The 72089-nt window shown below is 43.5% G+C and overlaps 2 protein-coding genes across 2 annotated transcripts in view; both read right to left on the minus strand.

The window, feature by feature from the left end:
* Nucleotides 1–581: 581 nt before the first annotated feature.
* Nucleotides 582–47198, minus strand: Opn5 (opsin 5). The gene is made up of 7 exons (XM_042672026.1): nt 47033–47198; nt 42534–42653; nt 38475–38645; nt 32774–33108; nt 23298–23539; nt 19573–19627; nt 582–680 (listed from the first exon to the last, which is right to left on the minus strand). Exons 1-7 carry the CDS (start codon nt 47160–47162, stop codon nt 630–632), a joined length of 1104 nt encoding a protein of 367 aa, XP_042527960.1. The 5' UTR covers nt 47163–47198; the 3' UTR covers nt 582–629.
* A 17403-nt stretch (nt 47199–64601) lies between these two features.
* Nucleotides 64602–72089, minus strand: part of Adgrf4 (adhesion G protein-coupled receptor F4) — a 15840-nt gene continuing 8352 nt past the window's right edge. Inside the window, 3 exon segments of the mRNA XM_042671798.1 lie at nt 64602–64649; nt 68225–68284; nt 68760–68801. Coding sequence (XP_042527732.1) covers nt 64602–64649; nt 68225–68284; nt 68760–68801 — 150 coding nt within the window.

Raw genomic sequence — 72089 nt, forward strand, 5'->3', positions numbered from 1 at the left:
AGAAATTATTTTAAATGTGTGGATAAAGAGAAACTGACAAGGATTAAGCCATTTGTTCCCAACACAGTAGTTAAAAGTGTCCTTCAGTTCACAAGCAACTGGGCTAGAACTAATGAGCCAAACATCTTTTGCACATTGTCATAGAGAGTTCTTCAAATGCTGTGTACACATTGACCAGACAGAGTATGCTTCTACAAGCGTCCGAGATAATGTTCAAAATTCTAACTGTCTACATAGGAAGAATTAATGGGTGGCGGTTTCCAGGACATTTTTTTTACAACGTGAAAAGCATCAGGTTCTATAGCTAACACAATGAATGAAAAGCTGAAGCTACTCTGCGCCTTGCTATTGCTTACGATCCCATTTGCATCTTGGGGTCACTGTCTCGTTAGTCATCTATGCAGGTTGTACGCTTGGGGTTGCACTTCAGGATCAACACTTTGGCATCTGAACATGTACGTTCTCTCAAGCTTCAAAGAATAAACACAAGTAAGCCACTACGTTCTTTGTCAGCGTGTTTCAACACATGCACTGGAGCTTGCCACTTATTTCTGAAGCCCGGGTGAACAGGTGTGGGGGTTTCTCGGCCTCCCAAAACAGGTGCATGTTTCTCGCCACAGCCACCACCATTATCGTGACTCTCCATCCATAACATGGGTGCTAGCAAATCGGGAACTGCTCTGTTTAAGAAAACAACAACATTTTTGAGGTGCATCTTGTCCATGGATTTCCACTCCTGTTCAACACTTTTCTAGGTTAACGATTCACAGACTCAGAACCATGTGTCTGACTACAGCCCCTGAACCGCACGCGCTAAGCCTTAGACGTGTGTATCTACTTATTTAAACACGTCTCGGCAATGGGAACTAGATCGTTCATGTTGCAGGGAGCTGTTTTGTCTTTTATAGCGCAGAATGTTTGTTGTGGGCAACTACAGAGAGATCCTAACGTTGAAAGCCTAATGGGAAAGGGCTTCAAGATAGTGTTTAGCCAGAATGACTAGAAGCTATACCGTGAACCACTACAAATTTGTGTGCTGATTTTTTTAATGAAACCAGTTACCATAAAAAGATGGCCTATTTCCCCATTTCTGAGAACTCCAGATAGAAAGTAAGTGTTACTCACCACACAAAACTTCCGATGAGAGTTAGAGCTGTTTGATTCAGGCATACACAAGTGTATATAAAGATGTATATGCATACACAACATGATAGTTAAATAATGAATGGGTGTATAGCTACATAAGATAGAGTCAGAGAGACAGAGAGACAGAGAGGATTTTCTGAGGAAGTGGACAGACATACTATCCAGCGGTAATGATGTTTGTCAAGAGGCTGTAAAGGAACCCTGGAATGATGCAATCATTCCCCGTTGAGTTTTAATTGAAATCTCATCTCTGCATGGAGAAAAAAAATGTCCTTTCACCCTGCTACGGTCTCCAAGTGAAGCTGTGGGCATCCGGAAGTCAGGCAGCTGCTGCTTTTAGTCCCTGCTTATCCACAAGTACAAGCGCAACAGGAAAAACTTCCCACAGAATGCAAACTGCACAGTCCTTCCCTCCTGCCAAGATTTATTAGTTTATTAGTCTGCTCCTGGGGGCTATTTTATTTAACTCAAGGCTTCATGCTTGCAGGGGCTCTACCGCTTCAGCCAAGCCTCAGACATTTTGTTTTAGCTACCTTTCAGGTAGCTAAACTAGCCTCAGACTGCCATCCTCCTATCTATCTCCCCCCCCCCCCCCCCACCTAGCTGGAATTACAGAAGTGCGATACATGCCCGAGTTTTCTTTGAGATAAGGTCTCAGTGACATTGTTTTTGTTTTTTGGTTTTTTTTTGTCTAAGTGGGCCCTGGACCATACTCCTACCTCTACCTACCAACCTGCTTGGAAGTAAGAACCATGACTCTTTAGCTTGATTTTCCTAACCCTGGGACCACACAAGCATGCATATTAAATTACTAGGATGACCAGCCGTGCCCTAAGGGTGAAGGATCTCCATTGACTGGTATGCTACCATGCTGTCTCTCTGTTGAGCGTGAGTTAGGAAATGTGAACAAAGGCTGAAAGAGGTTGGGCTGCATAACATCTAGAATCTCCCATGGCACTGATGTTCTAGAAATACATCCCGACAGACAGAATGCATTTTTTTCTGTTCTTCAACCTACTCCCAACCCCACAGTCTAACCCCATACCTTTAATCTAGATTCTTCCATACTAAGATTACACACACACACACACACACACACACACACACACACACACACACACACACACACACACACACACACCACACACACGTCAAGCATCGTGAGATTTTCTGTTATCTGGTTTTACCAGATAGGTTTTGCCAATAGGTTTGTCTCTTCAAAAAACAAAAAGACAAAACTTTAAAATTCTTTTAAAATTCCCCTGTGTGGGAATAGGGAGTCAAGTAGAAGAATGCATATAATAATATCACTGAAATAATATTGGAAGGGAGGTGATATGTTTGCTTTTCCACATCTGTGCAAGATCATTCTAATTGCTCCAGTAAGACTGAGTTACTGCTGTAATTTGAAAGCGTCAAGAAAAGAACATTTAAAAAAGAACTTTTAAAAAATGTCTCCTAGTATTTCTGTAGTATCATTAGTGGTTTTAAAGTACACTGAAATGTATGTGTATATTCTCTATATACATATACGTGTATAAATACATTTCCTGTACTATACACACATACTATATAAAGATTAAAGTATATACACATTTATATAAAGAGACAAGTGTATATACATTTTTCTATATATAAAACTATACATTTCCTATGTATTTACATTATAGCAAAGTTCATTGGAGGGGCTATACCTTCTCCAGCAACAATTCATTTTGCCACTTTAAATATTTGTAATCGGTATCGCCCTGACTCTAAAAGAAGAACTGGAAATGTTATTTTAGAGCAAATAGGAAATCTCAAATGGCAAATCCTCCAGAGCAGCATGACAGTAACATAAAACAGTGCCTGGAAATAGGACCTCACTTGCCTGGAAGCCAGAAAGACCCCCTTGGCATTCCTTCCACTGCGTGTGAATCCTCACGGTGCCAGCGGACGCCCGGATGCAGGAGGCTCCCTGCCAAAGCACAAGCCACGTCCCTCCACGGGGGCTCACGTGTGGGCCCAGGACTTCCAAGCAGGCATTCTCTCTTATTTGGAAAGGTCATGGACTTTATCTTCTTATTTAGGAAGTAATTACTGCAGAGGGTTTTTTTTGTTTTGTTTTTACCAGATTACCAGAAAGCTCTCTGAAAGTTACCCCCAGCATGTTCCAGAATGGTCTATCTACCAACCAATGCTGCAATCTAAGGCCTCCTTCATAATCTCACTGCAGAGTACTCAGTACTGAGGAGTACTGAGCCTCAGTACCTCCCACATGAGGCAGGGACCAGGTGACTGATACACAAGTCCTTTACACGTTCATTGGCTGCAAAGTCTGATGTGAGCAGGAGTTCCCAGGGAACATAAAATCAGTGCTTTTAATCCTATATTAGCACAACCTAGTTAAACCTGAAACAAGACTGGAGGTGGCCTGGGGAGAGGAGGGAGACCTCTCCCCTTACTTTCCTCTCGGGGGCATAGACCCCGAAAGCCAGTGCTGACTGACTATACGTAGTTTGGTGTGTGGTTCGCTCTCCCGGAAGAGCCTCCTCTCTGTTCTGCCTCCAGGATTGGCTTGCCTGGCTCTCGCTGCTGGCACTGGAGGCTGTGAGGGGGTCCAATAGCAGAGGCCGAGGCCTTATCCCTGCACCCCCAAGCATTTTGGAGACTGCTGCCATTTGTGGCAGCCTTTCTATTCTGGCTCTATTTGTTCCCATTTTTGAACCATTATAATTAATAATTATATTTTTAGGGCAAAAGAAACCCACACATTATGTTATTATATCCACCACAACAAAAAACAACGCATTTAAGAATTCTTACGCCGGGCACTGGTGGCTCACGCCTGTCATCCTAGCTACTCAGGAGGCTGAGATCTGAGGATCTCGGTTCAAAGCCAGCCCAGGCAGGAGAGACTGTGAGACTCCTATCTCCAATAAAACCACCAGAAAACCAGAAGTGGCGCAGTGGCTCAAGTGGTAGAGCGCTCGCCTTGAGCTGAAGAGTTGAGGGACAGCGCCCAGGCCCAGAGTTCAAGCCCCATGACCGACAAAAAAAAAAAAAGAATTCTTACGATCTGATCCCCATTCTTAAATAAGCCAACCAAAGACATAAAGAGATTCTTTTCCTGTGGCCACGTTATCAAACTGTAAGGAGAGCTACACATGGGTTGCTGTAGTCCCTATTTTTCACGCTAAGATTTCATTTTACATTTTCCTTAATTATGAGAGTAAGTTTAATAGATAATAAGAACACAGTGCTTCACTGTGTGTCTTTCCTGCTTTAATCTGTCCAGAGACGTTTTTAATCACCTGAAATGAATGATGGTGTATTATATAATTCTGTGGTCTAGATACACACAGGTCTGAAGTCTACTGAATTGCCCTGGGTAATTATAGCATGTGGGGGAAAAAAACGTGTCACATTTGCTTACCTTGACCTACTTTAATGAAGAGATAATGTCCTTTATTAGCAGCCACGCATCCAAACATTCCCCAGCTCCACACAAGTGCATCTCAGCCAGAATAAATGCCCGGTTAATCACAGCTGTTTGGTTTTTGCCTTGCAAAAGCTCTGAGAATGCTGGTGCTTAATTCTCTGCAGCTATTAGAGGACTGTCCGGCTTCCCATGATACATGGGAAAATAATTGCATAATTATTGGTAATTGTTTGCATAATGGGGTACTCAGAGGATAAACACCTAACGTGTCATCCAGGAATCAACACTCTGACCTTGAGCAGAAAAGCGGGACAGCAGCTCACAGCCCCTCTTCACGGCACCTCCAGTTAAAAAAACAAAAGCAAAAGCAAAAGCGACCCAGGGGGGTGGCAGGGACAGAGCCCTGCCCGCTACACCCCGCACAGAAAATGCGCGGGAGCTGTCAGATCAAGGTAGGTGTGCACGGGCCACATGTAATGTGGCAGGGTTTGCTGTGGCCTGAAGGACGGCCCTAAAGCACACAAACCATGAAAGAGAAGGTAAGGGAAGCACCAGGCCATCCCTGAAAGAGCAATACCATAGGCCCGAGTCATGCTGGGCTAAGTCAGGTCCCTCCATCGCCCATTCCTCCAGAAAAACCCAAGAGTTGGGGTCCTCACCAGATTTTATCAATCCCACCCCATGCCCAGTCAAACCTAATTTCTCTGGGCAGAAATAATTCAATTCGAATTCTAGCTCTGCAATGAGCTTGTGACTTTGGACAGGACACGTCCACTCGCTGGGTTGAGTTACTGGAAAATTTTTCCCTCTGCTTTCTCCAAGGCATTGGAAAATTTAAGACAACGGGAGAAAATCATCTCACCATTCCAACGCACAATAAAAACGAGAGAACCAAGACGCCGTGTACTCACAAATTGGCGTGCTGAATTGAAACCCCTTTATATGACTACTTAAGGATGATTTTTGAAAAACATGTGCAAGGATAAAAACAGAGACTCTGATTACTCAAGGAACTCCTTAGCCTAGTGCCTCCCTAAATGTGTGCTGTGGTCCTGCTGTGCCTCTTGTCTCTGTAAGCAAGGCGGAGAGTGTGGGGAGCACCGGAGGAGGCCCGTGGCAGTGCGGACCACAAGGCCCCTTCCGCTGCCCGTGTGCCAGGCAGGATTCAGCGCGGGGGCCGCCAGCCTGGAAAAGCCTCCACCTGCTCACCTGCCAGCTGACTTTGTGGAGTTAGTTTAAGTTTGTGAGTCTTCTCTTCTGAAAACAGAGGGATGGGTAGATCCGTATGTCAATCCCACCGTCAAAGGCTTTTGTTTTTTAATAAGCACTGAAAGAAGGAATCCATCGGCAAACAGGAAACCTGGCACAGGGTGAGCCCTGGGGGATGATCGAAATGCTGTCTCTAAAAATCCCCATGCAGCACCAATGGTGAGGAGGCAGGGACCTAGAGGATCGTGGTTCAAACACAGTGCAGGCAGAAAAGTCTGTAAGATTCCATCTCCAGGTTACTAGCAAAATGCTAGACTGGAGGCATAGCTCAAATGGTACAGTGCCCATGATGGGCTAGACAGCTGAGAAAGGCCCTGAGTTCAAACCCTGGTACCAACACACACACACACACACACATATACAAACAAACACATACACACATATACAACAAACACACATATACACACACATACAAACACATACACAAACACATATAGACACACATATACAAACACACAAATACACATATACATACACACACATATATACACGTACACGCAAACACACATATACATACACGCATACACATATACACACATACACACATACAAATAAACACATACACACATATACAACAAACACACATATACACACACATACAAACACATACACAAACACATATAGACACACAAATACACACGTACACACATATACACATATATACACACATACATGCAAACACACATATACATACACACATACACATATACACATACACACACACACAGTCTCTCAGATGAGGTAAATAAAATCTCCTGGATACAAGGAGATAAATTAACTTTGGAAAGTTCTGGTTACAATAAGCTTCTATATGCAAACATTTAAGAATCAATGTGTTCACATAAAAAGACTGAGTCTTGGGGGATGGGCGGAGAGGATTGGGTGGGGGGGGCAAGGGGAGGATGGGAAGGGATGGGAAGGGGAAACAAAGGAGGAGGCTACAATGCTTGATAAGAAATGTACTCATTATCTTGCCCATGTAATTGTAACCCCTCTGTACAGTATTTTCACAATAAAAAAATAAAAATAAATAAATAAATAAAAAGACTGAGTCTTTAAAGGAAAGAGATGGTGTCTCACATCTGCCCAGGGTCTTTGAAGGTCAGAACCCTTTAGTTTAATGTTTCTCTCTAGGCTTTCTAGGCATCCTGCTTTGGGGAATCTTGTTCCCACAAATCAGACATATAAAATATCTGATGAAATCCCAAGATGTTGTTTTCTTCAAGATATCAGAGGTAGATGGGCGGGGCAGGAAGAAGGTGGATGAGTGACCGCAGCTATGCAGATAGGCTATGCGCTGGTCAGTGTCCGCTGAGATTGGGATTTAGATAGGAGTTCATTATATAATTCATCCATTTTGTACACATTTGAATTTTTCCTTGAAAGGTTTTGCAAACATAATTACACAAACCAGAAAATAATGTCATGTGTGCCTATACACATGACATCACTTAATACACACAACCATCTAAGAACACTGGCTACCCTCCTGAGATTCACACACCCCTTCAAGCAAAGGCAAATTATCAGTTGTTGGAGGTGAAGTTCTCCCTGCGCTTCAGAGCCAAGAGGTGAGCTGTGGTCATGGCTGTGGAGAGAAATGAGCTGGACGGTTCACAGGCAAGTTCAGCCTCTCCCCCCCCCCCCCCAAGCCACTCTTCATCGAAACCAGAAATGTAATACAAATTGCACTTCTCATTTAACTTCTTCTTCACATGTCTGTGATTTGTGCTCCCATAGCCAAAATAAATGGGTAGTTGGACAGGAGACATTTCAGAATCAGCTCCCAAATGACAAAGTTGAGCGTGCCTCTCAGTGGGCTGCGAGCAACAGGCATCTTTATGTTCAGCCTTCCTTTAATGGAAGCTACCTTTGAGAAGACCAAGGTGCTGAGATGCCAGGGAATCCCAAGGAATCTATATTTGGCCAGAGAGCCTGATTTTGTAATTAAAAGAAGTATCTATGCTAACCAATATGGTGGCCCAAATTTATAATCAAGCTACTTGTGAGGTAAAGACTGGGCAACTGCAGTTCAATTGCTGTATGCAGTGACATTCACCTCAACCAATAGCTGTATGCAGTGAGATTCACCCTATCCAATAACTGTATGCAGTGACATTCACCTCAACCAATAGCTGTATGCAGTGGCATTCACCTCAACCAAAAGCTGTATGCAGTGGCATTCACCTCAACCAATAGCTGTATGCAGTGGCATTCACCTCAACCAATAGCTGTATGCAGTAGTGTTTACCTCAACCAATAGCTGTATGCAGTAGTGTTTACCTCAACCAATAGCTGTATGCAGTGGCATTCACCTCAACCAATAGCTGTATGCAGTGGCATTCACCTCAACCAATAGCTGTATGCAGTAGTGTTTACCTCAACCAATAGCTGTATGCAGTAGTGTTTACCTCAACCAATAGCTGTATGCAGTGGGATTCACCTTATCCAATAGCTGTATGCAGTGGCATTCACCTCAACCAATAGCTGTACGAAGTGGCATTCACCTCATCCAATAGCTATATGCAGTGACATTCACCTCATCCAATAGCTATATGCAGTGGCATTCACCTCTCTTTCCAGCTACATGGGAAAGCACAAGTAGAAGGATCCCCTCCCAAAGCAGGCTTAGGCATAACACGAGACCTACCATGAAAATTAACCAAAGCAAAAAGGGCTAGTTGCATGGCTCAAGTAGTAGAGCTTTGCAAGCACAAGACACAGAATTAACCCTCATTATGAAGTAGAAGTAGGAAGAGGAAGAGGAGGAAGAAGACAGAGAGGAGGAAGAGAAAAAGGAGGAGGAAAAGGAGGAGAAGCAGGAGAAAGAAGAAAAGGAGGAGGAGGAGGAATGAGAGGAGAAGGAGGAGGAGGAGGAAAAAAGGGAAGAAGGGAGAGGGGAGAGGAAAGGAAGAGGGGAGGAGAAAAGAGAAAGGAGGAGAAGGGAGAGGAGGTGGGAGGGAAAGGAGGAGGAGGAGGAGCTATCATGATAACTGTGAAATCACCCTTTCCAGATAAATTCTCCTAAACTGCTCTTTTGTTCTAAATGCCATTATTTTAAGCATTCTACATTATTCTTAATTATGCTCAATTATAGTTACTTTAATATCCAAATTGTAGATTTTAGAGTTTCAGTTCACTTTGGTGCATTAACAGAATCCTATTATTATTCACTTAACCTTTAGAAAGGGCACAGATTGCTCACCTGCCTGTCACTAAGATTTGTGTTTCTGCATTCGTCATCTCCCAGTTGGACAATTCCACAGTCACCTGGCCGGACCTTTCTATTCATCTAATTTGTATTTCTAATCCATTCAAGGCTTACAAGGTGCTCTGGTTTGTTTCCATTCTCCAGCCTTCCTCTGCCCATTCTCTCTAGTCTGGCGTAATGCCTTTCTCCTTTGCTTAAGAGTCATATTTAAAAATTAGACTCAATAGTTATGTTCCTGGAGCAAAGAAGAAAAGAAAGAGTTGTTCTGTTGAGCTTTGGGAATAATGGCTCTCTTTACAATAACAAACAGGGTTCAGTTTGTTTGCTTTGACTTTATATTCTCCAGGATGTATTAGAGGAACATCCCAGGAGGTTGGGTTCTTTAGTATTAATATTTAATAATTTATCCAGGCATGGGTGGCTCACACCTACAATCCTAGCTACTCAGGAGGCTGAGATACCAGGACTGCAGTTCAAAACCAGCCCAAGCAGGAAAGTCTATGAGACTCTTATCTCCAATAAACCATTCAGAAAACGCAGACGTGGCACTATCTATGTCTATTACCCTCCTTTTGATGTGTGTATGCTATGTTTCGGGTCTCCCTTTAGTTTTGGTGTCCTTTCATGAAACCTGACTTTATCTCTCCTGTAACGGGAGTAACAGGCTTGCTAGTGGTGATGAGGACACACAGCAGAGCTCATACTGTGTCCTGAGCATATGTAGAAGATAGAGCGCTAGCTTGGACTCAGAAAGGCTCAGAAACAGCACCAAGGCCCTGAGTTCAAGCCCCAGGACCAGCATTATTATTATTATTATTATCATTATTATTATTTATTTGCAATTCAGTATTTTAAATTTCACTTGTATGATGAATCCCACCTTCCCACCAGAAAGAATGGCCACAGGTTTCTCCTAGTCTAGGAAGGCAGCCCACCTCTTACAGAGAATGGTATTCTAAGTGCTCCCAGAAGTCTCTAATTGCACTTCTAAGAACTGGATGGTCTCTGTCTATATGGAGCAGGCAATGACCGCCACACTAAACATAAAGGACAAGAATGGTTTGCGTATACAATGCCCAGATGATCCGTACTGAACCCGGAGCTGGCCTGGAACAATCTGGAGAGGTGGCCATCACCATGAACCCATCAGCCACCCTCGTGTCCCTTCTACATCAGGTGGAGGGCAGCTGCCCCGAGGGAGAGTCAGCTGACTCCAGATCATCAGATCTAGTCCCGCTCTGACGGGCCCAGTTGGAGCACAGGGCAAGTCCTTCCTCCATAGACTGAAGAGGGCACAGCGCAGACAGGGCTCTCTCTGCTCTGTAACTCTTCTACTCTCCCGGATTGAAATACTGCAGCAATGGCAGTTCATTTCAACTGTGCCGGGAGAACACCGTTGTTTTGCTAGTCCTTGTTAATCCCTTCTCTCTTGACAGGATAATTGCGTGGAGATAGGTGGGCAGTCAACTGACACCTGTAACTTCTGTATAGGCGCAGGGCAGGGTATGAGCTCTGCTGTTTGTCCTCATCACCACCAGCAAGCTTGTTATTCCCGTTACAGGAGAAAGTCAGGTTTCATGAAAGGGTGCCCAAACTAAAGGGAGACCCTAAACATAGCATACACACACATCAAAAGGAGGAACTGGTGTGGACGGTCATGTCAATGGACAGCTTCTCCCAGCTCCTCCCACCTGCTATTGGTCCTGGGATTCTCCTTTGTCATTGCTTCTCATCCTATTCCATCCTTCTTGGAGGCTCTACCTGCTAGAATTCTAGTTCCGGCTCCTATCCCACACACTCACACACACACACTCACAATCTGTTGACACACTTTACTGTCTTCTAACGATTACTGCAACAAAATGCACCCTGCAAAGACTAAACTGTGGGCTCCTCAGGATCTTCTGTTCTATCCCTCTCCACCTCCCTGTACTCTGGAATGCATTCAACACCAGCTTTCTCATGGCTCTGCTGAGATCAACTGGTCTACCTCATCCTCTGTCTAGAAACAGAATTTTTAGAGCATAAAGTGCTCAAGTGCCTACCTGGCCGATACCAGGCCCTGAGAATTCCAAAGGCTCCGATTTATTCTTTAATATTCTGTACAAATCACACCTCATCCTTGAAGCCACATTCCTCTCTCGTTCCTGGCACTGTCTTTCTTCTTAGAGAATATGCTCCCTCAGTCCAAATTATCATCCAGCCACTCTGGGATAAGGCCATTAAGTAGCAGGATCCCAGGTCCAGTGATTCTTCGGAATGTTCCTTCCCATGGGCATGTCCTTTGGGCTTTGCTGGAATGGCCAGGGGAAGCTATGGTATTCTCTTGGGAGTTTAGAACAGCCACAATAAATGGAATCCTCAAATACACATCCCTCAAACAGGGCTGATTAGGCTGTAGTGAGGAAGAAGATATAATTTTGGAACACTATTCTCTACCATGAAAGGCAAACCTAGGGAACACAGGGTGAGAGACAGAGAGAGAGGGATTTGTGTACCATTCCACTTTTGCAGTTTCTGTGATAGATTAACTGTGTGGTGTTGTTACGTCTGAGGATTTCATCTGGGGGATTTCATCAACCAAAAAAATTTAAAATGAAAAACTATCAACCAAATAACATTTTCTCACAGGGGAAAAAAATGCTGTTATGATGTCAGCTTATAAACAGACCCTTCATAATCTCTGGTGGCCAGTCTTCTCATAGAACAGATAATTGCTAGATTTCATGTCACAGTTGGCATGTCAGTTTCAAAATATGCCATCTGTGTGTCAGGCTCTTCACTGCAAAATATATATAAATATGCATTGCATCCAACAATTCTGGACATAGTTTTTCATTTCTGGACAAGTAGATAGGGCATATGTTTCTGGACAAACTGACATGTTTTATTTCAGAATGAACAGTAGGGAAGTTAAAGAGCAAATACATGAGTTGACCTAGGAGAAAAGGCAGGAGGCAGACAACAGTATTCTCTAGCCCATCTCTGTGACCTGAAGCAAAAAAAAAATTTAATAAAGAAGAGTATATTTGGCCAAGTGTCGGTGGCTCACGCCTATAATCCTAGGTACTCAAGAGGCTGAGCTATGAGAATCATCATTCAAAGCCAACCCAGGCAGGAAAGTCCATGAGACTCTTATCTCCAATTAGTCACCAAAAAAGCCAATAATGGAGCTGTGACTCAACTGGTAGAGTGCCAGCCTCGTGCATAAAACCTCAGGGGTAGCACCTAGACCCTGAGTTCTAGCCTGAGGACTAGCACAAAATATATATACATTTCTTTTCCCGTGATACACAGCATTCACATCCAATTAACCACTAAGTCTTACAAAACATTGTTTCCAAACTATTTCTAAATCCCAGTGGCCCCTTCTTCTGCAGCCCATGCCCTGCCCCCCCCCCCCCCGTCCCTCACCAGCCCCATGTTCATCAACCTGGATTCATCTTGCCCGGTTACATCTGTAAACCATCCATCCTTCAGTGCTCTACAAATAGTGGGTGTCTGAGAATGAGAGCCTCTATTTAAGTGCAGAGTCACAGGCGATATGCCTGAGGGACTCTAATGCAGGAACCGACCATTTCCATCTTAAACAAGCAGTCCCAGCAACTCTACTACAGGTCCTTCAAGTGTTACATTTTGGTGGGATGAGGACTCTATCAGCCTCAGATGCTACGGTCCAGAATGGAAATCTGACAGCTGGATTAAACATCTTTACATCGTTTCCATAGACGAGTTCGCAGCCATGATAGAATACCCCTTTGAGTCCTCCTTCCAGATCCCTGTCCTTCTTTGTCTCCTATCAGGCTTCACAGAATCTCTTAGACACTAGGCTGAGCTATGTGCTGTGCCCTTTGGCAGGAAGCTCTCTCCCTGATTTTTAAGATCCTTCTAGAAAGTGTGTCTGCCCCAGTCTGACCAGGGACTCCGCCTTTCATGAATATCCCTGGCTCCCAGCCCCACCCCATGCCCACGCCATTTAAGGCAGCATCTTGTGCTCTTACAAGGCCCTGTACAGGTTCTCTGCCACAGCATTCTCTACCATCCATGTACTCGTCCATTTTCCCAACACACCCTTGCACTCTTCAAACCAAAAGACCATCTTCTATGTTTGCCTGTCTACTCCACCACGATTTGAATTTACCCTCAGCTGGCTAACAGGTTCCTTCTTCACAGTCCAGGCCCTGCTCACTGCCTTAAAAGCAATAGAAGTCATTTCTAATTCTCTATCCCATTTGTAAATCAAGCAAGGAAATAGACTAGGATTTAAAAGCAAGCAAAAAAAAAGAGGAGGTAAATTTAAATACAGAATAAATCTCAATAACCATACATCAAAGCAATAAGAGACTTCAGAGCCAACTAAGAGCTAGGGAGCCTGGCTTTTTTTTTTAAACTAACAGGCTATATATGATGTTAATTGGGCTGTATAAATTCTCTATGCTTCAGTTTCCAAATAAGGGATAAAAAAAATATATAACCTTTTGGATGTTAAGCTGTTTTAAGCAGTCAAAAAGATTCATAGCAAAGTGGGCTTTTTTTCTTTCTATAAAGTACCAGAAATATCCTTCTATAAAGTACCAGATTTTGCAACATGCATTTCCTTCTCAACTGCTCAAAAAGACAACTAGCTATAAATAATGTGGAAATCAATAGGCATGGTTGCATTTCAATTTTTAAAAATCCATTGCTTATGAAAGAAAAGAGGCAATGAGCTATTTGTGACTCTGTGGTTGTAGTTTGCCCAAGACCAATGCACGGTACATGTAAAACTTAACTAATATTGTAGCTGCTATTATTTTTAAGGGAAATTTTCTTTCTGGCAAATGACCTGAGTTTCAACCCCTTGTACCAGCTCTAATTATTTCCCCACACCAATGAGAATGTGCTGTGCTGATTTGTATTCATTGGGATCCACGTGGCCTGGCTCTTATCAACACTCATGAACTCAGAAGACTCCTCTCCATTCTTCATTCCTGTTTGTCATCTGAAATAAAACCAGTCACATATTTTCCAGGAAAGTGCAGCCTTCCCTGTAATCGCAAACACCCAGGCACAGAACCTCATTGAGAAAACCCTGAAAGACATCATAATGGGAAACGTACCAGTATTAGCAGCTTGGCTGGTGTGAACACTTTTGTTCACTTGAAAATCACTTGAATCGAGTGATAAACTGTTCATTAATAATCGTGTTAAATTAAAGCAAAAGCACCAAACTGCTAAGTATGGAATAAATCACACCTTTTTCTTCCCTTTACCATCCCATGTCTGTTTGTAGTACCAGTTGGCAAGTTCATGGGGTTCACCTCACTCCCCAATAAATTCAGGGTGGCCTGAGCTTGGGACCAACATTCAGATCTTCTCATGCAGTCCGGGTGCTACTAAATTGAACAATGACATAACCATGTCTGGAATTTTCTCCAGGAGTCAGAAATAAATATTGTACATGAATTCAAAGGGCATACACCTGCTTCCTTTTTATATCAACTTTTGTAAGTGGATTCTTTTGTAAGTGGATTTTTTTTCAGACTTATCTAGAACATGTTGTTGCTCTCCTCTGCCCCCTAGCCCCCACCTTTATTTTGGGGATCTGCCAGGCCTGTCCTCCCTCTCAGGCCCTGAGCCCGCAGTGGCTGCTTCCTCCAGAGTGACACGGGAATGGTCTGGCTGCTGAGCTCTCCCAGATGCTCAGGTTTGCCTCCACTCTGCCTCCTGTTTCTGCCTTATTTGTTCAACCCCCATACATTTCCATTGCTTTAACTCCTGTGAGCCGGCTGCTTCATCTGACCGCCAATTCCTCAGCCTGTCTCTGCCTTCCACCCCAGCGCATGAAACAGCTTAGAAGTAGGCTTCACCCTCTCTTCCTTGGAGCATCTTTCCTTCTGTGGCTAGGTATCACTTTTGTGATATGCCTGCTTCCTTCCCCTTCTGATTGAAGGGCCCTATTCGCACACCTCACCTTTGAGCTCAATTGAAGAATAAGATTCTCTTTTAGAAGGCTACCCTGCCAAGTCTTCACTGGTGGCAAGTACCTGCAAAACACTCCCTTGGACGTGTTTGTATAGATTTCAGCGGCCCTCTATTGGGAGGAAGGTGCCAATTTCACCTACTCGGGAAGTGTTGATAGTCACTTGCTGTCTTTCTGTCATCTTTCTTCACTCCCGAGCCCTGGAAACCTGTCACCGACCTGTGCTCCCTCCACGGTTTGTTTCTACAAGGATGGAGTCTCAAATCTGTGAAGAATCAGACCCAATTCTGGGCAGCAAATACCACAGGCTCCTTGGCAAAATCGGCTCATTGTGCTCAAACAGCTCTGATGCTTTGCTTTTGCTGGAATATGTTAGATTTGTGTGTAATTTTGGTTCACTTTGAGCGTGCGTGACGTGGGGGGCGGGTAGATGTGGGAAGTGGATAGCAACAGAATATAGCATAGAGTAACCAAAGCTAGAACACTGTAGTTTGGAATTGAAAGGTGAATGTCCTTTCTGTGTCCTGTTCACAGAGGACTCACGTGCAACCGCTACAGCTGCCGCCAGCATGTCCTTGCTGTCTATTGGCCTGCTTCTGCTGCACCTGTTACCACGTCCCATGGGAAAGGATGATCACCTCATAGTCTTCACAGGACCGCTGACTTAACCAACTTGAACTGGCATGCTGTCAGGCCAGTTCAGTCAGTCAAAGTCACCCAGTTCAATTACAGATGGCGATCTGACGGCTCAGAGGGTGAGACCCACATGTGCATTTCTAACCAGCTTTCTGGAGACACTCAGACCCTTGGACTACATTTGGGGTGGCAAGGATTTAAATCGCCCTCCATACATTAGCGCAGGATACCACCCAGTGCAAAAGAGAATCGTCTGTCCTGTAAATGCATTCTCCAACTAGGAATCCAAGACGGAGGTAACAGAATTTCTTCAAGTGTCCTTAGCCACAAATAGCCTTTCTAATTCTGACTCTGGTATCCCACAGTTTTAGAGCAGAGAACTGTCTTCTCACCTCAGCCCCGCTTCTGCTTCCAGAAGGTTCTCAGTGGCATGGAACATACCTCCACTCGACTGCCCAAACCCGGCTCTCCTGGGCTTCTTCTCAAGAGACCCATTTCTAACACTCAGGATTTCCTGCAGGCCAACTACAGATACCTCCTGCCACCAAATCAAGTGTGTGTCATGTTCCCAGACAGCTGGACACCTCCCAGGTATCCAAGGAACTCTACCAATACACACAATTGATTCACACCCATCAAAACTGAAAGAGAAGGAATGGAAAAGGGTTCATATTTTTACCTCTATCTCATAAGGGCCTGGTTGCTTCTCAATAAACTGGAGTATGAATTCAAAACCTACCTTTGTGAACATCTCTCTTCTACAATGGTATGCATCTTCTTCTCTGATGTCCACGGATATTTTGACCTACATTATCCTGTGGAAATTCTTAGCACTGCTAAACTCTTTGCCGCCCTCTCTTAAGTCTTCTCTCCTTTGTTTGCACTGGCTTAGTGGACAAATATTCTATTCCCATTCAGGGAATTGTGGTTCCTGTTGTTAAAGACTATCAAAGGCAGCTGTATGTTTTTCAACTAAATTACATGAGACATGTTGTTTAGTTACCATTTCAGTGATAAATAGGTACAATGTTTGATTCTTGAGTAAAATCTCATTTTAAGAATCAAATAATTGGATTTCACTGTAAAATACATTTCAATCGCCTCGTTCTACTTGTAAAATATCAAAATGCATTTGGATTTTGTTATGATCCTTATTGTGATTCTCTCTGCTTGTATTATTTTGTAGTTTGATAGTCAAGCACTCTCTCAATTTGAACCACATGCCCAGGTAATTTGTTTGTAGTTGGTTTTTTCATCTAGAATCATACACCAACTTTGCCCAAGCCAGCTTTGGTCCTCAATCCTCCTAGTTTCCTGAGTCATAATAGTATGATTCTTCAAATCCATCTTTTTTAGTTCATAGGGCCTTTCTAAACCCTGACCCTCGACAGAACATGGAATGCCATGTCTTTTATTCAAAGCTAATTTCATCTACATCTCAAACTACATGCTAGGTGACAGCACAGTGTTTCCTCAGATCACTGCATACTAAACAAGTGACCCACTGACAGGCTGGTTTAGGCAGCCACCTCTGAATTCCACCCCAAGAACTAACACCCTCATTCTGCATCAATCCTGGTAACATTTCTGGTGCATCCCGGTTCTCTGGGTATCTCGGATACAGGTGGAATCAAAGCAGGGAGGACTTAAGTCATATATTCAAATTAGCAGAGAAATTAGCTCCAGGATCCCTCTCCCAAAGCACCTCATATTTAACCTCTCTTTTCCCTCCTCGCTATGATAATCCTTTCTCATACATGCTTCTCTAAGTTGTGTTAAAGGCCATGCTTTGGTTAAACAGTTAATAAATGAAGAGTGTACATTCTTCCTTTGGGGAATACCTGGGCAAGGCCAACCTTAAACTTCACCTTCCAGACAAATCTATAGTAACCCGAACGTCCTTTTCTCGCTTCTTCTCTCCCCTCACTCCATCACCTCTTCCACAAACACATACACACCACTTGTGAATCAGCCATTTTTCCTTTTCCACACTTCCTAAGCAGGTGCACTTTGAGCCATCATCGACATGTGGTATCATCTTCCCGGCAATCAATTTCCAAGATTCTCTTCTCAAAAGGTTTTAAAACCATATTTTTCTCTCTATTTTCAAAGCCATTTCTTAATCCAGGCCCTCTTCAACTATAATGTCTTCAACCCCTTAATTAGTCTGATAGCCTCTTCATCTTGATCCTCCTTGCTTACACACACACAAGCCGTCCTCCACGGAGCTACCACACTTGTGGACGGGAACATTACAAACTTCATAACTTCCATCCCCATTTCTCAGCATCACCATCTACCTTAATGGCGATCAGAACACACAGGATGCTTCCTCTGCCAGAGACTTGTTCTAAGTGACTACTACATACACGATCTCATCTAACCCTCACACTGAACCTGACATACTGTCGCGCGTGTCCCCATTTTACAAGTCTGCCAATGGCACGGTGCTGGGAGACAAATCCTAGCCATGTAACTCTGTGCTTTAAACCAGCATCGGAAGCTGCCATGTTCTTTTACACTGTATAATTAACACATCTTGCCAGGAATCACTTGCCTCCATAACCTAATGAGGATTTATTGTATCTCTTCTCTTCGGACTATGATACTCAGTGACTAGTCCTAGATAGAGTGGTTAACTCTTTTTGCCTTAGTCATAGAGTAATGGCTGTTCTTTGTCATTTAAAGCGATAGCACTCATCAAAGTCTTCCTCATCCTCTACTTCTCAAGAAAACCAAATGATCAAGGAACTGAAGGTGTCAAATACAGAGGGCTGAGCCTTATGGAGTAAAGAGTCACGTCGCCACCTGAGGAGCCATTTTCTTCCCCGATTCACTTTTCTCATAAGCAGCTATCAAAAGCATAGAACTGGATTTGATGAGTAAGGATAAAGTTCCTAGCAGAAGTGGAGGAAGATGAGATGGAGGAGCATGGGAGACACCAGCGCCTGTCTTTAGGTCAGAAGGGAGAATGAGAGCGAAATGGGAATGGAGTTCTATGCAAATCTAGTGTTTGCTAGTATTTATGCTTTCCTCTTTCATTAGCTTTTACAAGATTAGGATCTTGCCTTTGGAATCAATCCATCCATCAGCTCATCTTCATATCTGCATCCCTTTATCTATGAACCTTAAAGGTATTTGTTGAAAAAAATGAATGAAAGAAAGAAGCAAGATCACAAAGAAAACACAAAGCAACAGTCCTTGGGAACAGCAATTTCCACTGAATTCATTACCGCTAATAGCATCCTGTTAGGGCTGCCGGATCAGTAACTAGAACTTCACGAGTGGGAAAAGCCATGTGGGTAAAATTACCAACCATGGGAATTATTCTATCCTCAATACAAAGATGCAATAGAATTTTCCATGTAGGGATTTCAGAAAAAGCTTGTTCCCCTAGCGGACTCCTGTAAAGAATTATTGCCTAATAGAGTCCAAGCTTCTGCTAGAATGAACAGAGAATTTCTATGAAATCCAGAAGCACCAACTAATACCCCCACACATGGTCCCACAAAATGAACCCCAGAGCCTGCATCCCTACCCTACACTGGGAAATGCTGCCAAAGGTGGAATGAAATGACATCACAATCTAATAAAGGAAACTTCTTTGCATTTTTCCCTAATATCTCAGGCTTAATACAGGTTGGTGAGTCAATGATTTTTTTAAAGTAAAACCTCAAGTTCCGGGATTGATTATCCTGCCAGTATTCCCTAAATGGGGGAGGGGGGGCGGGGAGGTGCTATCATCTCATTTCTGTCTGGCCCCTGGGATTTCCTAGAAAAGCTGGTGGATGGAGAGACAAAGAAAGTGTACACAATATAAAATATATAATATAAGGAGGAAAGCGTGGCCACAATAGAATGTTAACAGCAGTAAAGAGGCAAGTAAGTGAATTCATGTGTCCGTGAGTGATGTGTCCATCTTCATACCTCTTGATGGATTTCCAGCACAGCAGACTTCCGGTCTGTGGTCACAGTGTGCAGCCTGGAAACAAGAAAAATGCAAGGTGAGATAGATAGATAGATAGATAGATAGATAGAGATAAATAGATAGATAGATAGAGCAGACAGACAGACAGACAGATAGATGATAGGTAGATAGATAGATAGATAGATAGATAGATAGATAGATAGATAGATAGATAGATGGATAGATAGATAGAGCAGACAGACAGACAGACAGAAGATAATAGGTAGATAGATAGATAGATAGATAGATAGATAGATAGATAGATAGATAGATAGATAGATAGATAGAGCAGACAGACAGACAGATAGATAATAGGTAGATAGATAGATAGATAGATAGATGGATAGATAGATAGATGGATAGATGGATGGATAGATGGATGGATAGATAGACGGTAGACTGATGCATTGATTCATAGACGATGGATAGGTAATAGCTTTGCAGACAGATATCATATGCCACATTCCCACGTGTGTATATCCTGTCAGCTTGACTGCCGTGAAGATTATATGCATAAGACTTGCATTAGAAGAATTAGAGATTAAGTCGTTCAATTTAGAATACACAAAATCAAGTAGTTCTTTCAGACAGAGCTTTCTAAAACCAAACCACTTGTTTAAGATGTATTTCTCTGCCATGAGCATTCTCTAGAACAAAATCTGTCATAGCCCCACCTGCCCCTCAGACAGTCCCTGTGGCTGACGCATGAAACACGTCCTCTCTGGAAAGGCAGAACCGCAAACTAAAGCAGTCACCGATGATAACGCTCAGTCACAAAACTTCTATCGCTCAAGCTATAGCCCTGTGTTGTTGGGCATTGCTTTTCCATCTAAGATCAGCCTACCATGTGAAGTACCCTATCACTGACCATACACAGCCTCACAGGTCTCCGTGTAAGCTGAGACAAAGATGTGGGGCCATGGGTGGACACCCCCTCCTCTCTCCCCCACCCCCCGTCAATCCCATGTTTTCCTTTCTCAGCCTCTGCCTCACTGGCTTTCAACAATGAAGAATGCACTGGGAGAATGAAAACAGGCCCAAGTCACGTCAACACGGTGTGGCCACCCACCACTGGCTCCCCAAGACAAGATATGGCAGCTGAACTCCCGGGGTGGGAAGAAGGACAGAATTTCTGACCAGAGGCATGGCTACATCTTTTCCTTTGGTTCATCAGCTTCTACCAAAATCTTCACAAACTCGATGCACGTAAACTCAATCAGTTTATCTTTGCAGGAACGGTTGAAGTTACTCATATTTCATAGATTTGCTTTGATTATTTGAACTCAAAATATTTCCCAAGAAAATCTTCTCTGATAAATGAGTATTATTCAGAGCTCAGAAAGCCACAGGGCTGGGGGCATAGGCAAATAGAAAGACTCTTCCCTAACACAACCGAGGATGTGGGCTCTATCCCCAGTGCTGCATAAAAAGGAAAGACAAACATTAATTGATTGATTGATTGGTTTGTTGGTCCCATTGAATGAATTCCATTATTCTTGAGTTTATCAACCTTTCTGGGACTAGCATCCTATCAGTTCAAGTCACACTAAGGACCTCCACAGTTTTTATTTGCTTTACTTCTTAATGACAACCACGATCAATTAAATTCCATTTTATTCTTTACAAAGATGAAAAATAAATCTCTGTTGACTAATTTCTATCTTTTACTCTTTCCCGAGGTAGGTCCTTTTAAATTCTGCGTCTGGACACCTCTGTAGACTGCCTTCCTGGAAGATGTTATCATGTCTAGCATCCCAAGTCTTATTGCTGATTCTGCACTACTCCCCAACAGAAATTCCATATAAAGAAAGAGTCTTTGCCTCCTTCAGCAGAGCAATGGCTGAATTTCATACCAAGGGGTAATGAGGAGAGGTGAGCTGAGCCTGGCTGATTTTTTCCAGAGGTTTGTGGCCCTAAGTCACTTTCTCCACATAAATTTCCTTCTTCTCCTTCTTGGATTTTGAATATTTATGGGCTGCTCCCATTTGAGAGTTAATGTACAGAACACAGGGCCAGTGTGAGGTGAAATTATGAGCTAGGTGAAATTTGCTTCCAGCTATTCCTGTCAAGTTCTCGTCTCCTTTAGATGAAGAAGTATGCCATTATTTTCTCCCCATCACTCTACTAAAATATTCTCTCTACCTGCATTCATAATAAAGTATCAATAGCTGATGAAGGCAAAGTGTTATTACTCCCTAACATAGTTACCCTCTAGCACTTGGATTTAACTATTCAGTTCCATAGAAAAGGCATTAACCACTCACAAGACAGTAAAAAACATATGCCAACAATTGTTACCTAGACTTTTTCCACATATCCATTATTATTTGTTATATTTTCCTACTATTGTCAGCTCATCCCAATCCTAGGCTGTATGCAGTGAATTTGTCCAAAATGAAAGAGCTATCACAAATAGCTACATTCATACTGGGCTTTTATCTCCACATTGTAGCCCCTGTCCCCTGCATCACAGCAACAATGGTAATACCACTTTTATTTGTACTTTTTTTTATCATCTTTCTCATGTGCTCATGGTCAGGAACTGAACTTCATGAGATTTCTGTCACTCAAGCACAGAGACGGGACAAGACAAAACCTATACTTCTCGTAGCTTTGTGACTGGTTCTTTTTTCTCCATTGTTCTCTCTACTGATTCAAAGGAAGAGGAATCAATAGACATCCAGACGTCAAGTGAGTGCCAAGAACCCTGGGACCATCTCCCCTCCTCCCACCCCATCCTCAACTCAAAGAAATGAGCTATCTGTTTCACACTTGGCTTCAAGACCCACCTTGAGTAAGTGCAGAGATTCATTTCAATGACATTCTTTCTTACTGTCTCTCTGTCTCTATCTATCTCTCTGCCTCAGTCTCTCTGTCTCTCTCTGTCTCTGTCTCTCTGTCTCTCTCTCTCTTACTCTCTTTCTGTCTCCTCCCCTCCACATCTAGGCTTCCCTGAGCCCTCTTGTTCATTGCACAGGAGGAAATTTTCTTGGTTTATTCTGTAACCAAGGACAGGTACTAAAGCCATAGCATTACTTGAATCTCAATTTCCAACATCTGACAAGAAGAAAGTATAACTGGGATCTTGTGAGCATAAAATGGAAAACCTTGCACACAGCCAAAAGAGCACCTCTCTTCTCCTTCTCTCTTTCTGCCAGAGTCCTGTTGCTCTTAGCTACTGGTTGTGATGCATGCTCACAAGAACAAAAACAAAATCATTCTTTTCTGAAAACTTAATTTTAGGTCAGTGCCTTGTGTAAGAGTTTCTCTTGAAGTAAAATGGATTCTGCCACAGATAAGGAAGTAGTTGAGCGCCATTGACACCTGGTAGTTGCTCCAGTAGGTGCGGTGTGGCATTTTGATTGTTTCCAGCTCAAAAGCAGAATCACATTTTAATAACAATAAAACAATTAATAATAAAAATAAGAAGTTGTAATTTTAGATATAAGAAAAAACTAGAATCACTTTTCTTACTACCCTATGGTCCAACCCCGACGTGTCATGCTACTTGGTTTCAGAAACTTCAGGTAAAGAGAACAATGAAGTCTTCCCGAAACTACGCCTAGGTGCTCAGCTCTAATCCTCAGATGCTAGCACCCCAACGAGGCTTGAACCACCCCAGGTTTTGGGAAATCAAGAAAATAAGATTCATTTCCAGCTGCTAAAAAGAAAGAAAAAAAATTACCTGAAGTCTTCCAAAGATTTCTTCTTGGTCGCTCTCAAACGACGGTTTTGGCAGCAGGCGAATTTGTAATCGATGATCTGGTAGATGATGGGGTTGTACATGGCGGCAGACTTCGCCAGCAGGGTGGGCACCACCGAGAGCTGGATGGGGATGGAGTCTGGCCTCCCGAAGGCCGACCACACGGACACCACTGCGTACGGAATCCAGGCAATCAGGAAGCCAGCACAGATCAGCATGGCCACCTGACAGGACAAAGGGAGGAGCAGGGAGAGACCCAGTGAATGGTAAGACTCTGGGAGGACAGGGGTGAGAAAGACCAGCCACTCCCTCCCACCCCCAGAAACTCTGTCTCCTGTTGGCCCCTTTACTTTACCCACGGGAGCCACTTTATATACGCTTCTGAGACGATCCTCCAGAAGCAATCACTCCAATTCCTTATTTCATTGTCCACATTCAATCCACTCTTGTTCTACATGTGGAAGGAACCAAAACTTAAGATAATGACCCTAATCATGGTTTTGTCTGCATTTTCTGGCCAATAAAGAAAAACAACATAATAAACAGAAAGACAGCAGTTCCCCTGAACTTTCCAGTCTCCTCAACCCACATTCACTTCAAGACTTGGCAGATAATGTATGTTCACCATGATGAAATTTTAAATCATCTCCATTTGCCTGAGGAAACTGAGAACCTCTGTTTGCCTTTTGAAATTCTAATACACGTTATCTTCGGGGATTTCTATTAAATATTATTTCTCTTGGGTGAAGTTTTTCTTTAAGCTTGAGTCTCAGACTCTGGAAATTCACTGACTATCCAACAAAACAGATTTATTCAGCTTCAATCAAAGCGGTGTGGTTCTATAAAACGCGATTTTTCCAGAAAATATTCTTCTCTCATACAAAATTATAATTACCTGAAGGCCTCCTCGTTTTTGGACCCAGGAATAATTAGAAATGCAATATTGAACACCCTCATAAATTTTCATCATCTCCAACAATCCATTCAATAATGTACTTCTAATTACTGTCCTCTGGCTACCTACTTGGCCCCTATAAAATATCTCACTTTGGGCCAACAAAACCTTTTAACAAATGCTTTGAGCAAGATTCTATGTCAATGGCTGTAGCAAACTCCAATACACCTTAATACTAAAATGGTCTCCTTGTAGAATGCAACGAACCCTAAGTTAAATAACAGATCAGCGAATAAAAATATAACCTATTGAGCAAATTAAGATGTTCCACGGAAGATGTAGCATATTGCTGGCACTGTGCCAAAAGTATGTGAAAATTATAACACTGAGGTCATCATGGTCGGAGGTACAGACAAGAACGAGGGAGGTGTGCACAGAAACTCATGAGCAATTCACTTTGCTAGGAGAACGCGACGGAGGGGAGGCTGCAAAGACCAATTGCATTCATGTGGTCAGTGTGCTGGGTAACACATTACTCAGCTGACCCTTCACTTTTTGAAGCACTAGAAGATGTATGCCCAGAATACGCAATGAGGCCTCTCCTCAGGAAGTTTCACCTAGAAAGCAAAATGGAGCAGGAAAAGAAAATAGCAGGTAAAAAGATCACTATTCCTTCATTTGGCCAACAAGTACTATTGGACATCTCACATGCTTTGTGCAGAGGATCAGGGTACATCTCTGCCCACAAGAGTACAATTTCCACTCTTAGCAGATTTGTTCAGACAACTGTCTAAATCAGAAAAGAGGGGGGAAGGTTAATTAGAGTACAAAATGAGCAAATAAAGTCAAAGCTTTGACTGTTACATAAAGCTTGATGTGTGCTGCAGGCCCTAGCCGACATCCTATTCTCTACCATATACTGTTACCTACTGAGTATCCGCACCTGGTCTCTGTAAGATAAGCAATGAAACAATTCAAATCAGCCTCCTAGGTAGTGGACATCATTTCATTTGCGCTTTTCTGTTTGTCTTTAATCAGACCAGTGGGTCATCTACATTAGTAATCCCAGCTTGCCTCTGCTTCCCTGGAGTTTAATGGAGCTGATGTTCTAGGCATCATGTGACTTAAGGCTGACCAATCAGAGAACTCTGTGCCCTAGGTTATCATAATTGAAACAGGAAGGTTGGCCAGTTTCATTTCTGGAATTTTAAAACTTCCATTTATCTCTGAGTTCCCTTAAACCTTTGGAAGGTGTCAGAATGGCACTATCTGAGGCCACATTGCTCCCTCTTCCTCTCACTCCCTAATTTAAGGTGGGATGGGAGGGGTTGGGGAGGGGGTAGGAGTCCCCAGCTCAGGGTGCTAACAAGCTGTGTGGAAGATCAGTGGCAAGACATAAAACAGCAATGAAAGCAACATTTGTGATGTTTTACTTCTTATTTTCAGAGTCAATTGCACATAGTTTTATTATAACCAAGTTGTGTGTGTGTATTAATATAAGCGTTTGTGGGGGCAGAGTTACTGGACTCAAGGCAACTTTCATAGCCTCATTCTCTTGTCTATGGAACTACATGTCTGAGGTGAGTAAAAATAAGCCTGGAGACTGAACTCAGTGGCAGACTGCTCACCTAACATGTTTGAAGCACTAGGTTGGATCCCTAGCACCATTAAAAAGACAAACCAAACACTATGGAAGTCAGTATGGAGTTCTTAAAAAAAAAAGGGAAATAAAGAGAAGACTAGTTATGATCAAGCAATTCCACCCTTGGGCATGTACCCCAAAGACTGTTAAGTCAGGACATTGTAAAGACACCTGCACATCCTTGTTCATCACAGCACTATTCACCATAGTCCAGAAATGGAAACAGCCCAGATGCCCTACAACTGACAAGTGGATCAATATCACTTAACAAAATGAATACCAGAAACACGTTGTGTGTGAGGGAAGAATGGATGAATGGAGAGAGGCGTGGTGGGAAAGAGAGTCATCATATTCCATATACACAAGTGAAAATGGAACTAAGGATCTTGTGGGGACAAAATGTAGAGCACCTGTCTAGCAAGTACAAGGCACCGATTTCAAAGTCCAATACCAACACACACAAAAGAAAATCAAATCTAAAGCAGAACCAGGGAGTAAAGTCTAGATCGGAAAGGTGCCGTACAATATATTTGTCTTTCTGAAGTGAAAGGAAGATTTTAAATGAAGATTTTAAGAGTGAATGAAGATTTGAAACTCCACAAGAATTTTAAAAACTGTCATGTTGCATTCCTTTTTCCAGAGCTTTCTACTGGGCTTCATCCTTTTGTAAGTCTGTCCCTCACTTTTGCAAATTCTAAAACTGTTTTGAATTCCCAGAACTTACCTCCCAAATACCCTTAAAGCAGTTCCAAAAAAGGTACTCACAACATCCAAGTTTTCCTGTCATATTATTTTTTTTGGCCAGTCCTAGGGCTTGAACTCAAGGCCTGGGCACTGTCCCTGAGCTTCTTTGGCTCAAGGCTAGCACTGTACCACTTGAGCTACAGCGCCACTTCTGGCTTTTTCCGTTTATGTGGTACTGAGGAATCGAACCCAGGGCTTCCTGCATGCTCGGCAAGCACTCTACCACTGAGCCACCTTCCCAGCCCTGTTATATTATTTTCTAATCATTTCACTTCCATCACTGCTTTTGGTTCACTGACAAAGCAAGTAAAACTTCAAATTCTTAAATTAGGCGGGTTCGTGGGAGGATATTCACAGAATATGTGCTTAGCTGCTACAAAAGCATCGCACATCTGCAACTCGGTTTGTTTTAAATAAATCTCGCTACAGAGGGCCCCCGGAGACCTCGGTATTTCCCGCCTCCAGCTCAAATCTGCCATGAAGGAGCACAAAAGCAGTGTTATCCATAATCACCCCATCCAAGCCCAGTGAATGAGCTGATTAAAGCAACAGTGGAGTCAAGGGTTTCTAGTAAGTTCTGAGGGTTACGTGTGGTTTTAGCTCTGCCTCTGGGGGCAGCACAGCCCAGTGCGGGCATTCAGGCAGGCCGGGGATCTGAGTGTGTGAGGTCGTGTGCAAGTGTGGGAATGTCATTGGCTCCCAGATACCCTATGACCTCAGCCATGGTTCCACCCCATTCATGAGAGTGGGACACAAAAAACAAACCCCTGCTGCTCCATGCACAATTTCTTAGCCAGGTAGTCCAGCTCCTCCACCAAGTTCCTCCACCCAGACAGGAGTCAGACTTCAGCCAGAAGCTCCCTTGGAGAACGAAATAAGATAAGACAGGGAATGGGTGTGAGAGCAAACGCTTAAAAGGAGGGCCACGGTGACAGAATGGAACAGTGAGTCTATCACAGAACCCGGTGCACAGGCATTTCAGTGGCTCCGTGGATGAGGTCATTATCTAAAGAGAAGGGCAAAGGGGGCGGTCCTGACCCGCCTCTGGGGAGCCTGTGATTGGCGGGCGCATGAGGATGCCACCATTTGATTCTGCTGCCTTGGGTCTACTGACCAAGTCCGTGGATTTGCTCTTCACCCCTGGGGAAATGTTGTTAAAAAGGATCGTGATGGGGTAACAAACACCAATTCTGAGACTGCTGCTGTCTGCAGGTGGAGGAATGGTCACTGAGACACAGTACCAACAGAAAGTTGGTACTTGACAACTTACTTCATCAAAACGGAGGATGGTGATTTTGAGCTATATTAACTGTTTCGGCAACCTAAGCATGTCTACTTAGAGTTTTCCCTTTCTTCTCTCTCCCCCATGGGATAATAACAAGGCCTCACTCCCTCAAAGCCTCCTCCATAAAACTTACACCAAAAACCACCTACATATTCTGAGATCTTCACGGCACCTGCCACATGCTAACCGATGTGAATCCCTGCTAAAACAGAAAAGAAGAACTCTACATTTCCCGGTTGCTATTTTCTCAAATCTTAAAATAAACTACTCTGGAAACAAGCAAAAGCTGTGATTCAAGTGAGAAGAGCCGAATTAGGTCATGTCACTCTAACACCAATGTCTTGGAATTGTGGTCTAAAACCGAGCACACACATACTCCGTGACTAGCCTGTGGTTGCCTTGAAGGACAAGAAGGTCTGTACAAGTATCCTGCGTGGAGAGGAGAGCAGGGCAGCTTTCTGTTCACTGTGGATGATCCCAGTTCCTTAGGTAGGAAGTTGTGGCTTAGAAGGGAACAAATACTCAAGTGGATAGCCATGTCATCTACCTTCATAGCCCTAGAAGTAATTGGACTACTATAACTACTTTTATAGAACAACAGAGTTTTAAAGACAATCATCAAAGTATCGTTGAATTCCTCTTTTCCTTCCACTTTCACAGTTGAGAAAAGTAAAGCCCTGGAAACTTGAGTGGTTTGCTCCCAAATGTACCCAGTACAGAGTCTGAGTTCCAAGAACCATAACTGACTTTGGCTGAGAGGTGCAGGGAAGGGATTTCTGGGAAGGCTTCTGGACCACACAGAGCATGCTGGAAAGACCGTACTTAGAATGGAGACTCGGTGAGCAGAAATGATACTCAGACATACACATAACATTGCTTCAGATGGAGACACTATGGCTACTGCAGTCATGGTTGGGGGGCAGGGCATCTCTCCCAGCCCTGGACCTGGAGTCTGGTGTGGGGCTGGCTCAGGCCATGCTCAAGCTACAGGGGCAGGGGGCCTTGGGAAATGAGTGATCCACTTTTCAGGGAGTTAGAAGTTCAGAGCTGTGTAGCTCTGTCTCTTCATAAGGATGGTGAACACTTTCCATCATGAGAGGGATTCGGCCACTGAGGACCCGAAAAAATATCAAATATGGATTGTGCAAGACCTCACAGGGGCTTGGGTGCAGCTGGAGGGACCACTGGCTTGACACTATTCACCCAGCTAACCAGATCCTTCTTTGCTCTGAACTTTGCTTAGTGAACTTTTAAGACAGGCATTGTGCAGATAAATACGTCTGTAATTGTACATTAACTCAAAAATTGATCATTTTTGAGAAGGAAATGGAGAGGATTCAAGGAGGCATAGGAAGATTACATCCCATTTTGGAAATAATTCTCTGGAAAGTGCCATTTAAGTTAAGAACACCTAAGAAGAGGAAAGGAAGTTAATTATTGAAAAACAATTTTTTGTCAGTGGTGGGGCTTGAACTCTGGGCCTGGGTACTGTCCCTCAGCTCTTCAGCTCAAGGCTAGCTCTCTACCACTTGAGCCGCAGCACCACTTCTGGTTTTTTGTTGGTTTATTGGAAATTAGAGTCTCATGGACTTTCCTGCCCAAGCTGGCTTTGAACCATGATCAGATCTCAGCCTCCTGAGTAGCTAGGATGACAGGCGTGAGCCACTGGTGTCTGGCTTGAAAAATAACTTTTAAAAAGCAATACGTTTTTGTTGTCTTTCCTTTTTGTTGTTTGTCTCCTTTTTGTTCATTTATATGTCTTTGGGAGTATAAGGGGAGGCTCAGAAACGGAGGGACAGAGGGTGAACAAATGTAGCAATGATGCTCATTGGACACGGTGTTGAAAATGAACTATGCAACTTGTAGGTGGGTACAGGAGGGAAAAACTGGGAGAGAACAAAAGAAGGGGTGACACTGTCCAAAAAGAAATGTCCTCATTACCTAACTTAACTGTACCCTCTCTGTACATCACCTTTCTAATAGCAATAAAAATAAAGCAATACAGTTCAGTTTCCCCACCAGCTACCTTTACAATCCACAAAGAAGTTTCCCTGAACCTCATCCTTTATTGATGCATGACATTCAGAGAGCAACAAATAAGAGGAGACATTGATGGTAAACAGTATGCTTCACAATCAATGGGGAAAAGCAAAACAAAGGGAGTCGTCCCATCAGGCATGAAAGGGACTGAGGCACTCAGTCCAGAGGTCAAGGGAGCTCTTCACAGTGATCAAGGCAATTAGATTAGCACATTTAATTGTGTATTCATTCAAGCCATCTTGATTAAGCATTTGAGCAGGTGCCAGGCGGTAGGGTGCAGAAGCAAACAGAATATACACGCTTACTTTTACATTGCACATTTACAAGAAAAAACAAAAGGGCAACAAATACATGGCTCCTCGTGAAAAGTGCCACTAAAAGTGGCATGCTGAGTGCCCTGTGGACAGGGGGCGTCACCAGCCAGAGAGAGTCAGGAAGCCTCTTTTATAGAAAGGAGTAGTGCTGAGGGGAATCCGGGTACCTGCTAGATCTGGGTCCTCACTGGAGGACCAGCTATTGTGTATGATTGACATGTGTTACATGAATGTGAATCAATGAATATAAAGCCAGCATCTGCAGCATGATAATATTGGGGGGTGGGGGAAATAATGAAGATTTCTGGCATTGTTTTCTCATCTTACCATCATTTAGCAGTGACGGTGTTTTTATGAATATCTTGAATATTATAATTTTTTTACTAAGAGAAACACCCAGAGCAATAAAACATTTATTTATCAGCTTCTTGGTTTCAAAATATAAAAAAGTTTCAAAATCTAAACCTAAATCAATACAGGAGAGAGAGTGTGTGTATGTGTGTCAAACGTAAAGGGTTTTGAGTGGAGTGGAGAAATTCTTTTTGAATATCCACAGCTAGAACCCTAAAGAATTACAAGCATTAAGATTATTCTGAAAATTTTAGGTGATGCACATAGTAATCAGAACCAGTTTTCCATTCTATTTGCTACAGGGTCTACAGCCCAAAGGTTGTGAGAGGAGTTAGTTGTTGACCTTGAGAAGGTCAATTCGATCTTATCTTACTAAGATGAGCACCAGTGTTAGAAGCAGTAGAGCATATGCATTGTGGGCATAGAAGAAAATCTGTGCCTCTGTAGTCCAGGTTCTAACCACACTCCCAATACATACTGACAGGGCTGTGGGAGAAAAAGAAGAGAGTGGGGACAGAGCTTACTGAGATGATGTTCTAAAGATATCTCATCGCTGGGATAAGGAACATGCACTAGGCTTCCTAATAACTGTTACTGAGATGAGAAGGAATTAAATAGCTCAGCAAAATGGCCGGGCCCATGGGTGATACAACCAAACCAGGATCGCCAGCTCACCACCATCATGATCTTATGAAAAGCAACCTGAAACATAAAGGTGGCTCTGGGAAGATAAGAAAATCTCTGGTTCTCTTGATTTTAGCCTGGCGACTCAATGTGAAACTTGTGCATCCGAGTCATGTGGAAATGTGAAAGTGAAATTACATTGAACCAAAAAGATAAAGTCTATGTTTAATGTCTGTCTGCCTGTTTCTCTGTCTATAGGCCATGAAATTTCAGTCTGTTATAAAATTCAACTAAATCATCACTTTTTTAAACAATTAATTAGAGGGAAATGACCCACATGTAGAGAGGCTACAGGTTGGATTTTATAGACCAATGCCAGTTTTCAGCTTGCCAAGATCAGCCCAGCAGAAGGCAGACCTAGAAAATAACCCAGCTAGGAATAAAGTGCAGAGAAAAGCAAATGATTTCAGTCCCAGAATCTTGGCTTTTTAATCTAAGCTTTTAGACGAGGCTGTTGTGCCGATCAGAAACTGCAAGTGAATAAGCTAGCATCAGCCTCCAGGCAGCAGCTGAATTAAGAAAAAGACTTCTAAGACAGTAAAAAAGTTCCGCTATGAGATAATTTCTTCTTCCTTCACTCAGTAGAAAGAAATTAAGGGTTAGATGTGAGTCATGATTAAAAGTAGTTGAATTTTAGGGCAGATGTCACAGTAGAAATTTGTTTATACTTTAATGAAACTGCTGCTTTTGGCGGTAGCCAGGATTCCTTAAATCTGTAGGAAAAATGAGAAACTATGATTCCTTTGCCACCTACTACGCAACCAGCAACAGAACAGGATGCTTTACCTCACTGAATTTCTACAATGACTCAACAAAAAAGGTATTGCTATTCTTGTAGCACAAGAGAGGAAATAGGAAATTCAAGGAAGCCAAGTAGCTAACTCTGGGTCACAAATGAGAAGTTTAGGATAGTATTAAAGGCTGATCTGTTGTCAAATTGGGTGCTCTTTTCCTTGCATCGCCATTTCTAAGACACTGCCAAGTATAAAACTAGGATTTACCCTGGGACTCAACCCCGCAGAAACCATTCTTATGATAGGAAAAACTTCCCACCAGATGCACACGCTGCCTCTCATTTCCTCCATGAGTCATTTGAGTGGTAGAATGTCCTTCACAACATTCACAACGCATCTATGCAAACTGGTAGAAAAGCAGCAAGGCCTGTTATATGATTCATCACAGTTTTTCTATTTGTGTGGCTGTGTGTGTGACTCTGTATGGTAGGGTTTGAACTCAGAGCCTTGTACTTGTTAAGCACTCTACCACATCCCACACCCACAGATAATCACCCATGGACCCACTTTTATAAAATCGTTAAGATATTCTGAGAAGGAGCAAGAGAAAGACAGAGACAGAGGAGAAGACTATGACAAAGGCCAAGCTCAGAAGCACGGAAATGGCATAGGATCCCGCCTTGTTGTTTTGTGTTTTGTTTCGTTCCCAGCATCCCTAGCTTCTCCACCCGTGGTGTTTGAATTGTGCTGAAGTCCAGGCCGCCCTTACCTTGGTCAGCTTCATCTCCAGCACGTGGCTGCTGGGGATCCTGCTGTCGAAGTGAGCGACCTCTTTGGACGAGGACTTCACCTTGGCGATGATCTTCACGTAGGAGAACACGATCACGGACGTCGGGAGCAGGAGGCAGAAGAAGAGTATGTTCAGGATGAACACCTGACCCGCCAGTGAGGCCTGGGCCAGCCACCAGTCCAGGGTGCACGAGGTGCCGAAGGGCTCGGGCACGTAGTCCCCCAGGCCCACCAGCGGCATGGTGGTCCAGAAGGAAGCGTAGGCCCAGATGACAGCCAGGCAGATGTAGGCATGCTTCCTCTTCAGCCAGACCCCTGGAGGTGGAAAACAGATGTTACCCCCGTGTCATCTGCCTTGCACCCGAACACCTCCCCTCGATATGTCAAATTCCACCTTCAAAGGTTTAGTCACTGAATCCTGGGAGAGGTGAGCAGGTGACAGAACCGAGGGAGACCTTGCCCCAGGAGACTAGCCACAGAGAACGTTGGCGCTACACTGCTAAGAGCTTTGCGAGGGAGAGATGGCAAACTCTGGGGAAATGGGACAGTAAAAGGAGATGATTCGGAAGGCCGCAGTCTGCCTTGGGAAGACATCAAAAAACACATTGGTGCCAAACCAAGAATCCAAGGGAGAGATGAAAATTCACAGCTTGCATGTCTTGTCTTTGTTGTTTTGTCTTTGCCAGTCCTGGGGTTTGAACTCAGGACCTGGGCACTGTCCCTGAGCTGCTTTTGCTCAAGATTAGAGCTCTACCGCTTTGAGGTACACAGCACCACTTCCCGTTTTCTGGTGGTTAACTGGAGATAAGAGTCTCATGGACTTTCCTGCCCAGGCTGGCTTTAAACCACCATCCTCAGATCTCAGCCTCCTGAGTAGCTAGGATGACAGGCGTGAGCCACCTTCACCTGGCATCTTATTTCTTTAAAACATCCTTCTTTCCTAAAGCTGCTGTGTCTCTAGTATCCTTTGTTGTCCCCAGAGCTGGGTGAGAGAGGCCGGTGGGCATGATAGCTGGCTAAAGAGAATGACTGCGCTTTGTGATGCTAGAGCTTTTTGAACGTTCCAGTATTCTTGATAGACGGCCGGGACGGGAGGGGAAGAGAGCCTACACAGAATGCATCGAGTGCCACAAAGGTGATTCTCTGAAGATAGTTTCAGGACAGCAGAAAGTGAACTCCAGTTTTTTTCCCAGCACTAATTCCCTTAACCAAAAGGGAGTTCCAATGGGAAGAAATAGGGATGTCATCTTTAAAATGTGTTGTTGTTTTTTTAAATCACTAGTGATCATTTCCAAAATTCAACTCAACCACTGAAAACAGGTCAGCCGAACTTCCCGCTGCAATCCACGCAGGAAATTACCTCCACCACTCACATAAGAAGGCTGAGGTGTGGCATTGCACTACTTTGGCTTTATAATATCAATAAAAGCTCAATTATTTCTTCAGTATAAACAGTCTACCTCTCTTTAGGTGAGATTAAGATTTAAATCAGAAGACGCTACTTCTTCTAATTCTGGTATTTAATCTTTTCTCCTAGATGCTCAGAGTTTCTTACCCAGGAAGAGGAAAGAATGCTAAGACAGTACTTGCAGGCTTTGATAAAGGTTAAATTAAATGGTTTAGGGAACCTACTTTGCAAACTATAAAGTTCTGCTTATGTGTTTATCATTTAGCCCTAACAATAAATTCGATAGATTGTCCCTAAGCTATCTTGTCTCCATTTTTTTTTTCAAATACATGGCATTTGGTTTCATGAAATGCAACTTTCTCAAGTACAACCAAATAAATTAGGAGAGCAATGATCGAGTCACCACCCAGGTCAACTTTTGGTCATCCATCACAATGCATAAATCATTGGCAGAGATAATGACACAGACGGATAAGAAGGTGCATAGCCAGACGTATAAAAGCATTCCCGGTGAGGGTTACTTTACTTAGTGAGGTGTGGTATACTTACGTTCGAGTAGGGTGAAATGCTGTCAAGTACAGGAGGGAGGAGATTAGCAGATTGGTTCTGTGTTGCTCCAGAAGTCAAAACTAGGACCAATGGGTGGAGGTTACTGGGAGGCAGTTTTTGTCTCAATATAAGGAATAACATTGTAACAACCAGAGCAGACCGATCACAGGATGGGCTGCCTTGTGCAGGAGTAACCCGATCACAGGATGGGCTGCCTTGTGCAGGAGTAACCCGATCACAGGATGGGCTGCCTTGTGCAGGAGTAACCTGATCACAGGATGGGCTGCCTTGTGCAGGAGTAACCCGATCACAGGATGGGCTGCCTTGTGCAGGAGTAACCCGATCACAGGATGGGCTGCCTTGTGCAGGAGTAACCTGATCACAGGATGGGCTGCCTTGTGCAGGAGTAACCCGATCACAGGATGGGCTGCCTTGTGCAGGAGTAACCCGATCACAGGATGGGCTGCCTTGTGCAGGAGTAACCTGATCACAGGATGGGCTGCCTTGTGCAGGAGTAACCTGATCACAGGATGGGCTGCCTTGTGCAGGAGTAGCCTGATCACAGGATGGGCTGCCTTGTGCAGGAGTAACCCGATCACAGGATGGGCTGCCTTGTGCAGGAGTAACCCGATCACAGGATGGGCTGCCTTGTGCAGGAGTAGCCTGATCACAGGATGGGCTGCCTTGTGCAGGAGTAACCTGATCACAGGATGGGCTGCCTTGTGCAGGAGTAGCCTGATCACAGGATGGGCTGCCTTGTGCAGGAGTAACCCGATCACAGGATGGGCTGCCTTGTGCAGGAGTAACCCGATCACAGGATGGGCTGCCTTGTGCAGGAGTAACCCGATCACAGGATGGGCTGCCTTGTGCAGGAGTAACCTGATCACAGGATGGGCTGCCTTGTGCAGGAGTAACCTGATCACAGGATGGGCTGCCTTGTGCAGGAGTAGCCTGATCACAGGATGGGCTGCCTTGTGCAGGAGTAACCCGATCACAGGATGGGCTGCCTTGTGCAGGAGTAACCCGATCACAGGATGGGCTGCCTTGTGCAGGAGTAACCCGATCACAGGATGGGCTGCCTTGTGCAGGAGTAACCCGATCACAGGATGGGCTGCCTTGTGCAGGAGTAACCTGATCACAGGATGGGCTGCCTTGTGCAGGAGTAGCCTGATCACAGGATGGGCTGCCTTGTGCAGGAGTAACCCGATCACAGGATGGGCTGCCTTGTGCAGGAGTAGCCTGATCACAGGATGGGCTGCCTTGTGCAGGAGTAACCTGATCACAGGATGGGCTGCCTTGTGCAGGAGTAGCCTGATCACAGGATGGGCTGCCTTGTGCAGGAGTAACCCGATCACAGGATGGGCTGCCTTGTGCAGGAGTAACCCGATCACAGGATGGGCTGCCTTGTGCAGGAGTAGCCTGATCACAGGATGGGCTGCCTTGTGCAGGAGTAGCCTGATCACAGGATGGGCTGCCTTGTGCAGGAGTAGCCTGATCACAGGATGGGCTGCCTTGTGCAGGAGTAGCCCGATCACAGGATGGGCTGCCTTGTGCAGGAGTAACCCGATCACAGGATGGGCTGCCTTGTGCAGGAGTAACCCGATCACAGGATGGGCTGCCTTGTGCAGGAGTAGCCTGATCACAGGATGGGCTGCCTTGTGCAGGAGTAACCCGATCACAGGATGGGCTGCCTTGTGCAGGAGTAGCCTGATCACAGGATGGGCTGCCTTGTGCAGGAGTAGCCTGATCACAGGATGGGCTGCCTTGTGCAGGAGTAACCCGATCACAGGATGGGCTGCCTTGTGCAGGAGTAACCTGATCACAGGATGGGCTGCCTTGTGCAGGAGTAACCTGATCACAGGATGGGCTGCCTTGTGCAGGAGTAGCCTGATCACAGGATGGGCTGCCTTGTGCAGGAGTAGCCTCCTGCACACCGGTCCCTGGAATTCGGCAAGAAGAGCCCCAGTGGGCATCTCCAGGGGGCGCCTTACCCTGTTTACCACATTACACGGGAGAAAGGCCTTCAAGTCCCCTAGTGGCCTTCCAACTCCTACATTCTAGGGCATTCTGTTTAGGGGGAGGAGCAGGGGTAGTCTTAAGATTTCATCAGATTCAATGATGAAGGAAGATTGCAATTCGGCCTTGGAAGGAGCTAGAACATCCATGCAGCTCCAATCTAGACTTTCGCTCTGCAGTGATTCTGGCGAGGGGCAGCATCTTCTCTTTAGCTGATGCCAAAGTCTAAGCTCAAGCAAATATTGTAAAAACATAGACAGTGGAAGTTTGCTACTCCTCAGGAAGTTGAGGTTTTCTGCCTCCTTGTCTAGAAAGTGTATCATGAAATCTGAAATAGGTCCGGCATGACCCAACATAAGATGATGCAAAGAAAGAGACCCCCATGTCAGCTAGAATGTGTGTGCGGACATCTTATGGGAAACTTTGATGCCAGCTATTTCTAGTTGAGGTTTTAATTGTTTAGGAGAAGAGATGCACGTTTTGTTTTTCTGAGTACTGGATCATGAAGACAGTAGTTCATGAATCTCCCCACCCCCACAGTGCCACCCACCTCACGCATGGGCTCCTTGAGCTTGACCACTGCAAGGTTTTCTAATGATACCAAGGGAAATTCTACCACACTGAGAGTGATGGGTGACCATTCATGCCTCAGTTTCCCGGGCATAACCTGTTCCCATGGTTCTAGACATTCTGATTATTAGCTTGATAATCAATGCAAATGGATGCAGAGGGAAGTAGAACTCATTCCTGATTATGTTCAGTTCCCCTTATAAAACTTAGATGCCCTGAGCTTTCTCTGACTGGCTCAGTAAATTTCCAGAACCCCTAGACATGAACATAAGAAAAGTTATTTCTTTTTGTTGGTCATGGGGCTTGAACTCTGGGCCTGGGCGCTGTCCCTAAGCTTTTCAGCTCAAGGTGAGCACTCTACCACTTATGCCACAGCACCACTTCCAGTTTTCTGGTGGTTTCTTGGAGATAAGACTCTCAAGGATGTTCCTGCCCTGGCTGGCTTTGAACTGAGATCCTCAGATCTCAGCCTCCTGAGTAGCTAGGATGACAGGCGTGAGCCACCGGCACATGGCAAAAAAAGTTATTTTTCAATAGAATGATTTACAATATTTGGTCTCTGAAAACAATGTGTATATTGTTGTCTTCACCTAGCCTTCTCCAATTTTCTACCTAAATGTGTGTGTGTGTGTGTGTGTGTGTGTGTGTGTGTGTGTGGTTTTCATGTAGGAGAAGTTACCTGGCTTTCTAAAGTTGGAGGTGAAAATGTTGGAATGCCTCATCTCTAAAATCATAAGAGCTTGAATCCCAGAGAGGAATGACAAAGGGCCTTGCTCATAATCAGTTATGACATCAGACTTAATGCCCCATCGAGGCAGCATTTTTTTGTTTGCTTGCATGACACTGTGTAGTAGAAGTTTCTACTTTATACAAGGAAGTGATACCTTTAAAAAAAAAAAAAAAAAGCAGTGCAGCCAAAGACATTATTACGAAAGCAGTATTAGAAGAAAGCTACATTGGTATACAGGTCAAAGCCTTCAACATATAATAGAACAGGAGAGGCTATAAATAGAAATAGTCTGGGTCTCTGAGGTTATTAACAATCTTTATTTATTAACTGTGTGAAATACATACAGTTTTGACACTCAGTCAGTCTAACTTTGATTATCAGGGCAGGATAAGAAACATGGTCACTTACCATAAGATAGATAGCAGATTTTCAGGTACCGATCTAGGCTCACAGCAGTCATGGTGATAAGACTTCCACAGCCAAAGAAAAATCCGGCCCATCCATACCAGCGACAGCCAATCCAACCAAACACCCAGCGGTGACAGAAACAAGAGATGATGGTGAACGGCTTGCCTACAACTAAAGCAGCAAGAACACGTCATGGGAAGTTCCTCTGACCTCAAACCTCCCTATCCACACAACTCCCTGGGTCTCTCTACCCCTGAAGCCCGGGGCTGGCTGAAGGAACAGACATTATTGCATGCAAGTTTTATGTTAATAGCATTCTGGTAGGTATCTCTGAATAAACTGAGCTTGAAGACCACCCAAAGTGGTCTGAAGTCACTAATGATCGTGCAAGGGGCTTCTAGAAACAAAAATGCTTTTGAGCAATTGTTACTGCAAAGACCCATTCAAAGACACCAGCTTGGGGGAGTGCAGGAGAGACATTATCTCGGTGGGCAGTGACAATTGATTCATGCTTGGTGTTTTCCTAAAGTGGGCCATTCCACAGCTCAGAGAAAGGGGCAACATATTCATGGTGAGTCATGTGAGAGAAAATTCCTCCCACAGTACAAATTTTCACCACTGACTTTCCCCAATGCTCCATTCATTTCTCCCTTCCAAGGTAGATATTCAAGACTGAGTTACCAACACTATCCGTAGGAACAAGATTTGATATAATACACTTTCATTCAACCACCACAAACACATTGGCAAACTATGATGCTACTCAATTGGAAGCCCATGAGTTGGTCTCCAAAGCAAACACACAACCCAACAGACACAGATTATCCAGTCATGCTGGGTAAAGTGACCTATTACAGATATACATACTGTGATGTTGTCGCTGCCATTTATTAGGCAAGGAAAGCCTTCTCCAGTGAGGGTTTGTTAGTATTTCTTTGCCAGAAATGTGTGGTTTTACCAAATGTTTTCTCGGAATCTACTAAAGCAACCAGAAGATTTTTCCTTCTCATTGAATTTATTAACACAGATTCTTAATAGGTTGATCCTATTGACATGTGTGTACATTCTTGGGGCATGCACTGCTCTTTTAGAATTAAACTTTCCACAAAACAATCTACCAGTGGAGGAAAGAAGTAGAGGAAGAGGAGAATGAAGAAAGAGAAAGTACCTTCTACTAACAAGCGCAGAACAAGCTGCAGGAGGTCAAGATTGGCAGATCTGTTTTCTAGTACAGAAAGCGAATGATAAGCAAAGTTTAAATCATAGGCTATAGAGTGACAGAGACTAGATGTGGGTGGTGGCTCATAGCTGAAGTCCAGCACTTGAGAGGCTGAGTCGGAAGGATAGGAAGTTTGACTGTGTCCTCTTCCCCTTCCCCTCCCCCAAACAGTTAGGCTATGGCAGAACAGACACGTGGTATGAAGACAGCTAGAATATAGAGTTCACATTTGTTGTTTGAACTAAGGCAGAAGCATGTAGGTAGATGCTTAAAGCAATGGGTTGGAAGCCAAGCAAATATATAAAGAGAAAGGCAGTAAGTAGAGGACAGTGAACGATGGAGTGAAATTAGCATCTGTGGTGTGCAAGGGACACAAGGTAGCACACGCTGCGCCAGGCTTTCTTCCAGTGTATGATTTTATATGAGCCTTTGGGATTCTTGTTTAATCCACCTGGATGACCGAGCCCGGTCATAAATTTGCTTGTTTTCATTTCTCCCATTATGCTTGCACCCATTCTTCATGGAGAGTCATTCACAATGAATAATTGCACATCCAATCCCTAGCAGGTGCTTCTTTAAGATGCTTGAAATGGAAGAGAGGTGAGCATGGAGGAAAACAGACAGAAATTTTAACATTTCTTGGAAGAGTCAGCGTGTGATAAGTGCTCACTCAGAGTGATCTAGATTAATGAGAGAAAACTGACACGTGGAAGAAAAAAATGCTGATGGGTTGTTCTTTGGGCACTGCCAAGCAGACTTGATGGCTGCAAGTATTTCCAGCCCATCAGAACAATTAAGGACGTTTTTATTCAAACCTAGCACAACTCAGCTTTAAGGCTGCGCCTGGTATGACTCACTGGAGAAGAATGTAGCTGAAATGACAGGTTTCATTGGGGCGGGCATTTCATACCAGTACAGGGGAGAAGCTTCATCGGGCCTTTAAGTGAGATGACCCAGAAAGTTACCATTCTTGTTGTGGCACTGCCATCATGTGGCAGACATCAAAACTGCAGGTGTCCATGCTGTTTTCATAGAAAGAAACCTCTCAGGCCATGTGCTTTCACCCGAAGGGCTCCCAGTATGTACAAGCTGGTCCTCACTGAGTGAAGACTTCCCAAATAACTAACTGCGGGAGAGTTCTCCATAAGAGGACAACACGGCCAAAGCTATGCAAGAGCAACTCTGTTCATACCCTAATAAAGAAGGCTCGTTTTTACAAACAGGTGGCAGTAGAAAAAAATCTTTTTATGAAGAAACTACATCAGAAAGCACTTTGGGAGCATTAGAGGGAAAACTGCTAAAAGGATTCCAGCGGTAAGAGGATGTGTATGCGAACGTGTGTGTGTGTGTGTGTGTGTATGTGTGTGTGTGTGTGTGTGAGCCCAGATGCCAAAACATTGTGGTTCCTATACACAAGGGAATTTCACACAGCCATTAGAAAGAATAATATTATGTCATTTGCAGGGAAATGGATGGAAATTGAACAAATCATGTTACATGAAATAAACTTTGCTTACCTAATTTGTTTTCTCTTATATGTGGAAGCTATACCTAAAATACACCAGGATATGATCAATTATACAGGACTCTAGGCTGTGAGGCCAAAGGAGGATACTCTTAGGGGAGGAACACAAAGGCACAATGCCTGTGCGCAGAAAACAATATTTACCAAAATGAATCCCAGGAAATGGATACAAGAGGTTTTGCTCTTTGTTGTTGTTTATGATTTCTTTTCTTTTTGTCTTGTTGTTCATTTATCTGTCTTTGGGAGGGTAAGGGGGTCAAGGTGAACAAATGCAGCAGTGGTACTCACTAGACACTAGGTTGAAAGTGAACTGTACAATATGCGGATGGGGATGGGAGGGAAAAACTGGGAGAGAGCAAGGGAAGGGTGACATTGGCCAAAAAGAAATGTACTCTTTACTTGACTTATGTAACTATAATCCTTCCATACATCATCTTCATAATAACAATTAAAATTGTTATTATAACCAAAAATCTGTTTGCCCAGTTCTAACATCCTAAGACCACCAGCTAAATAGAAAGGATTGGAATCCAAAGTGATTATCAGTGTACAGCTGGCTATACATTGAACTTTTACGAAGAAAATTATGGGGTGTGGCTTACTCAAACACCATTATAGTTATAGTTAAAGAGAAATATTATTGTCATTCCTCCTTGCTAGGTTATTAGATAAGTCAAAGGAACAAGAAAGAAATCAGCAGTTCTTGATTTTGTCTACATGTGAACTGGCTTTGAAATTCTAATTTTAAATATCCGAATGCTCAGGTTACATTCTCAACCACTTAAATCCAAATTTCTGGTTATAAATTCCAGGACATGAAAAGTGTTAAGCTCCTCCCACTGAATGTTTTGTGTGTGTAGCTGACTTGGCACTGGGGAGCCAGAAGCTTCCTGAGCTACTGATCAATCCTGAAGTCATAATCAAACAGAAGAGGGCGCAGTGACACACAGGAAGGATCTTCCTTCCTTTTGTCATCACTTCTCTCCTGCCTTTGGTTGTCATTAACCAGTGACAATCATCCCCCTAGGGTTTATTGGAGCTTCCTGCAAGTTTCTGATTTCTGAATCATTGACCCACTACCCATTTGAGATATATAAGGCATGATCCACTGTTATTAATTGTATCTTCATCCTCTCACATATCTGGTACACAGAAAATACTCAGGAAATGTGACACGAATGGTCTTCCTGCAGACAGCATTCCACTGACCGTGGACGAATACTGTAAATTTGATTTGTGAGGGAAAGGGCAGGAGGGGGTGGAGGGAAGGGAGCTCTCTGAACCAGTGAGTGGTCTAGAATAGGGAGCAGTTTACCTGAAATCCCCAGATCACAGACAGCTAAATTGATGGTCATTATCTCAGCAGGTCTCAGCTTCTTCTTTCGTCTAGAAGACATATAAAGGACATACCCATTTCCAAATGTGGACAGAATCCCTACAAAGAAAAACAAAAAAGAATTCCCATTGTTAAAAACTAGAATTCGAGTTCGCTCAGATACGAAACTTCTCAATTTCAAAAATGGACACCTTCGGTTTAGAGGGTAATGAGAGGACTCTAGATAAAAATCTAAATTAAGAAGATGAGATTTTAAAAAGGATGAATTGTGAGTGACAGTCAAGGGATGGATTGCCTTGGAACTGACAGGAACTGAACTTACCCAGAAAAAGGAACCACTAACTTCCCAGTGAGGCTCATGAGGATATGGGAATCCCAATGGTCAGTTCTTGTACCGGCCCCCAGACTGGAGTATTTGCCTCCGCCATTTTCATAGATCATTAGCCTTATAGAATTCCCTCCCTCTTACAAGTGGGGTCAGGCCCTTGGTCCTTGGTAAATGCTAAAGATGAAGCCCACCAGCAGAGGTGACTTCGGCCAGGGAGCAGACAAGGCTGGTGTGATCCCCGGCATGGGAGGGGCCATTTCCCGGACTCGAGGACTCGAGTCTCAGGACTTTGACCCCTGAGGAGATAGGCATGCTGGATATCTGGCAGACAGGACAGCCTTTGGCTGCTATTGGACTAGATATCAAGGGTGGGTAGGTGATTATTGGTCACATGGGAACTGCCCCTCCCACCAAAGGGGAGAGAAAGTGTCCCTCACCCCACGAAACCTATCAACAATAGCATCTATGTGCTCCCACTTTTTCAATATTATTTTTATCAATGACTAATTGCCTTTGGTATGACAATGAAACTGTTCACAAAGCTTCTACAAACCCAGTTTAAATCCAATTTTTAAAAAAAGACCCAATCCCTACTGACTGTATTTAAGAAAAGAATACACCTACTTCCAAAGCTTAACATGTAGAGTAGATTTCCTCAGGAATTCTTGCTTCATAGTGTAGCTGTGTGTAAATGAGAATCTGGTACAGCTGCCTTTAGTAGTAAGGAATAAGGAGAGTATTAACAGGAGAAACCCAGATTTTTCTACTGATAATTTCTATTTTAATTTCTCCACCACAATTCATTGGGGGGGGAGGGGAGCCGGGGGGTGCGAGGAAAGGAAAGGCATGTCTGATGGTGTGAAACCACCAGAAACCGGCTTCATCTGGCTCCTAGGAAACCTGACTCCCTGGAGGCAAGGCTGCTTCTTGCTCTCTTAAAGTCCCTTTTGCTTTCTTAAAGCAGAAGAGGAGGGAAATAGAGGCAATTATGGAGTCCTGAAGCAAACCAACTAACATGAAATTCATGTTTCATTGAAGGAAACCATCTAGCGAGGCACACTGGGAAAATGAAGTGTGTCATTAAATAATTCCGTCTAGGTTGTATCCAACAAAGAGATTAAGAAGATGAGGTCCATCATAGGCATTCAATATATATAAATATAAGGCTCATTTAACCACCCTTTATCTGGATATCTTTTTGAGACTATTTGTTTTCCTACTTTTCTTTCCTTGAGTTTTTTTTCTTATCGCCACTTCACAGGGTTTCACCCAGTGCCCAATGCAACTCTCTATTAAGATGTTATATGATTATGTAAAAATTCCACAGGCAACCTGGCTTGTAGATGACCATTAAGAGAAAGCAAATTTATCTCACAAGGCTAGTGTGGCAAGATTGAGAAGATAGAGTCGGAGAGGGGGAGGGGGATATTTTGAAAATTGTAAAAGTTTGGATCCTTGGGGCTGGGAAGGTGGCTCAGTGGTAGAGCACTTGCCTTGCATGCATGAGGCCCTGGGTTCGGTTCCTCAGCACCACATAAGCAGAAAAAAAAAGCCAGAAGTGGTGCTGTGGCTCAAGTGGTAGAGCGCTAGCCTTGAGCTGAAGAGCTGAGGGACAGCGCCCAGGCCCAGAGTTCAGCCCCAACAACTGGCAAAAAAAAAAAAGTTTGGATCCTTTTTACCAGTACAAAAACATCTCACATAGAGATGTTTTTAATAGAGATGTTAATAAACTGGGCAATCGATGTATCAGAGTGGAGGTGGGAAACGAGTCTCTATTTTATTTCTCCTGTATTCCAAATTCAGGTTTATATTCTCATTTTCTGATTTTCCACTTCTGGTGAAGGTCACTAAGAACTTTATTCCTTCCATATTATCTCCTTAAAAGGAATCTAGTGAGGAGCCAGTGGCTCACTCCAGTAATCCTAACTACTCAGGAAGCTGAGATCTGCAGGTGCAAGCTCAAAGCCAGCCTGGGCAGAAAGTCTGTAAGACTTTTATCTGAAGATATTTAACCACCAAAAAGCAAAGTAGAGCTGTGGTTCAAGTGGTAGAGTGCCAGCCTTGAGTGAAAGAGCTGAGAGACAGCACCCAGGGCCCTGAGTTCCAGCTCCAGTACTGGCGCGCGCACACACACACACACACACACACACACACATACACACACACAGAATTACACATTTATGTAAGTTCATCTATCCTAAGAGAAGCTGACTAGCAGACATGGGGTCAAAACCAAGACCTAGAAGAATTTGAATTCAGCCAACAGCCCTCAGATGACCTGGCCTCACTCTATTCCTTTCTTGTATTTGACTCCACCCCCAGCTTCCTGCATCTCCTGATGCTCTTTTTGGACCTGATTTTCTAGATTGGTCTTAGCATACAAGCATTTGAATATAATTATGATTTCCTTTCTAACTGCCATGTGCACCAAGAAATTCTCCTAATTTCCTCCACCTACCCACTCTGCTTGCCTTGCTTGCTGTAGTCCATCCCTCCTAGTAGAATGGAGAATGGAATGATAGCTCACCCTGTGTTGTATTGTTTGACACATTCTGACAGGTGAAACGCGTTACTTTTTGATGAATTCTTTGCAATTAAATGTAACTTATAAGATGACTGTTTGTCTGCCTTTTTCTGATTATCAAAAGTACTTGAGTTGAATAAAATTGCAGTGTGGATGTTCTGACACAATGGTCTCCATTCCAGCATTCTAGTTATTGCTCCATTCCCAGCAATTTCATGGTGGCAAAGAAGGGTTGCTCTTTGTATATTTATGTTTGAATTAAATTGAAGTTCAATTAGCAAAAAGCTAACTAACAAGAATGACAGTCACCCAGGGAATGGCTGGGAAATTTCTCATTCAATCTCAAAGATTCCTTTGGCCTCAAGCACTGACCATAAAGGGATCTCGACAATTTTCTGATGAGTTTTATTATTTTCTAACTTCAGGAAATAAATGAAACTCTTTGTCAGTAATCCATAAATGAAAGAAACAAAACAGAAAAGTGGAAGGAACAAGGAAGGGAAGAAAAGAAAGAGACAAAGGAGAGAGAAAGATAGGATGAGAAAGAGAGAGAGAAAGAGGCTTGACTCAACATCTGAAAAGATTGAAGGCAGACCAACCTCAAGATATAACCCACCTGCATTCTGGTCACCCAAATTTAAAATACCAACTTCAAACTTTAAAAACACAAAAGTACTGTAGTTAAATCTTAATTGTCTCCACATGACATAGAAGGCAAACCAGAAAAGTGGACTATCATAAATATTTCAAGCAAAGTGAGAGGGTACGGGCAAGTTAATTTTAACTAATTAATACTTAATTTAATACGAGCTAGCCCAAATATGTGTGTGTTCAACCGGTAAACAATTTCTTTTAGCAAGGAGATGTTTTGAGCCTGACACTTTTTTCTGATCCTAAGATGTCAGAATATAGTGGGTTTTCATGCCGCAGCACCGGTCTAGTTGGAAGACACTGGTGCATGAGTTCAAGGGCCACCATGAGCAGTACTTTAAGCAAATGCAGCAAGTGCAGCAAGTGCATCCCTCTGTGAGTTCTACGCAGAAATCTCTGCACCCTGGATTGACTTCCACTGACAAATCAGACTTTGTTTCTTTTTTTCAGCTCTCCTCAATGGCAAGGCTCTGCGGATACGGGGCAGCGTTACTTTTGGACAGAGGAAATGCAGCATGTCTACAGTTAGTATTTCACTGGGACAGAGTTTCCTCGATTAGGAGAGGAGGAAGCTGAGCTTGATGATGTCCATGGTCCATTCTGACTCTAAAAACCATAGAAGTAAATCAAAAGCATTTCCCACCAGCAAGCTATCATTGTTTTTACTTTGTATTCCAACAAGAACCCTACTGGTAAAATAATCAACATGCATGCACTGTCAGGATGATTGTGCTATAGAAAGTTCTTTGACTCCATAGAACATCTGTCCCCAAGAATGATAATAATGGTCATTTCTATGATAGTTATGGAATGCCAGAACGCCACGCCATCTTCCCAACTCTTCGGCTCCACTAAAAAAACAAAAACAAAAAAACACACTCATGCACGTGTTACAGAACATTTGTGCAAAATCAACATCTCCACCTGGGCATTTTCTAAGAACAGCCTTGACACAGGAGAACGGAGGGAGCTTACCAATGATGGTGAGGTAGAAGCCAGCCACTATATCTGCTTCCCAGGAAAGTTTAGAAGTAAAGGGGTCCTCCTCTGGCAGGTAGTGTGGAAGGCCCTGGCCCTGGGTCCCAGCAGTGTGGTTGAAGGCCATGTTGTCCACTAGCCACCAGGTGGAGTCTGCAAAGCAAATCAGACCTGACTAAGTAAGCTCGTATGATCTCATCATCCTCCCTTCTCCAAATAAATACATAAACAAAGAAGGCAAGTTCACAGAGTCCTACATGACTCTCTGCTCCATAGCTGGTGAAGGCCTGAGCATGTTTCTTTGAAGATCCACACACACCAAAGGAAGCTCAGAGTGACGTCATACCTCCCTTAAGTGAATAAGAGACTAAAGCCAGACAGTTGAACTGCCTCTCAATTTCTACCTGCAGCTAGGCTAACAAAAATGCAGTGTTGAATAGAGATATTGCGTAGATTATTTTCAATCTGTCAGAGTATTTTCTGATGATCCACATGGCCAAGAAGCACCATTTCGCCACTCCGTGAGCTTGAATGCTTTGCCCATGGAGGAAACAGCTCTAACGAAGCCCACAACCACTTCAACAACTGAAGCTAATAAGCTGAGGTGATTGGCAAGGTTATCCTGAAACTTAGGGCCACTTAGAAAAGAATTTAGCCTTGCCTGTGACAGGCTAGACTTACAAAAGCAAGTATGGTTCTCCGGTTTCCTCAAGCAGGAAGCAGCTTCATTATTTCCTCCTATCACTCACTTTATAGACAAAATCCCCAGCTTTGTGTACTGGTTTACAAGAAACCTTTGGTGGGTGCCCCGAACAAATAAAAGTCACACGATATCCCTCAGTATGAGACTGAGGAGTGGTTTGTTTTCCCTGCTGTTAGACTGATGGTTGTCATTTTGGAGAAATAGTAATGAAGATGTGTTCAGCCATGCTGACCCTGCTTCTTGCGACCGGGACCAGCAGATGTCGCTGTCGGGCACTCGGGGAAGCCACCTGGAGGAAGCCAGGAGGCCTGCAATCATAGCAGGGCCCTGTGGCCCTGTGTGCTGTGCCTCACGGCTGCCCACCAGCCATGGGCAGACATCAAAGGATGCAACTCAGTGTCTCCAAAGGAGACAGACTTAAGCCTTAGCTACCTGGGTATTTACAGCTCACACCGCACTTTTCAATGGATAGGGGCCTGCACCTACATCCAAGGACACTTAGAGGACACTGGTCGCTGTGGTTAATATTTGTTCATGTGCCTCCTCCCTGGGAGCCACAGAAAACCACGCTGAAAGCCCTAGCTGCCCATGCCCCTCTGCCTCAAGCCCAACTCAAAGTGAAAGCTCACCCCCACCTCCCCACCTCTAACTCCCCACCCCCCTTACTGGCAGACTCTCATCCCATACACCTGCCTAGTCCTCGCTTCCCATGGGGCACAGGCTCACAAGATAAGGACTTGAGTCCGTTTTCAGACTTGAGTCTGACCTTGAGCACATCTCTTAAACTCTCGGGTGTATCTACAACCACTCTTAGTTATTCTTCCCCGTCGCTCCTACCTCTTCCCATAGAGACACAGGACAATGGATGGAAAAGAAAATTGTAAATCAAGGGAGGGGTGCCCTTTCTAGCTTTTACATACAGGGAAATTTATTTCCCCCATATTTGGCAAGCCACAAGACAGCCATTGTATAACAAATTTTCTCAGAGTCTAATCTGAAACAAATGTGTGTGTGTGTGTGTGTGTGTGTGTGTGTGTGTGTGTGTGTGTGTGAATTCAAATAGTTGTCGAATCTACAAACAGAACTATGAGGACACAACCAGGAAGTAGGTTGTAAAATATACACCATGTTATTTAGACTTAAGGAGCATAAGTATTCATTTCAAACAAACGAGAAAAGATACAACTAATAGTCCAGAAAATTAGTAACCATACAAATATATACAAAAATATACAAATACGACAATAGAATATTATCATACTTGGTTGTAGGCCATAATTTTCTTAAGGGAATAATTGAGAAAATTGCTAGGTGTGTGTGTGTGTGTGTGTGTGTGTGTGTGTGTGTGTATGTGTGTGTGTGTGTAAAAATATCTTCAACACTATAATTGCACATTTAAAATTAAGGAATAACTGAGGCCTTACCGGACCCAAATCCTCATGATCAGACTGAAGGGACTTAGAACATGTTGTTCAGCAGACATGGGTCCCCGCCAAAGACAAAATAAACTCAAGTCCATATCAAGAAAAAGAGCCCGATTCTGTTTACCTTTACTGACTCATAAAATTATTCTCAAAAACATTTGGGGGGGAAAATCCCATAGCATTTTCCTTGGACCCATAACGTTTTCTCTGCTTGGTGTGGTCTGGTGTGGTCTGGTGTGGTCTGGTTTGGTCTGGTTTGGTCTGGTCTTGGGCCAGTACTGGGGCCTGCATGCAGGCTCTCTCACTCTGAGCTTGCTTTTCTGCTCAAGGCTCTTCTGCACTGGGGCTTCTTATTTGTGGAGGAAGATCGTGGATTATGAAGGCATTCTCCAATCATTTCACATTAGTTTCAGGATATTAATTGCCTACCTTTATAATAAAAGATTTGTTCCACATCTGTGCTCCATGTCTCACGCCAGCACTGGTCTAGGCACACATTAGCTATAGCCTGAGGGCCCAGTGAACAAACACTCTGAGTGTTTTTCCCTTCAGTAACTGTGTTTTCTCTTGCTCACAAAGCACTCTATAAACTCAATACCTGTCAGATACTCTCCTCATGATGACCTTTTTCCAGATTCAGATGCTCAATTTGTACTAACCCACAATAAGACTATTATTGTGCTATATTATGTATATATATATTATAGATCATATCTGTATTACAATAGTGAAAATATTTGGGATACATGAAGATGCTATGTTTCTTTTGTATAACAAAGCCAATCTAAAAGCACCTGGACATGCAAAGTGGTAATAACGAAGCAAAATAAAGTGTTTAAGGGCTTGAATATCCTAATCGGTCTTGCAGACAGGTAGCCGTTATCTATTATCTAGTGTTAATGAGATCTTTGTCTTCTCTACAGGAAAAATGTTCACAGCCACAAAGAAAACCGGCAATTAGCAGAGTCTGGCAGTTGAACAGAATTGCATATACACACTTCTGGTTCAACAAGACACTAGAAAAGAAGATAAGAGTAGAATTTTTTTAAACCCACTTAACTAAAAGTATAGTAGCAAATATGGAAAGGAAGAAAAGAAGGAAGAAGAAAGGGAAGAAAGGAAAGGAAAAAAGAAGAGAAGAAAAAATATTTCCCCACATAACCAAGGCAGCACAATGATCAATATATTCGATATCTTCTACGCCATGGGGGAGGGGCGCGGGGGCAGAGAGCAGCATTATCTGCTGAGAATAACAACCTACTTGTGAATTTACTCCTAACCAGTACAACTTGAAGCAAGCTGTTCAGGGTAAGGTCGTGGAACATCAGTAGCAATAGAGAAATGTGCTCCAATGTGTTTTAGATTGTTACTGTTAATTCTTTAAAAATGTCAACTGAGTTTCTACTGTCCTTGATTCATCTTCTCCTCTGAAATTCTGAGTGATAAATTTCAGAGGAAACCCGCCTCATCTCTCGCCTACTTCTGAGATACAAATTGTACGCCACAATTCATAGTTTGGTCGTCCGCCCTCAATCTCCTTGCTCATAGAACATGAGAGCGCTTCACCTGGGTATCAGTCCGTGCAGCCTACCTCTGGTGTGTACCCTCTGCTTTTCCCCCAGGAAACTTTGCATTCGTCAAAGGTGCCTTCCCAAAGGATCCATCACTACCCTACCTCTGCATGTTTACAAAGGCTGAGCTCCACCTAAGACTTGCTCAAGAGCACACAGCAAGCTACGAGCCCCAGAGACGGCGACACTACAACCTCAACACTCCAACCAGCAGCACAAAGAACACTGGGCCTCACACCTGTCGCTGGGCTGGAAGCATCTTTCCACATCAGCCTCACTGTGGACCTTTGATCTCTTCAGTGCTCAGAGGGTATAAAAAGAAATCTGAGCCAGAACAGAAATAACAACCAAATTCAAAACACCATCTGCAGAAAGTCCAGAAATCCTCTAACTTACGTTCCAGATTCAAATATCCCAGCCCTGAGCTTGGAGATCTGTACAAATCACATCAGCTATGATTTATCGAGTGGTAAAGTAACTATCAATAAAAGTTAGTAATAATAACGGTCAATGTGAAACACGAGCAGAAACTTCCAATGCCAGAATCTAACCATTCCTTCTCAAGAACAAACAAGCAAATAAGCCATACCAAACAAAGCTTCTAAAAAATACTGAGATCAACAAATAGACTAAAATCATTCACTTACTTAGTCAAAGAAAGGGTACTGCAGGAAAAGAAATAAAAAGCCAAAAGAATCCATATTTACAGTCTCTCATTTTTAACTGCTAGGCACTTTGTAAATTTTATTTCTGGCCTGGAATTGTTTCTGAGATGTTTTGTGGAAGCGTTCGTTAGTGGATAGACAGAAGACCAACCCCATCAGGGAAAAGAAACCTCAGTTCACTTCCCCAGTTACACAGTGGTAATCAGAACAAAGGCTCTGAACCTCTCTACCCCCAACACAAAGAAAAAGAATGTCCACATACTGTGTGAAGACCCCCTGTCTGCTCCACGAACCATGGTGCTAACTCTTCCCCTCGTTCCCTTTAAATTGCCATTCAACCCAAAGCTCTATTTTCTATTTTGTTGAAACTCACCAATTTAAGGGCCTGCCAAAAAACAAAGGAGTTTCTTTCCTGGACTCCTGGCTGGGTTTACTCAAATTTGCCACGTCTCCTCATCGGATCTTTCCAGAGCAGCACGGTAGTGACTTTGTGCTTCTGTGATTTTAAACACTACCAAGTGGAAGGTGTTCATTTTCTGGACTTCGTTGCTCTCTCTCCGCCCTATTGCAGAAAGAGCCAATCATATCTTTAGGGGAGAACAAATCTCATCTTATTGAATGTTGAGGAGAGATGTAATTTTTGGAAGCTTAATTTATCGGTGATTAAAAAAAAAAAAAGCCAGCAGCAGCAAGTTGGCCCTTATATTGATCAGAAGCCAGAATAGTGCTGTCTGCTAACTAGACTTGAACACACCAGATCTCTGATGTATTATTTTTTCCCTTTCAGATTTTAATTCTTAAAAGAATCAATAATTTAATCTTACAGCCTTTATTATTTGTCTTCTTCTGCTACCTTTTCCACAAAGACATACTCACTTTGGTTACCAAACGAAGCTACTTGAGAAAGGCCAAAGAAAGCAAGAAAAGCCCAACCATTATTTTTAAAACATCAGAGTCAATGCCTGCTAATCCAGACCTGAGCTTCAACCCTAAAGGTCTGCCTGGATTGAATAAATGACTTTTGTTCTTTGGCATTGGGCCTTTGTCAGTTTCTATTTCTACCAGTGGATGGGTCCACGGTCCAGAGGTGGTGCTGGTGCTTGATGCTTGATTAACATTGCTCCAATTTCCATCAGTAAGCAGCAGTCTGGGTCCAGGGCTGGTTTTATTGCCACTAAGAATCTTCCCAGCCACAAAGAGAACTGCTGCTCAGCAGAGACTGACTGTTGAACAGAAATGCACAGAGATTTTTCTTCGTAGCACTGAACAAGGTCAAGCTACCAGTCCTATTTCATTACAGGTTTGTGGACTCAGCCAACGAACAAGCCCTTTTCAACACCTAGCATTGTGTTCAAGTAATGTTTCTCATGGAGAAAATAGAAAGAGAATATCTTTCTGTTAGAAAAGTAAAAAAATAATAATAATATGTGGCAATATATGCAATCGTTTTAAGCAGGCTTCAGAAAAGATAACATTATTTTAGGCAGGCCAGCCACCATCAAAAAAATGTTTCCTCCTCTTCCAATATAAATGTAATTCCATATATCCTATCTCATCTACTCCAGAATGATACTTTTCAGATGATATAAACTCATTTTCTCAAAGGCTGAAACCATGCTTCAACTGATCTCCCAATTCTCACACTCCCTCACTAGAGATAAAATATTTTGTTTTGAAAAACATGAAGCATGGAGTTATCTTCTTGGGTGTTTTGTGATGTTGTTTTTGAATCTCTAAAATATTTTTAAAAAGAAATAAGAAAAGCCACTGGAAGGAGAATGTGACGGAAGACGCCTCAGTAGGATGGAGAGGGAGAACCAGAATGAAATGGCGTGAAGAATTCCGCTTCCTGTTCTTGCATGTGGATTCTCTGTTTTAGGGTTAATAATGCCTTGTCAATGGATTTGTGCTTGCCTCAAAATGGCACCTGTGACTATAGAATTATCAGGCCCAACCATCGTTGTTAACTACTTATTACATCACCATTACAGATGCAGTGAACTTGATTTCTACTTGTTATCCTGTGGGCCCAGCTGAGGCTTACACGCAACCTTGAACTGTTCCTCTAGGGAAAAGAGAAATTCACCGTTCATGCATTGTGAGGAATCATCGGCAGCCTGAGTTGTCTCAGCATCTACGTCGTCCAATGCGATCCGTCCCCGGCCAAGATCAAATCCGAGCCAGGTACCGGTGGAAGCGGCGGAGAGCTGACAGTGTGGCTCAATGCCAGCCCAGGCATACGAGTCTGCAAGACTCCATCTCAAAATAACCAGCAAAAAGTTGGGCTGGAGTGGTGGTTCAAGTAGTTGTGTGAACCATGTACAAGCAAGCCAAGTAAGGTCCTGAATTCAAGACCAGGAATGGTTAAAAAAAATTAAGGGCAGCAGAAGACTGACATTCCAGCTCAAAGACAGTCAAAGGATCCTTCCTCTGTTCAAGTAGGACCTTCGGGATCCCCTAAGCCCTTCTATATGCTGGTGGGGTCCACCACGGGAGAAGGGACAAGGTGCTTTGTCCATCTATTACGCCCACATTAATCTCAACCAGACACACGCTCATAGACAAACCCAGAATAATGCTTGTCTTTTTCCCTAGCTATGTTGGCACATTAAATCTTTGCTGCCTGGATAAGTAGACAACAAAGTAAGAGACTTAAATTTAGACAAATAAATAATCACATTAAATGTCTAACCAGCAGAATTAAAAGGCAGATATTATAAAATTGAATTTAAAAGCAAGGCTTCATTGAATGTGTAGTACCTTCAAAATACCCTTTCACTCTAAGACACAAATAAGATTTCCAAAACAAGTGATACATTATGCCAAGACCAATCAAAAGAAATCTAGGATGCGTCTATCAATATAGGAGAACATAGATTGTTGAGCTAAGTACATCATCACTTTGATGACCGTATTGCACAACAATGAAGGCATTCGTCCACCAAAAGACAAACATACACACAGAATGTGGCAGAAAGTTCATGTTGGAGTTAAGAGTCTGCCTTAAAAAACTTGTTTTAAAAGAACAGATTTAAGATGAGGAAAGGAAGTACTAAATATAAAAATAAGAATCAATGAAATACAAGCAGAAAAACCAATATCAAAAAACTCAATAAGACTATTAATGGTCACTCAAATATTTTCTGAATAGAAAAAAATAGTCTGCAGAACTGTGTTTCCAGTGAATTTGCACCTCTGTAAAACACTGAGCAGCAGGAATGGGTATATTTATAGTTCTGTAAATGTAGATCAGTGAATTAAAGCTTCAACTGGGCATTGAATCATTTTTGGAGCTAGTTTAACAAGCATTCTCCTGAGCCTCACTGAAGAGTGTAATTCCTATCCAGTTGTAGACATTTAAAACTCCTCCCTCGTAACTCTGATGAGTGCACGATTAAGAAATATTTGCCTCCTGTCATCGTTGATTTACTTTACATTGCCCTCAGTGTAAAGAACTAAAGAGCAAGACTTATATTAAAGAAAAGAATTCCCAGATATAAGTGTGTGTTACCAGAAATATGATACAATCATGTGCCCCTCACATCACCTGCCCCTCAACTACCACAGCATATGCCCCCATGGCACCCTGCCGTGACAGACCCAAGCACGCTGCGTGATTGCTACAACACCGCAGGATAGGAAACTCGGTAAAATACGCTATCAGCTATTGGCCGTGTTCTACAGGCTCTACCACAATGATCCAGGGAAACAGAGCGTGTATACTTTCCATCATCAAGAAGAGATCTAGAGGACTGCTGTCCAATTGCATGCCTATAGCCAGCCACACTGTGTATCTCTCATGGGGGTTTTCTTTGTGTTACCACGGTAACCATTTTTAAGTACACAAGTAAACGAAAGATAAAGGCAGAAGCAAGAAGTGTCTGCACAGGTTTCTGAGCAGGCAATCGGACAGTTTCTTACAAAATGAGCAAACGCTTACCCTACCATCTGATCACCGTGGCCCTTGGCACTTACACGGAAGAATTGAAAATGTATACCAAATGCATGTGCACATAGAAGTTTCTGGAAGCTTTATGCATAACTTCACAAGCTTTGAGGCAAACATGGTATCCTTTAGTGAGTGAACAGATAAGTAAACTGTGGCATATCTAGACATGGGAATACAACTCAGCACTGAAAAGAAAAGAACTATTGAGCCATGAAAAGCCAGGGTTGAAACACAAATGTTCATGTAAAAAGAAGCCAAATAATGAGAAGCTTCTCTAGCTTAGAGGACTTTGAATTCTCTTGCAGAGAAGAAAGCAAAGTAATCATCTAAACATCTTCACCAAAGAGAGAGAAAAATAATATACAATAATTCATAAAGCTTGCCAAGACAGAAAAGAAAAGGTTCTATAGTGTGCAGTTCTAGTTATGTGACATTCTGGAAAAGACAAAACTATGGAGACAATAAAAAGTTAACCCAGCCAGGCTCAGGTGGTTCATGCCTACGACCCTAGCTACTCAGGAGGCTGAGATCTGAGAATCATGCCTCGAAGCCAGCCCAGACAGCAAAGTTTATATGAGACTCTTTTCTCCAATTAATCACAGCAAAAGCCAGAAGTGGAGGTGTGGCCAGTATGGTAGAGTATGAGTCTTGAGCAAAAAAGGAGCTCAGGGGCAGCGCCCAGGTGGAATTCAAGTTCCAGGACTGGGGCTGCGGGGAAGGGGGGAGGAGGGAGAATAAAGGTAAACCCATTTCCAGAGGTTAGGCAGAAAATGGGATGAAAAGGTGGTACACAGAGGATTTTTGAGATAGCGAAGCTTTTGTTGATGGTACTACAGGGGTGGACACATCTAATTACACAAACACATACTATACAATACCCAGGGCGAGCCTTTAGGTCAACCCTGTGAACCCTGTGTAATGAGCAAATGGCCATATACGTTCACCCACAGCCCAGCACTCTGGTGCAGGGTATTGGTGGAAGGGGGGGGGGGGGGGGGGAGTTTATAACAACTCTCCTTCAACTCAATTTCTCCTGTGACTTTAAAACTGCCCTAAAAGCTAAAACTTGTAAATGAGAAGTAAGGATGTCGTTATAAGCTAGCAGCAAGCAAGGGAGAATGAGATAAATAAATACATCTTTTAATACATATATATATGTATATATATTATATATATATACATATATACATATATATATATACATATATATATACATATATATATATATATACATATATATATATATATCAAAGAGCCTTTGTCCAGGTAAACAACACTAAAAGGAGAAAAGATGTCACTTACCATGAAGTCATTCTATGGAAGTTTTGTCTGTTAAGAATAGAAAACTTGCCCAGTACGGGTGGCTCACGCCTGTAATCTTAGCTCTCAGGAGGCTGAGATTTGAGGATCATGGTTTGAAGCCAGCCTGGGCAAGAAAATTTGTGAGACTCTTATCTCCAATTAACTACTAAAAAGCCAGAAGTGGAGCTGCTGTGGTTCAAGTAGTAGAGCACTAGCCTTGAGCAAAATAAGGTTGAGGGGCATCACTTCGACTCTGAGTTCAAGCCCCAGGACAGGCACCAAAAACTAAATCAATAAGAAAAGTTAATATATGCTCCATCTCCCCCACACACACCCCACCTCCTCCACACCCTATTCCCAGGGGCCTCTGTCTCCCACTACTCTGCATGTGAAAGCATTTCTCTAACTTCAACATCTGTCCTCAGAGAGTTTATTCTGCCCACCATTGTGTCACTTTTTATTGGATCTTACTTCATGCCCTGTGCTTTTCACCATGAAGGTATTTTCCTTATTCAGTGAGATGTGAACAATGGAAGTTAGCATTGTTGGCCAACAGTTTCTTTACTGTAAAACCCTTCAGACCCCCGTGCTAGGTATTAGAATAGGACAGCCCCGAAATGTGAGACTGCTCAGTCTCCTCGCCAACCCACTTTTAAAGGTCTGTTGGAATCTGCAGCTCATCTATGTCTCCTTGAGCAAGCACCTTGGTAAGTGCTGGCTCCTCTGTGCTACTTCATTCCCAAGCCACTGTGTTCACCAAGTGAATCCATGGAAAATGAGTGGGACTCTTCTGTGGAACTCTGCTGATCCCAGGGGTGGGGTGACCAAAAGCTGTTCCTTCAAAGACATCCCAATGAAAGTTGTCCATGTGAGCTCTTCTGGTATCTTACTAGGGTCTTTTACTCTTTGACAACTAAAGAATAAATAAATTCACTAAACAAACCATACTCATATCCTCCTTAAATATTCTTTGTTTCCAGCTGTCATTCTAAACTGCAAGCATTTCTCTTTAATCTTTGTTTTTCAGAGTCACTATGCACTGGTACATAACAGGAGTTCAATAATTGACATTTACAAAAATTGAAAAAGGGGTATGCAGAAATATTTATGATCTGACATTACCCATAGAAATAAAGCTCTTAAAGCTTTGTGAGTACTAAGGTCACAAGTATTTATAGACAAAAAAAATACAGCCAAAAGTCAATGCCAGATCATAAAATGCTGGTTAATTTTCTTTCTATTCTTGTTCTCTTTTTTTGAAAATGCCCAACACTCCTGTATTGATTTTCACATCAAAGAAAGCATTCAAAAAAAATGAAGATGGATATTTTAGATGATTACCCAAAGAAATCAGAAGAAAAAGTAATTTGGGCCCAATTATCTGGCTAACTCCCCACTTGCCAGTGTAATTCAGTCTTCGCAGCCTGGCATGGACGGTCTTCTAACTGGACTCAATTGTGCTTCTGGCTGGCTGTCCTTTTCAGGGGCAATTCAGGAGCCAGGGCCCAGCCCCTCCCTGGCTCCTCCTCCCTGCTGGGGGCCAGGGCGGCCTGAGCATGCGCAGCGCCATCTGGACCGCTTCCTAACACCACACTTGAGAGCCAAGCTTCCTTTCCACAGCCAGCTCCTTCATCGCGTGCTTTCAATTTCCCCAGGCCACTGTGGATATCTTCCCCGGCCTCCCTAAGACTCTTCTGTGCCACGTTCTGTTTTGTCTTGCAGACTGTTCACTTAGACTCTATTGCACCTACAAGTGCATACACACACGCGCACACACACATAATTAATATGCCAATATAGTCAATGAGATTGCCCTAAGAAAAGCCACTCGAAGGGCAATTCAGAAATGTGATTGCATTGCTAATCTGTACAGAGGTCACGCTTTGTTGATGGATATTTATTCCGTGTAGAAGGAAATAAGCAGAAGGTACGTGGCATTTACCCACGAAACCGTAGAACATTCTACCACTGAAATAGAAAGGAACAATCATAGAATGCAAGGGAGCAATTATGATTCATAGATAAATCTATTACCTATCAATAAGATATAGTATCATTCATGTAGGGCTAAGTAATGGGTAGGTGAGACTTTGCTTCCTTCTTTTTCTTAGCCTTACATTTATTTTTCTTTTATAAAATAAAATAGAAGCTAATTTTAGAAAAGGAACAAAAGCAAAGACACACACAGGTTACTTAGGTTCAATACATGAAGAAGTAGGATGGGAAATAAGCCATTATAGAAACTGACAATTTGCTTTATATTTGCACGTTCCGTTCTTGTTTCACAGAGACTTAAAATGTGTGAATATCATCCACCTGTTGATGGGTTTAGACAGTTGTGCTCAAACAGTCCCCAGTAGACTCAGCTTTTAATTGGATGCTAAAAAAAAAATCACTCGCAGCCATCAGAAAGTTCAATATTATAAGTTCAGGGGAAGAAAAAGATCATCATCAAGAGGCCTTCCAGACAGTATACTTATGTAAAGCAGAAAGGCGAACTGACTGACAAGGCAGAGTGAAGTGAATTGCCTTGTTCAGAGCACCAATAAAGCACCGAAAGGAAGCCTTTGTAGGAGAACCCACGGAGAACCTCTTCCTCTCCAAGGTGGTTTTGGCCCCATCCCCATAACGGTGAGAAAGTGGAGAGCACAGGGGCCTCTATTTTCTAAATTTTCTTCCATCTAGGCTGGCTGTTTTATCAAAACTTTTCTTGACCTTGTCGTCTAGCTGTGTCAAGTAATGTTGTGAAATAGCACGAACATTTCTAGAGGAGAGAAGAGAAACACTGAAGTGAATGGGTGACGCTGGTATTAGATTTGCGGGTTTATGTAGCAGAATACCCGTCGGCTCTTCTATCTCGGCCTTCGTGCAGACGTGGCTGTACCTACCATCTGTAACTACCATCTATAGTACAAATGAATGAAAATGACTGTCCAGCCCCAGAGGGACGCTATCTTCTCCTGGATTCCTTCATTTGCTTTCCCCTCACCAATGCGAGTTGAACGCCAGGGACAGTACTGCCTTACACCGACCTCCTGAATGTGAGTCCCTTGTTTTCCTTATCTTCAAGTTCCTCTCCTGCCCCTTGGGCCAAGGACTTGGACAAATGCCAAGGTGAACATCAGGCTGAAGCTCAAGAGAGGGAAGTATTCATATTTGTTTTTAAAACGTAATAACCAAAATAAAATGTCCAAAGGAAGGTAATGTCCTTGGAAGGCAGACTTGTCACCTTCCAGCCATTGAACATTGAAGTTTAATGACCTCATCCAGCCTCAGTTTCCCCCTAGGTGTTCGATACACACATCTTGATCAGCCCAATGTCATGCTCGGAGTCAGAGCTCTGGGCTTGTGACTTGATCATGCAAATTCTGATCTAATCAGTGGGTTGATCTACAGATAAACTCCTAATTTGATGTCATTATTGGAAGGTCATGGAAATGAGGATATAAGGCTTAGTCACAGGATGCAGGTCACTGGGGACATGCCTTTTGAGGGTCTGCCTTTTTTCCCAGCCCTCTGGTCTCTATCTGCTTCCTAGACACCACGAGGTAAGCAATTTGTCTCTGCTATGTCCTTCCACCACACCCTCACCATGATCCTCTGCCTCACCAGGGCCCAGAAACAATGGAGCCAGCTGTGGACCAAAACCTCCGAAAGCATGCATCAACTGAACTCTTTCTTCCTTTAAGCTACTTTCCCAAGAATATCTCAGCTAATCTATCAGGAATTCCTGGATGTGAAGCTTGCCTAGCAAACGCATAATAGATTAACATTCAGAACCTTGCAATGCAAAGAGTATCCTGGATTATCCAGGATACTAAATCCACGAGGAATGTAACGAGTATTTCTTCCTTTTAAAGAATCAGTACTCTCAGGCACAATGGCTCAAGCCTTCCATCTTTGGTACTTGGAAGAGAGAGATCAGGCGATTGCAGTACAAGGTCAGCTCAGCTCTAACAGTTTGCAAGACTCCCTTTCAATCAGTGGCTGAGCACAGTGGTCACTGCCTGTTATCCTGAGTGACTTAGGAAAACACAAGTAGGCAGATGGAAGGAAGGGAGGAAGGAAGGAAAGAGGGAAGGAAGGAAGGAAGGGTGGGAGAAAGGAAGGAAGGAAGGAAGGGTGGGAGAAAGGAAGGAAGGAGGGAAGGAAGGAAGGAAGGGAAGGAGGGAGGGAGGGAGGGGGGCGGGTGGGAACCATACTCTATTTCTGCGTGGCTAAAAGTTTTACCTTTCGGGGATGGCAGGGTGGCTCAGTAGTAGAGTGTTTGCCTTACATGCATGAGGCCCTGAGTTCGATTCCTCAGCACCACATAAGCAGAAAAGGCTGGAAGTGGCGCTGTGACTCAAGTGGTAAAGGGCTAGCCTTGAGCTGAAGAGCTGAGGGACAGTGCCCAGGCCCAGAGTTCAGGCCCCACAACAGACAAAAAAAAAAAAAAAATGCTGTGTGCCGGTGGCTCACACCTGTAATCCTAGCTACTGAGGAGGCTGAGATCTGAGGATTGCAGTTCAAAGCCAGCCCAAGCAGAAAAGTCCGTGAGACTCTTCTCTCCAATAAACCACCAGAAAACTGCAAGTGGTGCTATGGCTCAAGTGATAGAGCTCTAGCTTTGAGCTGAAGAGCTGAGGGACAGTGCCCAGGCCCAGAGTTCAAGCCCCACAACTGACCAAAAAAAAAAGTTTACCTTTCATTTTTAAATAATCTTTTCTGTCAATTGTCAAGGGAAATGTTCTAACTGCCTTGAGACGCTGCTTTTGCTCACCACCCCAAGCAAATCAGTCCTGTAGCTCTTAATTTCCTCTCCACACAAGGACTCAGTTCTGAGAAGACCAGCCATGGGGATGCATGAAATAACCCCTGACTTCTCAGGGCTATTTTATTTACACATTCTGAGTCATTTCGACTCACATAGGTAAATTGGAGTTTAAATTAGACACTCTCTGGCCAGGCAAGTTATGCGGTTCCTAAAATGGAACTGGGCGAGAGGTGGTTTGACGGCCGCATCACACAGCTCATCCGCAGCCACAATCAGACTTCTCCATCGCCTGCCAAGTGTTGACAGTCCCGGGCTCCGCGCTGCACCATCTCATTTAAAGGCTTCGTTGACTTCTGGTAATCTTCCTCGGTTACTGAAAAGTATTGATCGTGTTTCCACACATCTCAGCGGAATCAGCTTCTCCACAAGTGTCGTCATGGACACCAGGGACCAGCTTGACCTGCGAAATAAGCGGGGTTGATGCCTGTTAATATCGTCTCTCTTCCAAGACACCACCAACTGAGGCGACTTTTAATTTGTTCTTAAAATAGGACACCTGCTCCTGGATGAGCCGCTCTCATGCGGTCCCCGTCATTGACAACCATCAGCCATATAATTGCTATCAGCAGCAAAAGTGGTGTAAGAGACCAAGAGCTCCATGGATGAAAAGAAAAAGAGATCACACGTGAGGCAGACGGGGTCAGAGGGCCTTGGACTGAGTGGAGTTAAAAGCCTAATCTCTTTCCTTCTTGGCCACGGATGCAAACAGTAGCACATGGGTACCCAACTCTCAAAATATTCCTCCCAAGAAAACAGGAACACGATAGGAACTTCCATGGTAGGACACTGGCCGTGACAGTGTTACTATGTATGACTCCTAAATTCCAGCAACTGATAAGAGAAGATCAGGGAAGATCCCTGTGGCCGTTTTAACTGATCACTGGCAGCTACAGAGGAGTGGTAGAATCGCAGCTAGTGCTGCACGTTAGTGTCCAGTGATTTGGGGAGATGTTCCAGTCATAATAGACTTTGGGATGAAGTCATACGGTGGGTGTTTTGGTCAGTCTGCACCACTACGACTTGTCCCAGATGAGCAAAAGGGCTGGTTTTGCTCTCTTACCACGCATGGGTCCACCACGGTCGCACTATTCATGTCCGTCAAGGACGTTTTCTATTCATGTCGGTCAAGGACCTTTTCCTTTTGCCTTCACAACTTGGCTCATTGGAGCAATGACCCTAAAACACGGCCTACCTCAGCTTGTGGTTAAGTTTTCTTCTTTAAGTTTATCCATGTCTCTGGCGACACCGAATATTTCCTTTCCCTTGTCAGAAAACATTTATAGGAGTGTAAACTGGCCTAATTTCAATATAGTTGTGTTTCAAGGAATAAGAAATCTGAGGGGGATATCGAGAGAGGAGGGAGAGAGAGAGGGAAAGGGAGAGGGAGAAGAGGAGATAGAGGGAGAGGGAGAGAGGAGAGAGGGACAGAGAGGAGAGAGGAGAGGCGAGAGGAGAATTACATGGAGGGGAGTGCGAATAAAGTCACAGGCCTCCATCACTGAGAAAAGTCCAGAGGAAGGGGCCGCGCTGGAGGATGTGCGCTGCTTTTCCTCCCCTACTTCATCGGTTCAGAAGCAGAAGTCAGAAAAGGGCTCCCTGAGGAGTGTCCGTAGTGCCCGTGTGCCAGCACATGGCCTCCCCTGGCCCTGAGGAGTGCCTGTAGTGCAGTGTGCCAGCACATGGCCTCCCCTGGCCCTGAGGAGTGCCCGTAGTGCCCGTGTGCCAGCACATGGCCACCCCTGGCTTTCCGCGATGCCCTTGCGGGGTGCAGTCTATGCCCTACATACTCCACGCAGATGAGAGACCCTTCTACATGTCCCCCTGTGCCTTGGGTGCTGTGTCCGTACCCCACACCAGCACGTCAGGTTAGTAGGATCTGCAACATGGGAGGAACCTTAGTAGCTCTTCTAACCTGGTGTCTTTGGCTCTATAAGATGGTTCAGCCCCTATATGAACTCATAGTTCAAGAAATGGTTGGTCCATGACTCAGAGAAGGAAGGAATGCAAAAGAGTATGTAGCTACTGCCAAATGGTGAGGGAGAATTAACCTGGTACTTATTTTTTTGGGGGGGTCTGGTCGTGGGGCCTGAACTCTGGGCCTGGGCGCTGTCCCTCAGCTCTTCAGCTCAAGGCTAGCGCTCTACCACTTGAGCCACAGTGCCACCTTCAGCTTTTTTCTTTTTGCTTATGTGGTGCTGAGGAATCGAACCCAGGGCCTCAGGCATGCAAGGCAAGCGCTCTACCACTGAGCCACCTTCCCTGCCCCGACCTGGCACTTATTTATACCCGTGTAGAGCAACTAGAAGCCCTCACCAGAGCAGAACCATTACAAAGGCTGATCCTGCCTGACTGGGTTACCTGCAACCACTCACACTTCTGGTTGCCCTTGCTGAGCTTAGTTGTTCTCCCTCAGTAGTTAGCTGGTAATGTTTCCCCTGGTTTCACCAGCAGGGCTGTAAGTATCACGGGTTGCCCAAGAGAAGGCAGCTAATTGGCCACAACCCTGCCCACAACTTCCTTAGGACTGATGCTGGGCCCTGGCTCACTAGGGAGAGGCAGGCCTCGTTGCTCTGGGATTTCAGTCGTGTCCTCCTTGTCAACAATGAGGTCTTGGTAAGTGTCACCATTCAGCCACAAGATGGAACTCAGGTGTGAGCAGGGTGGTCAGATCAGCTGCCTTCTCCATAGCGGTGTCCTCTCATGGAGGACACAGCGTAGATGCACACTTAATCTACTCATGTGGATTCAAGTAACGCAGGCTTACAGAAAACTGCACGTGGGGCTGGGAAGGTGGCTCAGTGGTAGAGCGCTTGCCTTGCATGCCTGACACCCTGGGTTCGATTCCTCAGCACCACATAAGCAAAAAAGAAAAAAAGCCGGAAGTGGCGCTGTGGCTCAAGTGGTAGAGCACTGGCCTTGAGCTGAAGAGCTGAGGGACAGCACCCAGGCCCAGAGTTCAGTCCCCACGACCGGACCCCAAAAAAAAAAAAAAAAGAAAACTGCACTTTCCCATTTCAGCATGAAGGGTAATGAAGAAGTGTCCATGTTTGGAAAGGTATGTGCCCCTGGCTCACAGGAACAGTAAGAGAACTCTCAAAGGAAGATTCTCCTGGCCCTCAATACTCACATTTCACCCTCAGCGATTCATTAATCTTGATCCATTGGTTGGACTCAAGGATGCATCCTAAATGGGGGTGGGGGAAACGGCAGAGTTGACAGTGAGTAATGACACTGGGGCAAAGGGGAGATGTTCATTGATATTTATATACAGCCTGCCTGAGGATAAACACGAGAAAACGGAGACATAAAGCAAGAGCTTCCCAAACTGACATGGCCACAGACGATTAAATGATTATAGATCACTCAGTGTTATACTGGGAGCAACATCATTGTTTCCACGCTTTACAAAAAGAAAAGGAAACGAAGGACATATTTAATTGATTGCAAGCTAGATTCCAACTTCAGAAATGTCAAAAGGTGAAGAACATGATGCCTGTCTTAAAACTGATGAACTGTGGTACTAAAAGTCAGACTAAGCACGTCCTGCCCTACTGGAAATGGTGGTTCTCACAGTAGTCAGATAGTTTGTTTCCAAGCAGTATATCCTAATCTTAATCTATCAGTTGAACAATATCTTCCAAGGAATAAAGAAATGTTGGCAATTATAGCTTTTATCTTAAAAGACAGATGGCCAGGCTAAAAGTGTTTTGTAAGATCTGTCAATTCATGGGTACGACATGCAAAGGAATGTCGTGTGCTAGAAGGAGCCTTCAACACATAGACTGGAAAGGGATTTGAGGACAAATGTTTCCCCATTATCCCACTCATTATTCTGGGCCTAATATTCCTTTCCTGTAAAATGAGTGGGTTGGACTAGAATCTAGTTTCTGACTCAACTCTCATGTGGTGGCTCTCATTTCTTCGAAATCTGTGATTTGCAAATCTTATAAATCCCATTGGTTATCATCTTAACCCAAAGTCAAATGGAAAGTTAGTCTACATGCAATGTTCTCTCAAAGAGTATATTCTGTTTAACTTGCTAGCTATGTCCTTTGCCGTGCAGAAACTCTTCCATTTGATGCAATCCCATTTATCTAGTCTTTCTTTGATGTGTTGTGATTCTGGATCTTTACTTAGGAAGTTTAGACCTGTGCCCCAGAACCCTAGTGTTTCTCCTATGCCTTCCTGTAATATGTTCATGGTATCAGACCTTACACTGAGGTCTTTGAACCATTTGGGATTGATTCTGGTGCAGGGTGACATATAAGGATCTAGCTTCAGTTTTCAGCGTGTGTATAGCCAATTCTGCCAGTACTATTTGTTGAAGGGGCTCTTTCTTCCAACCTGTGCTCTTGGCTCCCTTATCAAATATTAGGTGGCTGTGGGCCCGTGGGTTAATTTCTGAGTCTTCTGTTTGATTCCATTGGTCCTTAGACCTATTCTTGTGCCAATATCACGCTTATTTTTTTTTATTATTATGGCTTTGTAATAGTTTGAAAGTTAGTATTGATATTCCTTCAACATTTTACTTCCTGCTAAGGATTGTTTTTGCTCTTCAGGGTCTTCTATTATTCCATATGAATTTTTAGCTTGCTTTCTCTATATCATTGCAGAATGTTGTTGGGATTTTGTTGATGAGTATTGCACTGAATCTGTAGATAGCTCTGGACAAGTTTCACAATGTTAATCCTTCCAAGCCAGGAGCATGGAGTCTTTTTTCCCCATTTCTTTAAATGTGTTTTAATTTCTTCTTTCAGATTTTTAAAATTTTCATAATAGAGGTCCTTCACATCTTTGGTGAAGTTAATTTCTAGGTATTGTACTTTTTTTTGAGGCTATTACAAATGGAGTTACTTTCCTGACTTCAATCTCCATCTTCTCATTGTTGGCATACAGAAAAGCTACTGCTTCTTGTGGGTTAATTTTATACCCTGCTACTTTGCCAAAGTTTCAAATCAGCTCAAATAACTTGGGGGAGGAATCTATAGGGTTCTTCAAATGCGGGATCATATCATCTGCAAAAAAAGGGTAGCTTTACTCCTATTTGGAGAAAGACCACAGAATGGGAGAAAATCTTTACTAGCTATGTATCAGACAAGGGCTTCATATCTAAAATATAGAAATCAAAAAAATTAAACCTCCCATAAACAAGCCCTCAAAGAAACAACAACTCAGTTAATAAATGGGCTAAAGACTTAAAGAGAGACTTCTCAGGAGCAGAAGTAAGAATGGCCAATAGACACATGAAGAAATGTTCAACATCTCTGGACATAAAAGAAATGAAAATCAAAACAACATTGAGATTTCACCTCACTCCAGTTAGAATGGCCATTATAGAGAAAACTAACAATAGTAGATACTAGTTGGGAATGTGGCCAAAGGGAATGCTACTACACTGTTGTTTGGAATGTAAACTTGTTCAACCACTCTGGAAAGCAGTATAGAGGTTCCTCAAAAAACTAAACACGCTAGGCGCTGGTGATTCACACTGTAATCTTAACTACTCCAAAGGCTGAGATCTGAGGATCATGGTTCAAAGCTAGCCCGGGCAGGAAACTCTGTGAGACTCTTATTTCTAATAAACCACTAGAAAACCAGAAGTGGTGCTGTGGCTCAAGTGGTAGAGCACTTGCCTTGAGCTGAAGAACACAGGGACAGCACCCAAGCCCAGCATCCAAGCCCCATGACCGACAAAAAAAAACAACAACTAAACACAAAGCTCCCCTATGACCCAGTAATTCCACTCCTGAGCATTCATCCAATAGAACACAAACAATGCCACCATAAAGCTAACAGTATTACCATGTTCATTGAAACATTGTTTACAAGAGTCAAAATATGGAATCAACTTAGATGCCACTTCAGTGGATGAATGGATCAAAAAGATGTGGTATATATATGCAATGGAATTCTATGCCTCCACCAGAAAGAATGACACTACCTCATTTGTAAGGAAATGGAAGGACTTGGAAATAATCATAGTAAGTGAAGTAAGCCAAACCCAAAGAAACATTGGTTGCATGTTTTCCTTCATTTGTGGTAATTAGAATGTGCCTATAAATCTACAAGTAAACACAATGGATGGTAAAAGACCAAAAATTACACTTGGACATGATAAACAGGACTCTAAACATTCACACAGTGAAGCCAAAGCAAGATATTCTTAGGAGAAGATCACAAAGGCTCAAGAGCTATGTGCATATGATCATATAAAATGATGTTTATTGAAATGAACTCCACGAAATGGAAATGAGGTATTTTCGTTATTTTACTTTTTGCTTGTTCTTTTCTCCTTGGTTGCTGTTTTTTTATTTCTGTATCTTTTGTCATGCATGTAAGTTTATCTGTTTGGGAAATGGTAAGGAGATCACAGAAATGGTGGGACAAAGGGTGAACAAATACAGCTTGAACTATACAACTTGTGGGGGAGAAGAGTCAGGAGGGAAAAAACCGGGAGAAAATGAGTGAAGAAGTGACACCCTTCAAAAAGACGTGTACTCGTGACCTGACCTACCTGACTGCAACCCCTCTGCTCACCACCTTTACAATAAAAACAAATAATTTTTTCAAAACAAGAATACATTCTGATCTTCTGCATAGGCAGAATACTTCAACTTGATAAAACAAAGAACTAAGTGAGCCTGGAATGTCTTGTTGGTTCTATTTGCTCACAAATCCTGGGTCCTGAACTGCTTTGGTTAAGTCTGTATAACTAGAACTCCAGTGGGGGTAGTGGATGGGGGGGGGGGAAGGACTCACCTCTGCTGCCCTGGATCTCCTCCTCAGTGAAGCCATCCTCAACCTCAAAGCATCTCTTATCTGGAAAGCAAGGACAGTGAGAATGCTTCAAAGATGTCAGAGAAACAACAGGATTCCCAAGCTTCAGACTCGACTCCTGAAACTCTGAGACCAGCAACCTCAGCCACACCAACATCAGACAGCATCACTCATTTAAATTTAAAAAAAAAACTTTATCAGTGTTGAGTATAGAGTATTTTTTGATGAGCAGTGTTTTTGAATAAACCCTTGGGATGAATGCTGAGCTTAGTTCTCACTCCCTTTAGAACCCATCTGCCATGTCATCCTGGTTTTATTCATTCATTGACAGCACTCATACACAGCCTCCTTCCAACTCCATGAGACACACGAGAGAATCTTGTTCTCTCTGCCAGCCTGAAGGCTGGTATCTACATCCTCCTGACAACCGGGCTCCCCGCCATCACACTTCAGCCAAGACAACCTCAGCCCTGCTTCCCTCAGCCACGTGGGAAATGGCTGCCATGATGCGTATTACCTTGTGGTCCATAATGGTTCCGAACAGCAGGATGAAGAAGCCCTGTGGGGAAGCGCAACAGAACCGTGAGGAGCTGCTTCTCAGACAGCACCCCAGCCACTGTTTCCACCCTGTTCCTCCCGTTAGCCTTGGGGACAGCATGTGTGCAACAGCACTATGATTCCACGAATGTGGATGGGTCTTTCCGTGGAGTCTCCCTCTTCCCCTGGGTGAGGACCACCTTGGGGGGGCTGAGCCTGTGGGTGGTTGGTGTTTGTGAAATACATGACAACAGACATCAGGTCTTTGATCTGGCAAAATCTTACACTTCCTTTCTAAATATTTACATAGCTATTCTGCCTGGGATCATCGATACATGTGGTGTGGAACCTGGATACTGACAAATCACCATCATGGAATTTGTCTTAGGAAAAGGAACCTCATGTTCTAGTCTATACAGGTGTACTTGACACTCTCTAAATGGGAAGCTCTAGGGTCTTCTATGGTAGGGGAACTTTCTTCATAAAAGACAAGGAAATCTACAAAGATCTGGGAGGTCAAGAGTATCTCCACATGACCTAAGGAGAGTTTCAGGGGGAAGAAGCATTGATCAGGTAGCCAGAAATAAATCTATTTTAACATACAGGTCTGAGAAAAGAGATTTCTATGTAACTGAGAGTGTTTTGGCCTTTGTCTTCCTATCAAGAAAAGAGAAACACAAATTCTCTGAAAAAGAAATACACAACAAAAATTCTAGCAGCTGAATTAAGTTGCAAAGTAAGAGGGGGAAAAAGATGAGATTATTATTAGTCACTACAGCATCTTCAAGAGTAGGGAATTTATGTGAATCCAAGAGCTTTTGATTTTAAAATAAACAGAAGCACAAAAAAAGAAACAAAAAGAAAGGTTTAAACCAAGGTTTTCTCTTTGCAATAATGCAACAGGGAAAGTAAAATCAATGTGCTCTAGAAATATCAAAGAGTGATGAGCAAACAGTCAAACATGGCCAATTATTATTACTCAGGGGGGATCATGATCTATAAATGTTTGGACCTGGTCTTTTTTAAGTATATTATTTATTATTTAAAAAATAATTCATTGTTCTTATTAAGGTGTTGTAAAGAGGAGCTATCATTTCATAATTCAGATAATGGCTATAGTTTTTTGGACAATGTCACCCCTCTCTACTTTCTCCAAGTTTTCCCCTCCTATCCCTGCCCACAAGTTGCATAGGTCGTAGTCCGCATAGTGTACACTGAACAGCCTGATTTCATTTGTTCCCCCCCTTTTCTCCCTTCCTTTCTGCACCCTTTCTCACCCTCCCTGAAAGAAAAAAAAGACCCAAAGCAAAAACAAACATCATCACTACCACCAGTCTGTAACACCTTCGTAGCAATGCCTTTGCTGCTTTGTTTAAGTAGTTATGAGACTTAGGCTTTTTCCACAAGGTACAGGTAGTGAATGTTCTAGACTTTGCAGGACCTACACTTCTGTAACTATTGAAATATGTCTTTGTTGCTCAAAGGCAATCAAAGAGAAAGGGTCAAGAAAGGAGCAGGAGTGTGTTCCAGAAAAGCCCTATTTACAAAAATCAGTTGGCAGGCTGTAGTTTGCCAACTGCCAATTAAAAGCATAATTAAGGCTACAGTCTTGCCAAATTTTCTATTACTCAGAGATCCAGAAAACAGTCTGGCTAGTGATAGCCAAAAGGTGCAGGCTTAGGAGCAGGAGGGAGTAAAACCACTTTGACACAACTTTGCGACGGTCTTCTCAATCCTTGTGTGAAAAGACAATAGAATCCATTCTAGATCCTTATTTCTACTTTGCAGATCAAAAGTTAGTTTCCCAAGACCCCAGGCCTACAGCAAGGTCTACTGCCATAACTAACAACTTACATCACTTACTGTGCAGGGAATCGCAATGTATGAAAACTCCTGATTGATTGACATCCCATGGTCAAGGACTATTATTGTTCATTCTATTGGAGAATGGCTATTCCCCTAGGGTTCCCAAGCTAGAGAAAGGATAAAGTTGTGCTTGTTTGGAGCCACAATGGCAGTGTAGCTTCACAGATGCCTGATCCAAGAATAGTCCTTACTAAGAGAAGGTCAATTCCGACATTGAACCTTTAGGAAGGACACAGGTGGATCACCAGGGAAGAGAAAAGGAAGGAAATTTGCAGGCATCTGCACTGATCTGCTAATTCCAATGTGGCCATCCACAGACTGAGAGATGTTTCAGTCAAATATACACATGATCACGTCAAATGATGATCATGTCAAATGATGCCGATCAACAGGAACTCCGGGAAGCGGACACAAGAGGGGTTTTTATTATTATTGTACTGTTTGTGGCTCTTTCCTTCCTTCCTTTCTCTTTCTTTCTTTGTTTCTTTCTTCCTTTCTTTCTTTTCCTCTCTAGTTTATTCCCTTTTGCTGCTGTTTTTTTTTTTTTTTATCTCTGTTCTCTTCGTCTTGTAAATAAGTTTATCTAATCTGGGGAAAGAAAGGGGAAGCACAGAAATGACGGGACAAGGGGTGACCCCGTTCAGCAGTGACACCCACTAGACACTGTGGGAAAGGAGCTGTACAACTAGGAGGGGAGGGGGGAGGGGGAGAGAATGAGGGAGGGGTGACTGTCCAAAGAGGAAAGTTTAAAAAACTGTACTCATTACCTGGCTCATGTAACTGTAGCCCCTCTGTAATCACCTTTACTAGAATGTTTTAAAATAACAATAAAGGTGGGGGTTGGGAATGTTCAGTGGTAGATGGCTGCCTTGCACGCCTGGAGCCCTGGGTTTGGTTCCTCCGAACCACATAAACCAGAAAGAAGCGGAAAGTGGAGCTGTGGCTCAGTGGTAGAGCGCTGGCCTTGAGCACAAAATCTCAGGGACAGTGCCCAGGCCCTGAGTTCAAGCCCCAGGACCAACAGAAGAAGGAAGAGGAGAAGGAGGAGGGAAAGGAGAAGGAAGGGGAGGGGGAAGAGGAAGAGGAGTAGAGGAGGAGGAAAAGGAGAGGGGGAGAAGGAGAAGGACAAGGTGGGGGAGGGAGGAGGAGGAGAGGAAGAGGGGGAGGGGAGAAGGAAGAAGAGGAGGGGGAGGAGGAGGAGGAGAGGAGGAGGAGGAGGAGAGGAGGAAGAGGGGGAGGAGGAGGAAGGAGAGGGGGAGGAGGGGGAGGAAAGGGAGGGGGAGGAAGGAGAGGGGGAGGAGGGGGAGGAAGGAGAGGGGGAGGAGTGGGAGGAGAGGAGGAAGAAGAGAGGAGGAGGAGGAGGAGAGAAGGGGGAGGGGGAGGAGGAGGAAGGAGAGGGGAAGGAGGGGGAGGAAAGGGAGGGGGAGGAGGAGGAGAGGGAGGA

The sequence above is a fragment of the Dipodomys spectabilis genome, unplaced genomic scaffold (genome assembly GCF_019054845.1).
Source record: "Dipodomys spectabilis isolate Male_0828 unplaced genomic scaffold, ASM1905484v1 ptg000669l, whole genome shotgun sequence".
NCBI lineage: Eukaryota > Metazoa > Chordata > Mammalia > Rodentia > Heteromyidae > Dipodomys > Dipodomys spectabilis.

What these genes read in the sequence shown, in the direction of transcription:
- Opn5 (XM_042672026.1), bottom strand. Translation starts at nt 47,162, where the DNA reads ATGGCCTTCAACCACACTGCTGGGACCCAGGGCCAGGGCCTTCCACAC. An exon ending in CTGTGATCTGGGGATTTCAG is followed by an intron (nt 38,646 to 42,533) that starts GTAAACTGCTCC and finishes TTGCTGCTTTAG; the next exon opens with TTGTAGGCAAGCCGTTCACC. An exon ending in AAATCTTTGGAAGACTTCAG is followed by an intron (nt 19,628 to 23,297) that starts GTAATTTTTTTT and finishes TCTTGTTTCCAG; the next exon opens with GCTGCACACTGTGACCACAG.